Consider the following 71,489-nt stretch of genomic DNA (forward strand, 5'->3'; position numbering starts at 1 on the left):
GCACTGGCAACCTATGGATCTGTAAAACCCACACAGAGCCTGCAATATCATCAGGAAGAGGAAGGGGTCCCCCCAGGCAGGTGGTTGCGAGTGACATGAAAGGCCAGCCAGCCAATGTTATTTTTTTTTTATTGCAATTTTATGCTTGTGAGATTTTCAAATGGCACAATATTTTGTCTTTTCTTGGCTGCTATATATGAGTTTGCTGGAGGGAAGCATTTGCTATTTTGCCTCAGGCAGAAAAATGTTTTCGACTGCCCGTCTCCCTTACAAACATACATTTTCTAGTACTTTTATGTTCTAACAGCATAAATGGTTCGGATGTTTCCTCCCAAGAAAACACCCTTAATAACTTTGTTTTGTTTTAGGCCAAAATTTCAGTGGCAGTATACATGTAAGGCCATCTGAAAGCTCTGCTAAGCAGTGACCTCTATTTTTGCGTGTGGCTGCATGTAAAACATTCACATTTATGCCTAAGACATCCTCATTGAAGCCCTGAGCAAAACAGAACCAGGCAGTTGCATACAAATGTATACAGGCAGCTGTAAATAACTCTGACCACCTGGCCTTTTGACAATCAGGTGCCTAATCCAGTGAGTACCATGCTTCTTGCATCATGCTTGGGACATAACTTCTGAAAAGCAAACCTTCCCCCGCTAATGGGCCAGCATGATGCAGTTTGTTCAGGTCCAGCTGGAAAACTGTTTTCCATTCAACATACAATGCATAAAGGATTCCCCCCCCCAGGTATTCATGAAACTAGAAATACAAAAGGGAGTCTGCATTCTGAAACATTGTCTGATCAATTAAGATTCATCAGACAAAGCCATTCAGATGCAAAGTGACTACTTGCATATCTAGTCATTAAGATGTTAATGATGTGCATTCATGGAAACTGGATTCAGTTTTAATTCCACTCTTGTCAGCCTGAAGGTCTTTACCTACTTCTCAGCTCAAGAAGCCTTTCTTTTGGTTTAACGGAAAAGTAGAGAACAATCGTGATCTCTCACTTTTATTGCCCGCTGTGGAATGTAACACAGTTATTTATACATATATACATTCTTACTCTTGCCCAGAATAGCACAATATGAGATGAAAAAGTCCTTTTCTAATTTCATACTTGGTTATTGAAACTGGATAGTCTCAAATCCCCAGTTATGTCAGTGAAAATGGACTGAGTTCAAGATGCAAATATATTATTTTTTCTGTAAGGGCTACAACTGTTTTGGCATATGCCAGTGGTAGGGAACCAGTGCTCCCTTGCCTAATATCATGTGGCCTTCTGGTGTTGTAGGTTCACTCTTGATCACTTCTGAGATCTAAACCACTGAGCCTCTTGGACTTGCTGATCAGAAGGTCGGCACTTCGGATCCACCTGACGGGGTGAGCTCCCGTTGCTCTGTCCCAGCTCCTGCCAACTTAGCAGTTCAAAAGCATGCCAGTACAAGGAGATATATAGGTACTGCTGCGGTGGGAAGGTAAACTGCATTTCTGTGCACTCTGGCACTCATCATGGTTCTCCGTGCACCAGTAGTGGTTTAGTCATGCTGGTCACATAACCCAGAAAGCCGCCTGTGGACAAACACTGGCTCCCTCAGCCTGAAAGCGAGATGAGCGCCGCAACCCCATAGTCGCCTTTGACTGGACTTAACCATCCAGGGGTCCTTTATCTTACCTTTACCTTTAACCTCAGGGGTGCCAACCAAAGTTGTTGACCTTTTTATAGGATTGATGCTGTTGTGCTTTTTTGGGATTTGACCCCAGGAAATAAACTGCCACAGGGGCCGGATTAGGCCCCCGAAATAGACTTTGGACATGCCTTTTTTACCTTGATCACTTCTCTAGAAATTGCTTCTTCTCCCTTCTTGGGTGTATGTGTATAAGAGAAGTTGTCATGAATTCTGATCCCAGCCCTTTGTACTACCCTGAGGAAATACAAGTGACGAAGAAATACAGGGTGCTCTTCTGTGCAGGGGGTGCTTGGGAAGCTCAGCATCTTTCTCTTAGCCCTTCCAGCCTGAGAACATAGCTCTCCTACCTTCCTCTGACTTGGAGGTTGAGGCCCCAGTTAGTGACATCCCCATCCCTTCCACAGTAAGAGTCAGAACCTGCAGAATCAAGCAAGGGTCCTTCAGTCAGCATAGCCAGCTCTTCAAGGAGGTAGGCCCAGTGGTGGCTAGTGGTTCTAGGACTTGGTAAGGTGGCTTGGCAGCTAGATAGGTCATAGAGGCATGGCCAAGGAAGTGGCTGAACTATCACTTCCATGAGCCCTATCCAGTATGGCCAATGATTGATAATTATGGGAATTGTACTTTATCGATATCTGGCCACAGATTATCCAATTCTGCTTTGAAGTCATAAGTTTTAGTGGCGGAATTGTGTATATCATTCTTGACCATTGAAGCCTGCAGGTTTTCCAAGAGCTTACATTATGAGTGTGTCATGACCTCACCTCCTCTCTTCCTGACAATTTGTAGGCCCAAAGGTCCACCTAGTCCAACATTCATTTCTCACAGTAGCCAACCAGATGCCAAGGGGAAGCCCAGGACCTGAGTGCAACAGCACTCTTCCCACTTTTGATACCCAGAAACTGGTATTCAGAATCACACTATCTCCAACTCTGGAAGCAACAAATAGCTCTCTTATGGCTAGTAGCCACAGACAGCCTTATCCACCGTGAATTTGTCTAATCCCCTTGTTTGCTTAAGTAACTCCACAAAATGCCATTCACATTGATGGCCCCCCTCTAAATACAAATGTATACACACTTGCACACACACACACGCAAGCACACACACACCAATCAGCATGATTATAAATGCCTCTACTTGGAAATATTTCATGGAAACCAATAAGATGTTCTGTCATCACAGAGCATCTGTCATCATAGAACATCTGGGCCAGTTACTCTTTTTCAGTTTAGTCACCCATGGGGCTGCTGTGAGCATAAAATGGAAAAAGGGCGTTATAGCATTATAGCAATGCAAAATAAATGCCTGCCTGCCTTGGAGTGAACACAAAAGGCATGTATGGTAAGAGAGCAGAAACATCTAACAAACTTGATGGCGGGCCTAAAGCATCTTGCTACCTGAGGCAGAACAGTAAATGGCACCCCCTTCTCCCCAAATCAAGGCGATGGTTACCAAGACCAGTTAATTAAGAACAGGAAGTCCCACAGGTGTCTCTCCCCTTCTCTGGCAGTGAAAAGACAATGGTGACGATGATAAATGAAGCAACCAGCAATTTACTGCTCTTTCATGACACCCCAAATCAGCTGCCTAAAGCAATCGCCCCAGTGTGCCTAATGGTAGGGCCAGAACTGGGAGAGGGGAGAGAGGTAGGCCAGTTGGTATGGGACATACAATTTTGAGGGGGGCCTACTCCAAGTCGCCCTGGTAGAGGCAAAGGGGAACTCTTTGGTAAAGATTATCAAAATGGGAGCTACATTTCCCATCTGGCCTGGGGCTTTGCATGGCCTTGGCAGCCAGCATCTTCCCATGACGCCTTGCACATGCTGAGAACTTTAAAGTATCTCAGGGGCAAATAGGTACTGTTACCTCAGCAACACAGGTCTAGAAAGGCACTCAGCATTACAGTGGCACCTCAGGTTACATACGCTTCAGGTTACAGACTCTACTAACCCAGAAATAGTACCTCGGGTTAAGAACTTTGCTTCAGGATGAGAACAGAAATTGTGCTCTGGCAGCACAGCAGCAGCAGGAGGCCCCATTAGTTAAAGTGGTGCTTCAGGTTAAGAATAGTTTCAGGTTAAGAACGGGCCTCCGGAACGAATTAAGTTCTTAACCTGAGGTACCACTGTATTTCTAACCCCAGCACAAAGGTCTGATAGTCGCTCTTGTGGACAGAACGCTCGTTTCCTAAGCAATGCTTTCTCAGACACAGCACTAGATTGTAGATTCTAGGTTCCTGGCTAAAGTCCAAGCAAGGTCAGAGCGTCCAGTACTAGCACACTGGCTTGGCTCCCAAACATTTAAACATTTTTTTTCTTCCCGCAAGAGGGAACAGCGGAGGCAAAACAAACTTGAGTTTGTTGTTGCAACGTCAATGTGCAATTACGACCGTAAAGAGGGCTGATGAGCGGTGTTTCCATGCTAGTGGCTCATTGTTTAGCCTGGTCATTTTGCAGCCTAATAAATGCTCATTAGTCTGCTCCACATTGGAACAAGTCTGGTTTTGATTAGGCTTGCAGTGAGCTGTCAGAAATGCAGACTATGCCAAATGAGCTCTTGTGGGTTAACTTGGGAGAGCCTATAAACTGTCTGCTGCTTGCTTCAATTAAGATCAGAAGGAAACATGACTCTCAGAGCTGCCAATGTTTATATACTTGATATGTTTGAGACCAATCAATCATACCGAAGGAGTGGGGGAGGGAGAGGTTTGGGGTCACGTTCTTTTTTCTTTGCACAAGACTTGTGCAACATGGATGTGGGTGTCCAATGAAATCTGCACACAATCACAGTCCCAACTAAGGACTAAGATGCAAGGGTAGTACACAAACATGGCCATCTCTATTGCACCTCCAGATTAACGATGAGTGGAAGCTACTGAGATACCTTCAAGCTCACCCAAAGCAAGTAAATGGAATGAGAACACTTACATTTGTAGAAACGTACTCCTCCATTTGTCGAATCTTTGATTTAAAAAATTGAAATAAATAATAATAATTGCAGTTGTTTTCATGGTCATCTTCCAATTCAGCAAATGCAGTGGAAAAGCAATAAATGACGTTAACACACACACACACACACACACACACACAAATCAAAATCAGCTTGGCTGATCTCGCATTTCTTAATTGTAGAACAAAATCAATGAGCACAAAGAATTAGCTGTTGCTTATCTATGGCTGGCATTTTATTAATTATTCTCACAGGCTGAAGAGTTTTCAGTGTGCATTTTAATTAGAGGGGACAGATGCCAGCGGCTGTTTCTCTAAGGCAACTTTTGCCATTCACTGAACTCTTCATTTATTTGATCAAATTGCAGGGCATGGGTTGCTGTTGTCTTTAAAGAAGAGGGTGAGAATGACGTATTCATTCTGGTTCTGAAAAGCCTATTTGGCAGCAGCTGAGGGAGGAAGCTTGCCTGTGAAAACGTCCTGTTCTCAGTTCATTCCTATGTCCCCAACTGGTTTAAATGCACTGTGTGTTCTAGTTGTGCCAAGAGGGCAGGCTAAGAATTAAGAATAAAGGCTGATGCTAGCCACTGTTTGATTATATGCAAGGACTATTAACAGACTAGTAATTGACGCATTGCAAATATTTTGAGGATGCTTCATAGCTGAAGACTATTATATCCTCCATCCCTTCTGCTCTGTATGTCATTAACAGGGATGCATCTGTGCCCCTTTCCCTGTCCCCATTACTTCTACCATAGAATTATAAAATTGGAAGGGACCATGATTGGAAGGGTCATCTAGTCCAACCCTCTGCAATGCAGGAATCTCTTGCCCAATGTGGGGCTTGAACCCATGACCCTGATATCAACAACAAGGTCACAAGTTCTATCCCCATATAGGACAGCTGCATTCCTGCTGCATTGCAGGGGGTTGGACTGGATGATCCTCATAGTCCCTTCCAACTCTATGCTCTACCGACTGAACCATCCCTTGATGGGCACCATCTGGCCATAGTGCATATTTCCAGAAGAGTGGGGTGGGGCAGGGGGCTTACCTCTAAGAATACATATTTGAACAGGAGATACAAGCAGTTGGATCCTGCCGAATAAGCAGAAGGTGCTTCTTCTCATGCAGGAATGAGGGGAAAGTATTATTATTCTTATTCCCTACCTTTTCCCCTGACAGAACTCAAGGCTGCTTCCAGGTAAAAATAAGAATTTCTACTGAATCTTACAACATACCTGCTCTCCGTAGATAATATGACTCAAAGCAGATCTGAAGATAATAGATTTGGCACCCTGGCATGAAAATTAATGGGACACTTGATTGCGACTTATCTGTAATTGTGACGCTCCTTAACAATGAAAAACAGCAACATTTCCCATAACTTTGCATTTTTTTGCAATTTATGAAATGATCTGCCTTTTAAAGGGCAGAGAGAGCATTCAACGTGACGGTTCCAAAGATGTGCCACTTTTTCAAATGTTCCACTTGTGGGATAACCAGCCTCATGTAACCAATGTGCTTAAGTTTAATTAACGCATGAAGGGGTTAAAACCACAGAGTAAGCAGTCCTGCCAGCCTTAATTAGGTCACTCCTGCTCACCTTGGGAGAAAGGTAATGAAGCCTATTGTTCCCCTTCAGTGTACCTGAGAAGCTCAGCATATAAAGAGGTCTGAGCTGGTTGCTCAAAGCTCAGACCCCATGGCTCTAACAAGCCTTTCTTGTACTCCTGAACCAATAATTCCCAAACTTCCACCACTGTAACAAAGCCAAGTTTTATTGTTGTGTTTTCTGACTGATGTATGGAAAAGCACATAAATCTGACATTTGGAGAGTTTGTAAATCCATTTTTAACTTACCAAACGTGGTCTTTTCCTATGCTGGGAGAAGAGGGGAGTTTTGGAACTCACAAGGTCATATTTTTAAATCTGTGCTGGGATTCTCACCACAGAGCACTTGTCCCAAACCTGGACCTTGGCATCCAGGAATTCTCCCTTTATACCTATTTTTTCTTACCACCAACACTACTTCCATTTGCAAACACTGCAAAGCCTTACCCATTAGTGGCCAATCCTGAGCTAATTTTCCTTTATCTCACTGAGGTTAGAACAGTATCTGTGTGTGGCATGGGACTGCAGCCACTTAAACCTCTGACATTTATGACTTTTATCTTAAAATGTTTTACTAGCCTCTGACATTTTGGGAGCTGAACATGGATATATATTTGTTGGAAAGTTCATTTTATTGATGTGTTGAACAAGAGTGCCATCTAGTGGGAAATGTTATTTCTCTCCCCCCCCAATTAATTTTTATTAGCTTTCCTAATTTTAAACAAATTAACAACAAATTAATACAGATGTAACACAAATTTAAAAATGGACTTTCCACCCCTCTTCAAATGCTTCTATTCCTTCCCTCCTTCACTGCTTACAGTAAAATACCTTTTCTTAATTTCTAATACTTTCCCATCAATTCCTATTTCCATCAGCTGTGCATGATCAATTCCTGTTTAGACATCCACTTGACTATTTCCCCAATTAATCAAACAGAATTAATTTTCCTTTATCAATCCGTATCTCACAATTTAAAATCATATTCCTCCAATACAACTTAATCTTCAACAAATGATGCATTCTCAAAAGTCAAGTACATGTCCGTTCATCCCTAACTGTTCATAATTTATTTCAATATTGTCCCACTACGTATTTGAAAACTTTTATTGCAGTATCGCTTGATTATAAAACATTGTACAGGCACCTTATCCACAAGATAGTTCATGAAACATGGTACAATGTAAACATACAGCATCAGCACTGTATTCAAATGATGTATGGTAAGATATTTGCTACAAAATATTGGTTTTCCCGTGGACTTCATATATGAACACAAATTAAGAAAAAAATTCTACAGTTAAACAGCAATTCAAAATATATGACGTATAAAAGATCACAAAAAAATGCAAATAGACAAACAAGATTATTTCTGACTTTACAGCAATGTGGTTCTGAAAGATATTGAAAAGTCTTCTAAAATATGACTGACGTGATGGCATCTTCAGATCAGTAGGTCCAAAATAATGGATGTCTATTATTAAGTGTATGTATAATTTTCCTAGCAGCTGGGAAACTACACTGCCAGACTGAGAGTTGGTGACTTGCCCATGGTCACCCAAAGATCTTCATGGCTGCTCCAGGTTTTTAAAAATACAGGCATGATCTCTGGGTTGACACTTAGCCATTTTACTACAGTGGTACCTTGGTTCTCAAATGCCTTGGTTCTCAAACTCCGAAAACCCAGAAGTGCTCCGGTTTTTGAACATTTTTTGGAAGCTGAACATCTGATGCGGCTGTTGGCTATTGTTTCCAGGGCACCTGCACCAATTAGAAGCTGTGCCTTGGTTTTTGAACATTTCAGAAGTCAAATGGACTTCCAGAACTGATTAAGTTTGGCGCTTTTGTTTTTGCTATTTATTTTGTGTTTTTGTTTTTGAGGCTTTTTCGATTAATTTGTGTTTGTTACTGTGTGGAACCCAGTTCAGCTAGAATACTGTTTTATTTATTTTATAGTACAGTACATTGATTATTGCTTTCATTTTATGGATCAGTGGTCTCGTTAGATAGTAAAATTCATGTTAAATTGCTGTTTTAGGTGTTGCTTTTAAAAGTCAGGGACGGATTAATTCATTTTGCATTACTTTCTATGGGAAAGTGTGCCTTGGTTTTGGAACACTTTGGTTTTGGAAAGTACTTCCAGAAGGATTAAGTTTGAGAACCAAAGTACCACTGTACATGGTTATACATGACCCCATCATTCATTTCAAACCTAGATCTCTGACAAGGCCGCTCCATACATTAGTACCACAGAGATCTGGGAGCCACTTTCCTATGGCTTCTTTCCATGCTTCTTTGGTAACATCCTAATAAGGAGCTGTGCTCAGGGAGAGCAATAGTCACATGCAAATGTTGCCTGTTCCAAACAGTTGGTGAAGTTTGCATGGGAAGGAAGCACATTCACCACAAGTTGCCTACCAAAAAGCACAATGGAGTGAATAAGGGGACCTAACGTCATACTGCTTATTGTGGGAATGGCCCCAAAACAGAGCATATTCAGATCAGCACTGAACATTCATTTTATGCTTTGGTATTGAGAATTTCTACATAACTGGTGGGGTAATGGCCACCTGGAAGGAACCAGGAATGCAAAATCTGAATGGGTCCTCATTTAATCCAGGAGAGGTGAAAAGTTGCTTCAGATACACACCCACACCCACACCAGTTTTGAAAGCTCTAGTGTACTGCATCTATTTAATCTTTTATTTTTTATATACCTTTCCACGACATATCACACACAAAATCATTGGTATGCATGAGGAGCAAATTTACGTCACTTGCATTCTCCATAAGCTTGCGCAGAGCATAAATCTGCTCTGAGTGTAGCTCAATGTAACAGCATTATCACCGATCACAAATAGCACTGTATTGGAAAATCACATAGCATTAGCAATGCTTATCATATTCATTTCCACTGCCTAATGATTATTTTAGTAAACATTATGAACCTGTGTCAGGTACAATGGCTTACTAACACCTGGAACAGAATTTTGATTGGATGTCTCGGTATAATGTTTGGAATACCATCCTTCATGTATAAGCTATTGAAATGTTTGTTAGATTTCCTTTAAACTAATCACCTGGATACGTGATGAAAGATAGTATATTTTCTTTACAGAGCTCAGATATAAACATAATAAAAATTCACACTGCTATGCATTGGTCTTGGTATGTAGATGAGCTTCACTTCATACCAGGGTCAAGTTCAGACAGAACGGGAAACAATGTTTTTTTTTGCTACATGAAAAAACTGACAAATCTTGGGTCTGCATGCTTCCCCCCTCCTCCCCCTTTTATATGCTACAGGAGAAGGCAGGAAGTTTTCACTTCCAGTGTTAAACAAACCACAGTTCCCTGAAACATTCAAATTCGGAAACTGTGGCTTGCTTAGCCATGATTAGTGAGAACAGGACACTATGAAATCACCATTTGAGATCCTGGCTTGTTCTTACACCTTACACTTCCCATCATCCCTGACCACTGGTCCTGTTAGCTAGGGATGATGGGAGTTGTAGTCAAAACAGCTGGAGGGCCGAGTTTGGGGATGCCTGCTTTAACTAAACCACGGTTTTCCACATTCAGGTGTAGAACAATGGTGAGCTTACAGGTAGGAGTGGGAGCTTTTGATTGCCTCCTTATGGTAATGAAAGAGGTCTGAACCAATCCAGTATCCTTTTTAAAGTGGGTTTTTGTGGGGGTGGGGAGTTTAGCCTCCCCCCCCAGCTTTTCTAATTTAAGTGTCAAAAATATGTGACTAAGCAAACAAGTGCTTTGAAACACATCTCAGGCATAGGCAAACTCGGCCCTACAGATGTTTTGGGACTACAACTCCCATCATCCCTAGCTAACAGGACCAGTGGTCAGGGATGATAGGAATTATAGTCTCAAAACATCTGGAGGGCTGAGTTTGCCTATGCCTGACATATATCATACAACATGATTGCAACTCTCTATTAAATTTATCTTGGTGTAAAATTTCAATGTTTACATTGCCATAATCAAGGGCGAGTGTTTCTTATGCTTAAACTGGTTGCCAGTTCATTTCTTCAATGAGCTTTATGGGATGGAGACCTTCAAAGGTCTGCCCAGATCATGTAAACCAGTGGTGGAACAGCAATTTCAGTTGGTCTACATGGCTATCACTTATTTGAAGCAGGCAATGGGGAATTTGCAACATTGATGTAAACTTCGCAGTATTCAGCAAAATTACAAAGTACATTAAATTGGGAAGAAGGTAAAGTTGACTACACTCCCTATGGAAACCAGGGGACTAATTAATGCGACTAGATTTTTCTTCCAGAGGGCAAAATAATTTCAGTGAAGAAAACCATGCAAAACTCATTCTGTTTTGTAGTAACAAAAGGAAATTCCACAATTTGCTCAAGCACCATGTCCGGAATCAGAAATAAGAGACTGGTCTCATTAGAATAATGTTCTGACCCATGTGGACCTTAGCTATATGTAAAAGGACAAGGACTCAAACAGTCATTGTGTTCCACTTGGGGTACAGAAGAGACACACCCAATCTCTTGGAAGAAAAACACTGTTATCAGCACCAAATGTTACAACTGGACAACAGACCAGCTGGAATATAATCTTCAAAATACAAATGTTATTTTTCTGTAATTTCAAAATCAAACACTTTAACCACATTTTATGCTTTTATGACTGTGCTTTGTCCCAACAGCTTTTATTGGCATGACCCAGCATATCTACATCCCACTGATTTTTCTGGGACTTTAATGACCTTAACTTCACATCAGCTGAGCCCTAAATAAGCACCAAGTACTGTATCTCAAGTGGTAGCCTCAATGTATCACAGCGCTGAATACTTAACAGTCTTGTTAAGTGTATCATTGTGAGATAAAGATGATCTTGGCACTGCACTCCTTGTGACAGTAACTATTTTCCTGAAAGCGTTGCTAGAAGAGTGGTGTAAACAAGTTTTAAAAAGCAAACCAATTTTTTAAAACACCTATGCAAGTTTTATTCAGATTTGTTGCATTCATTCCCTTAAAAACAACAACCCCAAAACACAAAAACCAAAACCACCCATACTAATAATCACCAATCCCCATTCACTCCCCTTTTGGAGTGATTCAAAGCTGCTGTTCACATTATTTTAAGTGAGGTTTGAGGTACTCTCGGAACTGGAAGCGGCACCACAGAAGCAGATTGATCCAGATGTACAGAATCAAAAAAGCATATCCAGTTAACCTAAATTCCTATTGGAGAAAAATACATATTTCAGTATGTACCTTTTTGGGGGGGTAAACTTCTGCAATTGAAGGACTGTATCTGCAATCCAGACATTCTTTGTGTAAGTTGATCCAATAACACCCTCTCTTTGAGGGTGACAGCTCGGCCAACAGGGCACGCATGTCCACCCCAGAAATCCTGATGCACACACAAAAAGCCCTGCAGGCACAGAGCAATTAGCAGCAGTGTAGGGGCTCAAACAGGGATGCAGGTGGCACTGTGGGTTAAACAACAGAGCCTAGGACTTGCCGATCAGAAGGTCGGCGGTTCAAATCCCCGCGACGCGACGGGGTGAGCTCCCGTTGCTCGGTCCCTGCTCCTGCCAACCTAGCAGCTCGAAAGCATGCCAAAGTGCAAGTAGATAAATAAGTACCACTACAGCGGGAAGGTAAATGGCGTTTCCGTGCACTGCTCTGTTTCGCCAGAAGCGGCTTAGTCATGTTGGCCACATGACCCAGAAGCTGTACGCCGGCTCCCTCGGCCAGTAAAGCGAGATGAGCGCTGCAACCCCAGAGTCGGTCGCGACTGGACCTCATGGTCCCTTTACCTCAAACAGATTGTGTTGGGAGAGCCTTGTATCTGCTGGATTAAAAGCTCCCTTGCTTCCCCAACACATCTATGGAGTGTGATTGGACCCCAAGCATACATATTTCCCTCTCCCTTCACCCCATTGGTGTCAATCTGGCAGAAAACAGTAAAGAAAAACTGTTTCAGGGTGGAGAAAGTTACCCAACCTTAGCAGGCCTATGAATGTGGAGTTGGCTCTTCTCTACATCTAGGTACACATGTGTGTGCATGAACACAAGCACTTTGGGTTAATCTGCGGTCAATTAAAGGGCTAGCAGCAGTAGTAATGGCAATGGAAGTGGCTTTTATCCTACAGGTCGAGCCAATTATATTAAATATTATAGTAAGTGTTGTTTAGTTCTGTGTTTAGATCTGTGCTGGATTGCAGCTTTGAGAGATCGTTAGTCTCCAGAAAGGCAGCTCTAAAAGATACCACCAAAGATTTTGTATAATTACAACAAATATGAAGAAGGCGTCATGGTTTGGGACAATTTGGATGAAATAATTCTATAAACAAAGACCAGAAGTCTGTCTACAACATAAAAAAAATAAAAATGAAAATCCCATAAATGAAGACCAATGTGTTCTGGGTTTTTTTATATATGTATATATGTAAAAGAACACCTTGCAGATTGTTACATTATCTCTTTACTTGATTGCTCAAGCATTTCAAAGCCATGATCGTCTAAGTTCTGCACAGGCCCACTTACTTGGGCTCCCGCTCCTTAACGGGGAAGAGCTGCGGCTTCGGGATCGCTAAAAGACACACAAAACAGGAAAAATTAACATAGTCTTATTCCTCCCAACTCATTCTAAAAAGGCATTATGTTGTAGAAGCTAAATACAGCTAATACCACTGGGGAACTTAGACTCTTTTCTTATACTGCAGTGTGACTCCTTCCCACGTTTTGAAGGATAATCTGGGACCTGCTTGGTCACACTGAAAGAGGAGAAAATCTCTATACATCCTGCAGTTCTTTCCCAGATCAACATTACTCCAGTTCGCAAGAGGAGCGATGTCGACATGGGAAGGAGGAACAGCATATGATCTTCCCAAACAACCTAGGATCTCTCTCTCTACCCTAGTGCCACTGGAAAAGGAGCTGTCCTGACTGTCACATGGCCAGCATTCCATGGAGGCCATTTTTGAATTGGGCAAGACTCAAAAATGGCATCCACTTACTGAAAATCTTGTGCAATTCTCCTTCACTTTATGATACGTGTAACAACCAATATTCCCCTTATATGGTACAAGCTTGCAGGCCAAAACCAGAATGGTGCTCCTGTACATGAAGCAGCCTTCAGGCGTGGGACTCATGGGGGAAGCCTGAACGGTAAGTAAACATGCTAGTTTTTCCTGCTTTCCTTGCCTTCCCACAAAAGGAGACAAAGGGGGTGGGGAAGAGAGGCTTAGCTGTGCTCACTCTCCTGCCAAGCCTGCCATGGAAAAAGCGGAGGGAGGAACACAGATTAAATAAATAACAACTCCTATATATGTGCGAGAAATGGACCAGGTTAACATTATTTAAAATGAGAGGTAATCCAATTTACAAATTAAGGGGAACAACAAATCAGCTTAAATCCTGCTTAACTGGTTTGCTTTTGGGTTCCGTGCTAATGTGGCTTTATTACTTAAGAAGATGGGATATCTACAAGCTCCACAAACCTGTATATAACTCATTTGCTCCTCCCTTTACTGAAGCAGGAAAACAACCCAGGAAGGTAAGCATAACTTCCTGTTATGTGTAGATTAGGAACTATGGATAATGGCTTCCAAACAAACCAGGATATGAAGCCATGATTTAAAGAAGATGGTATGTGGATTCTGCATTGTTTGGAAGTCAATAACCATAGGTCCCAGTTCACGCATAAGAAAAAAATGATGGCTAATTGCAGCTTCCCAGTTAATTCCCCCACTTGTGGGAACAGAGGGGTAAAGAGGTTGTCGGCATGTGCACAGAGATCATACATATTCTGGTTTATTAATCCAGGATATGACTGGTTAAACCAGACCATAGATTAACATTGCTGAAGAATATCCATTTTTTATTCCCTCACATTGTGCCTTCATCGCCACAGACAAGAACATTCAGCCTGTTAATAGCGGTGCTTGAGTCACAAGGATTTAGCAGTGTGCTATTTATACATATACTGTTAAAATTAAATTCAGAGAGTGCTGAGAAGCTTTTGAAGGAGCAGAGGGCTCCCTATTTCATATGTGCATATAGTATGCACAACATCAATGGTAAATTACAGAATGGCAAATCCATTAGCCTAAACGGCCGTGAGGTCTAAACACATGCAGTGAGCACACCCAGTGTTTTTATTCATGGATTAATTCACGAATGCTGATCTTTTACTTATTTATTTTATTACTTTTCTTACCCACCCTTGACCATATAGTCCCGGAACAAGTTACAACACTATTACAACACAATATTAAAATCAGTTAAAACAATTTGCAACTAGAAGAATAGGGTGGGTCCTAAAAGTATCTCTCTCATGGGCCAAAAACCACAGCATCTTCAGCATATGACAAAAGCTATACAAGGATGGTTTCAGATACCCTTCTGTGGGGAGAGAATTCCACAGCATAGGGGCTGCCACAGAGAATGCCCTCACCCAGGCCACCACCACCTGAACCTTTGGGGTTAGAACTACTGAAAGGACCCCCTCTTCCAAACTAACACCTGAGAGGATCTGTAGGAAAGGGGGCAGCCTTTCAGATATTTTAGTCTTAATGAGAGCAGCTTGAATTGGGCCTGGAAACAAACAGGTAACTATTGCAGCTCTGTTAAAACATCCAGTCTGGAGGTTACCAGAGCATGGAGTACAGTGACCAATTAATCTGTATCCCAAAGGGCCATAGCTGGTGAACCAGCCATAGTTGGAAATAAGCACTCCTAACCACTGAGGACACCTGTGCAATGTTGAATCCAGTAGGAATCCCAAGCTATGTTATCTGCTTCTTCCAGAAGAGTGAAACCCTGCCTGGAACAAGAAATCTCCCCATCCCTTGGACCTAAGAACTCAGAACTTTCTTATCAGGATTCAGTTTCATTGGCCCACATCCAGCCCATGCAAGCCTCCAAGGACCAGTCTAGCAACTGAACCACATTTCCTGATTTCAGGTGGAATGGAGAGATAGAGCTGGGCATCACTCACATATTGAGGAAACCTCACTCACGATGACAACCCCCATCTGTTTCAAACAGATGTTAAATGATGTGGGGATCAAGATGGAACCCCACAGGGCTACTCCCATGGCAAAAAATGGGGCCCCCATAATTAATTTATGGAAACAGCCCCAAAAAGAAGGAGTGGGACCACTGTAATACAGTGCCTCCCCCAAACCACACATCCCAGAGGTGCTGCAGAAGGATACTGGGCCAATGATATCAAAAGCCACAGAAAGATAAAGGAGAACATGAAGGGCTGTACTCCCCTCTCTCTTTCCAGAGACATGTCATCAGCCAGAATAAACAAGGCAGATTTGGTACTATGACCATGCCTGAAATTGGATTGAAATTGGTCTAGTTTCTTCCAAATATACCCGAAACTGAGTCACCACTGAGTCCAAAAAGACATTCTCATGCATTCACAGACAGATGTTAAGGGATAGGCTTGTGCCCATCCTGTATAGATTGGTAAACACATCTGTCTATACTTCCCTCCTTCACAAGTAAATCCCCAAGCTTTTACCATGTTGATCCTGCCCTCATCATTCAATGCTCCAATTACAAAGGGGCATAAGCGCCCCCCCATCCCCTTCCCTTTCTGCAATACCTCTCATTTACCACTGGCTTTGTTTTTATCTTATTACGTTGATCAGGCTATTCTACTTTACCAAATGTCGGGAGTGGCCTGCACTAGGAGAGAGGGGCCTCAAGCTACAGCTGCGGCTGCGGCTTCGGCTGCGGCTTCTGCTTCTACCCCTTTGAGACCACTGAAACAAAATATAGAATATGAGAAAAGGTATATTAAGCAAGCAGCAGTCACTGCGGTTACATTATGTGAGAGGAAGGTTGCTCTCCGAAAGAAAAGGCTGGATTCGCATGACTCTAACGTGCTTCCCAGTTAAGGCCTCATGTACGGGCAGAGGGCCTTCTCGGTAGTGGCACCCGCCCTGTGGAATGTCCTCCCCTCAGATGTCAAGGAAATAAACAACTATCTGACTTTTAGAAGACATCTGAAGGCAGCCCTGTTTAGGGAAGTTTTTAATGTTTGATGCTTTATTGTATTTTTAATATTTTGTTGGGAGCTGCCCAGAGAGGCTGGGGAAACCCAGCCAGATGGGTGTGGTATAAATAAATTATTATTATTATATTCTCCCATACACAAGCCCCTTTGAAATCTCAGCTCCTTCTGGAAACGCCACTGGAACTACAGGTTGTGCAAAGCAGTATAAGAGCCTACATTGGTGGAAGGGACAACTTCTTGATAACTGCTCCAAGCATATTCTCAGCTCAGTCATGAAAAGGACTGACTAATAAGAAACATATCAATGTCAGTGTCACAATCTAAAGCACTGTTGGTGTAATCCACAGCATGCTGGGTTGATGGGAGCTGGGAGTTCAATTAACAGCTGGAGGGCGATAGGTTGCCCATATGTTACTGGGTAAGGTTCACGGTTCTTGTATTAACTTACAAGTTGCAGGATATCTTAGAGACTACCTTATATCCCAGCCCAATCACTCAGATCTTTGAGGGAAGCTCTGCTGATGCTCCCCCACAGCTTAGATGCATGGCTTGTAACTACTAGAAACAAAGTGTTTGGTGTAGAGGCTCCAAGCCTGTGGAACTCTATCCCAACTGACATCAATCAGGCCCCCTCCTTGCTTTCTGTGGATGTTTTTTATGTACACAACTAGAAATGCAAATGAAGGGCCGCGGGTGGCGTGGTGGGTTAAACCACAGAGCCTAGGACTTGCCGATCAGAAGGTCGGCAGTTTGAATCCCTGTGAAGGGGTGAGCTCCCGTTGCTCGGTCCCTGCTCCTGCCAACCTAGCAGTTCGAAAGCATGTGAAAGCGCAAGTAGATAAATAGGTACTGCTCCGGCGGGAAGGTAATCGGCGATTCTGTGCGCTGCTCTGGTTCGCCAGAAGTGGCTTAGTCATGCTGGCCACATGACCCGGAAGCTGTACGGCGGCTCCCTTGGCCAATAAAGCGAGATGAGCGCTGCAACTCCAGAGTCGGTCATGACTGAACCTAATGGTCAGGGGTCCCTTTACCCTTACCTTTTAGAAATGCAAATATAGTCATACCTTGGATCCCGAACGCCTTGGTACTCGGACATTTTGGCTCCCGAATACCGCAAACCCGGAAGTGAGTGTTCCAGTTTGCGAACATTCTTTGGAACCCGAACGTCCAACGGAGCTTCCGATAGGCTGAAGGAGCTTCCTGCAGCCAATCAGAAGCCGCGCTTTGGTTTCCGAATGCTTTGAAAGTCAAATGGACTTCTGGAATGGATTCTGTTCGACTTCCAAGGTACGACTGTAACTAGGTGGTATATAAATGCCTCAAATGCCTTAAATAAATAAAGACATCTCCAACATAAATCAGCCAATCGGTGGGACAGATTAGCAAACAGAAACAGATCTCTGCTCATGGATTTGCCCTTCTGTCCACCACACAGAAGGGTGTCGCATAGGGGCAAGAATACTACTCATGGGAAGGAGCTGGTGCTCCAGAATACCAGCCAGTTTGTGAATTGCTTCATTCAGGCATTTCTGGGATGGAATCTATGACCTGGACCCAAACTTTGCTTCTGTAAATAAAGCAAAGCTCATGTTCACAGAGCAGGGATTTTTCAGCCTCCTTCTCCCCTCTGCAGAGCCCTGTGCCCTGCCCCAAATCTACTCCTGGAGGTCAGGGGCCTTTGGGAATGGCTTGGGATATGTCGCAGGGGCCTGCAGAGGGAAGAGGAGTTGGCAGTAATCACGCCTCGATACTGGGAAGCAACTTAGGATCCAAGTCTATGAGTTTACATCTTAACCAGAGTAATGAAGAATACTTACCACAGCGCCTCTTCTTGTGACTGCCTCTCCTTTCACCAGGACAGTATCTTCTTCCATAAGAGCAGGCCATACATGATAGGCCACCAAGGGAGCTGTAAATTCAGAGTCGTAGCTGCGACGATATCTGGTGAGGTGCAAAGAGGTTTAGCTTACAACAGAGTTAGCAGTCCACATGCTCCTCTTGCAGTTACTTTATTCCATCTTCTTTCCGGTAATTCAGAACAAGGGCACATGGAGCTATCCCAATTAACTTTTTTAAAAATCAGGTGAATACACAATAAAACTAAAACAATAACACCCCCTCCCACAAACACATATAACACCAGTCTTGAAAGACCTACATTGGCTCCCAGTATGTTTCCGAGCACAATTCAAAGTGTTGGTTCTGACCTTTAAAGCCCTAAACGGCCTCGGTCCAGTATACCTGAAGGAGCGTCTCCACCCCTATCATTCTGCCCGGACGCTGAGGTCCAGCGCCGAGGGCCTTCTGGCAGTTCCCTCATTGCGAGAAGCAAAGCTACAGGGAACCAGGCAGAGGGCCTTCTCGGTAGTGGCGCCCGCCCTGTGGAACGCTCTCCCACCAGATGTCAAAGCGATAAACAACTACCTGACATTCAGAAGACATCTTAAGGCAGCCCTGTTCAGGGAAGTTTTTAACGTGTGATATTTTACTGTATTTTTGGTTTTTATGGAAGCCGCCCAGAGTGGCTGGGGAGGCCCAGCCAGATGGGCGGGGTATAAATAATAAATTAATTATTATTATTATTATTATTATTATTATTATTGGCCACAGAATGTTAAATCAGCGAAAGGCCTGGTTATAAAGAAACATTTTTTGCCTGGTACCTAAGGATATGTAATTTTATTATTACTATTTATTGAATTTATATACTGCCCTATACCTGGAGGTCTCAGGGCGGTTCACAGAAAAGAGCTGACATTCCACAAACAGGGAGCCACTGCAGAAAAGGCCTGTCCCATTCTCATGTTGCCACCCTCCAGACCTCTTGCAGAGGAGACACATGAAAAAGGCCCTCAGATGATGATCACAGGCTCTGGGTCAGTTTGTATGGAGAGAGGTGGTCCTTGGGGCATTGTGGTCCTGAGCGGCAATGTACGTACACAATGTGGCACAGGCCACTTCTGATCATATGTGTACAAAGTGACTAACAATAGAATGCACCTTGCCAAGTTTCTAATTACTTATTATAACTACAGCCGTACCTTGGAAGTCAAACAGAATCCATTCTGGAAGTCCGTTTGACTTCCAAAGCATTTGGAAACCAAAGCACGGCTTCTGATTGGCTGCAGGAAGCTCCGTTGGATATTTGACTTCCAAAAATAGTTCGTAAACAGGAACACTCACTTCTGGGTTTGCAACGTTCAGGAGCCAAAATGTTCAGGAACTAAGCTGTTTGACTTCCAAGGTATGACTGTATTAAATAACATTCACAATAACCAGGCAAATGGCCTTCTTAGTAGTGGTGCCCTCCCTGTGGACCGCCTTCCCTTCAGATGTCAAGGAGATAAAGAGCTGCACAACTTTTAGAAGACACCTGAAGACAGCCCTGTCGTGGGAAGTTTTTAATGTCTGATGTTTTACTATGTTTTTATATATGCTGTAAGCCGCCCAGAGTGGCTAGGGAAACCCAACTGGATGGGTGGAATATAAATAATAAATTATTATTATTATTATTATTATTATTATTATTATTATTATTAAAATTAGCTCTAATTCAGCATGTGCAAACAGAACAGACATATGATTGAAGGCAGTAATGCTTTTGAATATGCTTTTGGACAGGAATTTGTTTCAAAATGGGTTTTCAAAGATTATCTGAAAAATAAATATAGTAATTTAAATTCTGTTGCAGCATTCGAGGAACTTCAGTATTAATTGCAAAGTAGATATAAGAAATTAGATTTATTGAGAATAAGTTAAATTATGTTAAAAGTGTGTATTGGCAAAAAGTAATAAGAATTTGAAATATGGAATAGATGGGAGGTTGGGTCTTTAGTGTCAAGACCAATAGATGTTTTATTGTTTGCTAAGAAAATTATGTGTCTATGGTTATTTTTTTGTAATTTGTGTGTAATTTGGTATTTGTGTTTTTTTCTTTTTTTCTTGTTGTATAAATAAAAAACTTAAATAAAAATAAAAATATGCTTTTGGAAACCACAAGAGGGGAAAGGTTGTTCCTATGCTCGAATCCTGTTTGGGGGTTTCCCATAGGCATTGTGGCTGGCCACTGTGAGAACAGGATATGCAAGTCGATGGGCCACTGGGCTGATCCAGCAGGCTCTTCTTCTATCCTTATGCGCTGCCATGACTTTGGCCCACTTTATTTCCCCCACTGGAAACACAAGACCGCATACTTTCATTCCACTCACTTGTACTCGCTGAAAAGTTCTCCATCTGTACCAAAAGAAATGTCAAGTGGAGGATCCAAAGTCTGCATTGAAAAGGCGACGCGACACATCTCACGTATTAAGCCGCTAATCATGATAAAATCGGTTTCTGGTGGGAAGGAAATCTTAGGGTTGATATTCATTGCACGAATGACCTCCTGAAAGGAAAGGGACAGAAACGGTTCATTTTCTAGATAATGCACAAAACTGAACTTATGGAATTTTTTGTAAGCGAGAGAGAATACAATTAATATATCCAAAGTGTCAATTGCCCTACTCATGCAAGTTGTCATATGTACATGGTGTTCACTGGTGGTTTCTTGGGAGCAGGGTGGCAGGAAGGTATCATCTACACATTTCTCAAGTTTCATTAACCTAAGCAGAGCATTGGTAGGATACAAGGTTTTGAATGAATGAATGAATGAATCTTTATTTGCATCAGCCATTGGCCATAGCAATAAAACAACAATACGATATACAAAGAATAGAAATAAAAAGTCAATTATCTAAGATACATTTTAGGGTTTTGAATCAATAGTCAAATAGTGGATCTTATACTGATTGCTCCAGCTAAAAACCTTGCAACCTTTGCTGTCATCTGCTCACCTTGATCTGCCAAGAGAAAGGACACTGTGGCAGTGGCTGGGTGACCCAGAATGGAAAATAAAAGAGGTGATAACCTCATTCCTCTAGTCTTTATAAAGAGTGCAAGCCAGAAGGACATGCGCCACCGATTTGGTACTGCCATCTCCACAGGGACATAAGCATTTTTCATGTGGAATCTGTTGGAATAGTGCCTCAAGTACAGCCGAGGGCAATACATTCAATCTTGAGAGAGTAAAAGCGCATCTATATTTTAGAATTGCTAGAACTGCAGATAGGGTGCTAGAGAGTCGAAATGGGAAGGTGGAAAATAGTCATATCATGGGCAAAGGGATGGAATGTTCTCACAGACTTACGCAGACACTGGCTTGAACATCATACAGATCCTCCTGGCGAACAATGTAGTCCATGACCATGTCTTCAAGCGATTCAGGCCCTGAGTAACTTAGGGACAGGGTTTTTCGAACACGCATTTTGAACTGTCTGAAGGCCATCTTTGCGGCACGGAAAGACTCCTGCAAATGATAAAATAGTTAGTTACATCAAAAAGCCCAAGAAAACAGAGGCCATTTGCCGTATTGGCCCGAATATAAGCTGCACCCGCAAATAAGCTGCACCTTTAAAATTGAAGGGGGTTCAAAAGGGAAAAAAAGACAAAACCTGGGCTGCTTCCCGGGGGCAGGGGGAGCTGCGCTGCTTGCTGGTGGTGTAAGGTTGTGAATATAAGCCACATTTTAACTTTTCACAGTTGGAATTTGGAAAAAAAGGTGAGGTTTATATTCGGGCTAATACGGTAAATTTTCTGAATCCTAACTTCACAGGTAGAGTAAGTGCTCCTCAATGCGATAATTTGTCTTATGTAGTAACCCTGCTCCAGCTCCAGCTCCAGCTTGAATCTGGACATCCAATAATAGCCTTTGAGTCCTTGCAACACAAAAAGTTATGCCACCATATCTTTCTGTGATGGCAACTTATCATCACTTCTGCTCCAGGGGTCTTAAAAAAAAATTAAATCTATAGCAAAACTAAGAAAGTATTCTACCACTTCAAAGAAGAAAGAAAGAAAGAAAGAAAGAAAGAAAGAAAGAAAGAAAGACTGAACATGGTCAGGTAAGGAGATGAAATATATAAAAAAGATGAAAGAAACTTGTACAAAAGAGGCAATTCAGCAATATTCCAAGACAAGGCATAAACAGCAGATCAAAAACACCTATAATCAAAACCAGCACCAGACAGAATCATATTTGGATAGAATTTGCCATCCATGTGACTGTTGGGTTCTTAAATAAATAACAAAAAAACCCAGACAGTCACAAAGTGAGTTGGGTCTGCTTCCCCTCTGAAAACCCAGAGTTGGTTGATCAATCTCTCTGATATGGCTATAAAGAAAGCCTTTTAAATCCAGTTTGTAAGAGTGTACGTGCAAGCATTCTACCAGCCTTGAGCCACAATTCCACTCTGCTTTATCTTCAAATGTGATCCCATTCAGTCCTAAGCTCCTCTACACCAGTACAAGTTTTTAAAATGAGACTGCTTGCCATATTAGAGGTTTACACTAACTTTCCATTTCAGCAGTGAGACCAGGCGCCAGAAACTGCAGCAAGGAAAGAGAAGCTAATGAACTGACAGTGCAACCCTGTATATGTCTGCTCAGACCGCAGCGAGTTAAACAGAGCTCACTCCCAGGTAAGTGCGTTTAGGATTGCCAACTGATTGTTGTTGACTCCAGCTGATGTAAGAATAAGGTTTGTCTACCGCTAGGTTATGTGAGTGATTCTGAAAGTGTTACACTTCCTACCACAACTGCAGTATAGATTATTCTCTGAACCATCTCCAGATCGTCGACATAACTTCTCAGGAGGCTTTGAGCATCCAAGCGCTCCTGAGCATAAATATCACTGAAGCGTTCCACAAGGCGAGCATGTCGGGAGGCGTTTGTAAGTCTCGCTCGTCCGGGTGAGGAACTTCGCTTGGGAAGCGGACTAGGTGATCTGCTTCGGATAGATCTCGGGGAAGGAGATCGGCTTAGTGCAAGTCTGTAACAAAATTTAAAAATCGCATTAATGGAAGATCTTTATCCTTACAAATGTATGTTCTAGACCAGCAGTTTTCAACCTGTGGGTCCCCAGATGTTGTTGGACTACAGCTCCCATCATCCCTGAGCTCTGGCCTTGCTAGCTAGGGGTGATGGGAGTTGTAGTTCAACAACATCTGGGGACCCACAGGTTGAGAAAGGCTGTTCTAGACCAAGGGTAAGGAACCTGTGGGCCTCTCCCACCAGCCCCAGAAAGCATGGCCTATGGTCAGGGATAATGGAAGCTGTAGCCCAGCAATAACTAGAGGGCCATAGGTTCTTCATCTCTGGTTTAGACTATTCTCTCAAGAAGCAGAATTTAAAGAAAGAGAACTTTCAAAACCAGTTTATTCATTAAAGATGATTGTTGTTATGTCTGGAGAGAGACCTGTATTTTTCTTTGCTTACATTACTCTATAAAGCACTGTGTAAACTGATTCCATCATCATGAAATAATCCACTGCTTTTTCCAGTTTCATCAATAGAGTTGAGATATCTAAAGTCCCCCTTAGATAACTTGAAGCATAGTATCTCTGGAGCCAAACCATAATAGGACGATAGACAACAAAGCAGTTCTTTTCACACAATGGAACTTGTCTTCTTCCTTCTCTCCCCAAGGGGCCCATGTCCTCCCCAAATCTGCTCTGGAGGGCTGGGGAAAACCCCAAAAACAGATTTAGAAGGTGCACAGAAGGTGCATGAGGAGAGGGAGGGAAGTTCATCTCCTTGTGCAAATGGTACTACTCTGTTGGTTTTAGTAAAGGTAAAGGTACCCCTGCCTGTACAGGCCAGTCGTATCCGACTCTAGGGTTGTGCACCCATCTCACTTAAGAGGCCGGGGGCCAGCGCTGTCCAGAGACACTTCCGGGTCACGTGGCCAGCGTGACGAAGCTGCTCTGGCGAGCCGGCACCAGCGCAGCACATGGAAAGGCCATTTACCTTCCCGCTATAAAGCGGTACCTATTTATCTACTTGCACTTAGGGGTGCTTTCAAACTGCTAGGTGGGCAGGAGCTGGGACCGAAAGACGGGAGCTCACCCCGCCGCAGGGATTCGAACCGCCGACCATGCGATCGGCAAGCCCTAGGCACTGAGGTTTTACCCACAGCGCCACCCGCGTCCCTCTGTTGGGTACTACTCTGTTGGTTTTAGTGGCTACTTAAATCAGATGAAAACCCTTACCTGTTTTGGAGAAGAGATTTTTGAGCACCAAGGATGGCAATCTCATCCTTCAGTGTTTGAAGCTGCTGCTCATAATCACTCATCCGGTCCAGATTTTTCAAAGCACACTCTTCTTTTACCCGAGAAGCCTTCAGCCTTTAGCACACACACACACACACACAAATAATTCCGATCAAAAGAGGTGTTTCTACAGCAATCAATATCCTGCTTTTAAAATATACTAAGTAATCTATTTGAAAGAGCTTATAAAACCAGGAAGAATTTCAGAGTGATCACTATGCAGCAAGGGGAATGCAAAATGACGTTCGTCGTATGTACATTTTAGATATAAACCAACCATTTTTGCCCACCAAAAGCAATGCGAAATTTCTCAAATCTCTTTTCAAGTTGTAATGCCACAAAAATAGGTTTAGGTATGTAATTATGCAGTATAGTTGCTTAGTGTGAAATTTCTCAAATCTCTTTTCAAGCTGTAATGCCACAAAAATAGGTTTAGGTATGTAATTATGGAGTATAGTTGCTTAGGGTATCTATGTTACAAGCCAAGAACCTCCTCATCCTGCCTCCTTCTGGTTCTCAATCTCTCTTTGGGGTTTGATACCAGAGACCATGGCATCCTTCTGGACCAGCTCTGGGTGATGGGTATTTAGGGCACTGTTTTACAACTGTTCCATTCTTACCTAGAAAGTCATACTCAGATAGTAGCACTGGAAGACCGTGTTTCAGCTCCATGATCTTTGTGCTGTGGTGTCTCACAAGGAATAACCTTTCCCCCAATGCTGCTTAACACCTATGTGAAGCCACTGTATGCACTAATTCTAAGACAAAGTGTCATCAACATGCCGATGACACACAGCTCTACTTCTCCATAACATCTGAGTCAGGAGAGGCTGTGAACAAGTGGGACTGTTGTCTGGGTGCAGCGGGGGCACTGGGTGATCACCAATAATCTGAGCTTGTGCGATCTTATTTTATGATATTGTATTTTTAACTTTTTATGGCAATATATTTATGAAGGGCAGGCCTAAAAAAAATTAAGTAAATAAATAATCCTTTAGCAAGAGACAGCTTTCAAACACACACACACTAAAATATCAAAACACAAAGTTATAAATTTTGTGTAGTTGGTGTATGGCAAAAACATGTGCTGCATATGTACAAATGTAATACATTTATATCACATGATCTATCATTCAATTATTCTACACTTGATGTCTCCCTTGTAAAGGGGGAAACCAACTCTGAAGACTGATATTAGAGAACAGGCAGCATTTTCAACAAGTTATAATTATAGAAAAACAGGCTCACCTAAATCACAAGAACAGTGTTGTGTGTTTGTCAGGAAGAATCTAGCGACATAGGTTAGATAAGCTAATTTAAGATCATCAATGAAAGTAACTTGGACAGACTTTCATTTGGATTTGAGGAGTAACAAGACCCAAACCATTCAGTACACAAGGCATGGCTAATTGATTTCCTACGCACATTGGCACCACAACCAAAGAGTCATGCATCTGACCTCAAACTGCCTCCGATTTCTTAGATGGGCACACTCATGCTTCAAGAAGAACAGAAACAAAATGCATCATAGACTTGAGTTTTCTCTACACACTCAGATTACTGCAAATATAAAAGATGTGCCTAAGCTGCAATTTGCCAGGCAAAGATATGCTGAAAACCAGAGGAAACTATACATAAATGCTTGATGTGCTTAAAGACCATGGGGGCACATCTACACCACCCATGAAATAGTTTAAGAAGAATTCAGAGAAATGCAGATTTGCACTGAGAAGTTATGGCCGATATTCAATGGGAAAAAACTATGGCAGCTCAACAAATTGCAAGTTGCAGTGTCAACATATATTGTAAACCACACGTGGCTAACTTGTGGCCCTCCAAATGTTGTTGTACTATATGTCCCATAATCCCTGACAACTGGCCAATCAGGCCAGGGCTGATGGAAGTTGGGGTTCAATGATTTCCAGAGGGCAACAAGTTAGCCCCCTTACCAACTAAAAATAGCCAGCCACACATGAATATATTTTGCTCACATTATAACCAAAGCTCTTCTTTTCAGAGATTGGTACTGGGAGGAAGATTCATCAGCATTTGCCTAGAGCAAACTGAGGTCTTCAGCTGTTTTTGGACTACAATTCCCACCACCCCTTACCACTGGTCCTGCTAGCTAGGGATGATGTCCAAAAGCAGCTGGAGACCAAAGTTTGGGAAACCCTGGCCTAGAACAACAGAAATTGGGGCAAAGGGAATCAACATTACACAATGGCTGTGTTTGTACATCCCACTAAACCATGATTTAGCACAACATGCACAAGTCGCAACAAGCCTGAGCGAGCCCTGGGTTCAGATGGTCTCTCTCCTGCACAGCCAGGAGGAAGAATTTGGAAGCCTTCCCCCCCTCTCCAATTTCCATTGAATTTGGCTTATTGCTTCATCCAAACACAGGGTTGCTGTTTATTGCTAACTACAGTAAGTTTCAAAACAAGCCAGCTTCAAATCTTGGGTTACAAAGCCGGCTTGTTTAAATAAACTGTGGCTTATTCCTTGTTCAGATGCAACAACAAGCCACGTTCATTTCACAGCACTGTGAGGTTACAAATGTAACCAATATGACCAACCACACAAAGATAATCCAAAACCAACTTTGCCAGCCACCGTGTTTTCCTTACTCTGCTTTTAGCTGAACAATTTCATCCTCTGCTGCCAAAAGAGTGGTGGCGGATTTGGCCTTTGTGTCTTCAAGAGCCACCTGGGCTTCTGCTAAACTGCAAGAGAAATCAACACCCAGAGATATGCCTTTAATACAAATGGCACAAATTCTGCTAACACATTCAACAAAACAGGAAATAAAATCTTAGAAGGGTATTTGCATTTGGAAAAACAAGTACACTGCAGAGCCAGTCCGTCAACACATAAGCACATCAGCTATAACAACTGCAGCAGTAAACATCAACAAACACCAGTTCCAAACTCAGGGCAATTTTTTATGCCTAGTACTCTATTATTTCAAAGTTCTAAATATATACAAGCATTTATGAATGGCATAGACAGATGGGGACAGCCAAACATAAACTGCGAAAGCCAAATCCTTTATAGGCCTACTTTATAGGCCAGTATTTGTACACCAGTTGCAAGCATGTATTTCAGGTCACTTCTCTCAAAAACCAGCATTTGAACCTGTCTTAAACCATTGGCCCATTGACTCCAGGAGTGGTCTCTTCCATGTTTGATCCCCGAGATCCTATAACTGGAGATGGCTGGAAAGTGAACATTTGACCATCTATACAAAGCATAGGCTCTGGATCCACACTAGCATATGAACTGATCCTTAAATCTGTGCCCATTCTTCTCACAGATTGGCAAACACCATCGACCAACACTGCTTATTCATTCCGCTGCCCCCCCCCCACAAGCAATCATACACACTCCCTCCTCAAATCCCAATTCAATTGATTAACTCTGTATCAATTCCTCATGTCTTCTTTCATACACAGGCTGTACAGAGAAAGGGAACCAATTCTTTCACACAGCTATGATAAACCACTGCTGTTGTTTTGTTTGTGATCAGTGTTTCCCCCCCACAAGGGGGACGCAGGGGGGCGCATACCCCTAAACATTTTGTGAATCTAAGTTTGACCTCATGGAGGGGTAGTATTTCAATATGAGTAGGAAAACAAGAGTACCCCTAAACCTTTTTCTTAGAAAAAAAACACACCGTGCATGATTATTAGAACAAAAGTGAAAGGACAGAGATACAACAAAGGTTGTTGAAGTAATTGATCTGAACACGTCACACTATCAAGAAACAGAATACACATCTAAAAGCAACTGCAATTTCACTCCCTACATTGAAGTTCATTCTGAACGTGTGTCAATAGATTGAACTGAAAAGCTGTCTATATAGATGAACTTTCAGCAACTGACTGGCTGCAACAGTGAAAATAAGCTTTAGGGGACTCATTTCCAGCGTTGTGAAAGAAGCAAATTCCATTCAGCTTTTAAAAAAGAATGCTATAGATAACGTTTAACAGATATATTGCTTTATTCACCTGAGATTAGCTAAAATGTCACCAAAGAGCACATTGCTGGTATATTATGAAATAAAAGACTTGGTCGTATGTCTTTTGATCTAGGGCATGCTCACACAATACTATTCAAGCTCTTGAGTCAACATTGTAGCTTGTAACCGGAAGTACATTAAATAAAGAAGTACCCTTTCATCTGGGAAACTTCTGCACCAAAAACAGGAACTTGTCCACTTGGCACCAACCTGTATCCTGGACCCAGAAACAACCTTCTGAGCTGCATTGACAGAAGGGGACTGGACCGGTTGAATTATCCTATAAATGTGAACTGTTGGGGGGTCCAGTATGCTTTATAAGTTCATGTGGTCCACCCACATAAGCAGTTTACAGGCATGCTTCTATTCTACATCTGTGGGATCATCACAGCTATTACAGTAGTACCTCGGAAGTCGAATGGAATCCGTTCTGGAAGTCCGTTCAACTTCCAAAATGTTCAGAAACCAAGGTGTGGCTTCTGATTGGCTGCAGAAAGCTACTGCAGCCAATTGGAAGCTGCGGAACCCCTGTCGGATATTTGGGTTTCAAAGAATGTCCGCAAACCGGAACGCTCACGTCCGGGTTTGCGGCGTTTGGGAGCCAAAACGTTCAAGTCGCAAGGCGTTCGTGAACCAAGGTACTACTGTACTTAGATAAAGATGCAATTAACAAAGTCCAGTTAGGAAAAGGTGGGTTGGAAATGTCATTGTGGATTTATTAATAATAATTATTATTATTATTATTATTATTATTATTATTATTATTATTATTATTATTATAGCAGCTTTTCACCACCATGTGGTGGCTTAAAAGGCTTTCACTACAGCCACAAAACTGCAGTTCTACTTATCCTTATAGTTCGACACCTTAGTGCACGAAAAATGTATGAAAATAGTTAATTGTCCTACTCTTGTTGTACAAAACTGAGCTGTAAACGAGTGCTGTTCAGCTCTTTCTCCAGCTGATGTATTTCTTGGTCCCGGGTGCAGGCCAATTCCTTCATCCATCTGTCTTTTTCACGTGATTCCTACAGTGAAGTAGAAATACAGTGTGTAAAAGCTAGAAATGAATGTATGTCCGGGGGCGGAGGGGGGGCGGGCGGCAGGGAGTTCTGATAATGTTTGAGAAATATTGTGATATCCATATATCTTAAACTGATTTTAAATAAAATGCTTGCATTTTATTCAGTAAAAGGAAACACAAGCCTCGGGAGAAATTAGCTTCTATCAACAATGTTTGTTACACAGCAAAGTCTACTTGAATGTGGAGACAAGCCCTTCACCAATAAGAAATTTCACCTCCGAAGCATGCCTGATCTCCACCCCCATCATTCTACCCGTACCCTGAGGTCCAGCTCCGAGGGCCTTCTGGCGGTTCCCTCACTGCAAGAAGTGAGGTTGCAGGGAACCAGGCAGAGGGCCTTCTCGGTAGTGGCACCCGCCTGTGGAACGCCTCCCATCAAATGTCAAGGAAATCAGCAACTATCTGACTTTTAGAAGACATCTGAAGGCAGCCCTGTTTAGGGAAGTTTTTAATGTTTGATATTTTATCACTTTTTTATTCTTTTGGGAGCTGCCCAGAGTGGCTGGGGAAACCCAGCCAGAGGAGTGGGATATAAATATTATTATTATTAGGCTAATATTTCAATTATACAAAAATATAAAACAGCCACTGTTCTCAACTATGGAAGACTTCCACAAAGCAGCTATAGATTAGAAATGTAACAATAAGATATTACAGGAAAGTCACCTTCCACCTTCCTATGGGTGCATCTCTGCATCCAACCTATTGTAACACAACGTCATATCTGCCTTGAATGTGGCATTTATCACAATAAATCTGGATATACAGTATATCTCTAAAACATAATCCTCCATTTGAAGCATGAACATCAACTCAGCCCCTGTCTGCATCTCTTCTCAAGGAAAGAAAGACATAAGCGCAAGACTGGAATCAAAGCCTTTCTATCTTATGGTTTACCCATTCTAGAAAAAAAGGGGGAAATTACAAGTTTATTGTACCTGCAAGTGAGAAGAGCTCCCACAAGTGTGGCTAGAAAAACAAGTGCCCAGCCATGGCAACAGACGAGACTTTATTGTATCCACACCGGCATAATGTCCACCTGGGTCAATGAGCGAAAGAGAAAGGAAGGGCAATAAATGTTGATAAAATTTTTTTAAATATCTGGGCACAAGCTAACCATCACCTGTAATAAATATATGCACATAAACCATACATGCAGAGCTTGGAACAACCTCACCTTCTTGGCTTGTTTTATTCAGGATTGTGAAGAGTTGCCCCTGAATCATGGAGTTCAGTTCCATGATTTCACAGCATCGGGTCAGATTCTGATCACATGAGTTAATCTGAAAATTAGAATTACTTTGGTTACTCCAATTCTGCCAATATATTGCACCTTCATTATTCCTTCCACCAATGGAACTAAGTTCAATAAAAGCTATAATGCATCGCATTCCCTGTGACCAACAATATAATAATATTGCAAACTAACCAATGGATCAGAGGCCAAAATGTCATGGAATATTAAATCCCACAACAGAAAGTAAAGAGCTTAGGTATGTATATCAATTAGAACAAAGAAGTTACCTCCAGAATGTATCATATCTGTGGCCACAGTCTATCACTGGAATCCTAAGAGTAATTCCTAGCAAGCTGCAATATTCTTTAGCCCATTGCTTTACTAAGGAAATGATATGGGGCATATCTACAATACCAGCTGAACAGTATTACCCTGGGAACTGTAATTCCATGATCTAGAGATCTCCAACCACAGAATCAAGAAAGAAACTAGTGACACACGGCTTGTACTTCTAAAATGGAATTCAAAGCCATCTTTGACTCTGCACACAGATGGGTTGTCACTCCCCACCATAGCTGTCAACTTTCTCATTTTCTTGTAAGGAATCCTATTTGGAATAAGGGAATTCCCCTTAAGAAAGGGAAAAGTTGACAGCTATGCTCCCCACCACACCCCCAGTATTTCTACGTACTGTTCCTGTTTGATTGTCAATCACAGTGAAGATCACATTGGTTTAGATCTGGATGTGGCACTCAGGACAGCACACAAACCTTTTTCTGTAACAGAGAATTCTTAGCACCTTTGCTATGTGCCTACAGATCTATACCAACGTGCTTTGCCCCTGCAAATGTCCATGCCTAACATGTGGACATTCATGCTCGCTTTACTTCTAGTGTGACTTCTCTCAAGAATAAAAATCAAGTTCAGAGCTGTCTGTTGCAGCCAATAATTTTTTGGGGGAAAGAAAATCTAAACGCACTTCTGTCCAGACAAATCATGGGATGGTTTTTGACTCCTTTACTGAACTACCACATCTTGCATGAGAACTCAAGGAATAATAGCATTAGCCACCACAGCTCAGGGGTTACGGTTTGAAGTGACCACAGTGGAAGGGGAAAAAACTGGTCTGAATGTACACTTAATATGCCACACAGATCATTAGCAGAGGAAGCTGTTCATAGTTCAAATTTTATTTTTCAGTTATTATATGCTTACATTTAATTTTTCTAACTACCGTGCAGTACAATATAAAAAGTCCTACTGCCAGGCATGTTTGTGTTTTGGTTGAAGATCTTACCAGGTGCCACATTTTGCATTTATAGATAGCTTTTGGAAAGCATATGATCTTATGCCAGGCATTATTCGAACACACATGCTAGTTCCTTCATGACTTACAGCATCAGGTGATAATTTGCATGTGTAAACAGACTGCCATGGGTACATCACCAGAAACAGAATTGAAATATATCATATAGCACAATGCTTTTTCACTTGAACCAGTTCACACATTCTGCTGTCAGCCAGCCATGGTAATCAGGTGGCATACATGCATAGGCAAACCATCCCCGAAACTCCTGTAAGATCCAACTCATATAAAGTCAAACACTGTGCTGGACACATCATGCGTCCAAAAGCCACTACTCTGGAACACAAATGTGGACACAGAAGTTGGAGGAGAGAGAGCCAGTAGAGGAATGTAGGCTGGAAGGTGCTATTAATTGGTTTCTACTGGTGAGAAAGCACGGAAATGCACCATGGTGATGTCAGGTTAAGTTGAAGTTACAGGGAGAACCAGTACTGGGCTGCGTATTTTGGCAACAGCTGCATGTGTACCATTATCATTTAGTTCCAGCTTTCGCCTGGGAAGATCAGGGTTCAAATCTCAGCTATTAAATCCACTGGGTGACCATGGGAAGTTGCTGTTCCTCAGTTTGACCTATCTCACAGGGCTGTTGTCAGGATAAAATGGAAATCGCCATTTACGCTGGCCTGAGCTGCTTGGAGGTAATAGGAGGATTAAAAATTAAATGTAGAGAAGTACCGTAGTTCCAATCTTAAAACAAACAGTTAAGGGTGTTAAATGTATAAAGGGAAAATAACATGTTCGGGTGAGGGGGAGCTGTGGTTAGCTGTAACCGAATCAAAAGACTCAATCACAGCTCAGTAGAGGAGGAGGGAAAGAGACTTGAGCAATCCCTCGCTGCAAATCATTGCTGTTCTTACTACGTTTCCCGGGCAGAGTATCGTGGCGTTCTATAACCATGGCAACCACAACAGTGTCTGCTTGGCGCTGAAAATCGGCGTCCTTAGTTACTACTTTCCCGGGAAATGGCTGGAGGTTTCCAACACACCGCCAGCTCAGCCCTAATCTCCCGCCATAAAGCGACCTCTCCGCGCAACAAGCTCAAACTCACAAAGCTGCGCTTGGTTGCAATGCTAAGCGTCTCCATCTTTCCTAAAGATGTTCATATCATTGTAGTTAAGGTTAGTTTCTGAAACGATCTCGCCGTTTCCTGCAGTTTCCACCTCGCCAGCTCCGGTTTTAGCAAGGGTCGGGTGGGTGGGTGGGAAGATGAGTTAATATTTTGCCTGGTACAGATTCAAAGGGGACAACATCGCAAATGCATCTAGCTGCCTCCCCATCGTTATTAGTCAGAGCGCCGATTTCCAAAACACGCGTTCGCGCATACTCACGTGATAATCTTTATACCAGTTCTCCAACTTCTCCTGTAAAATCCTGCAGGTCTCGTTGTTGATCAGTCTTCTCAGGCTATCAGCCATGGCTCCCTTTCAAAGGTGAGAGAGATCAGGGGTGAATGGAGGATGGATCTAAAAGCTTTGGGGAAAGAGGCTTCCCTTCCTACAAAACAGCTAGCATCGATGTGCCTGCTTCCCGGGTATTTTACTTTTCTTTTTAGCTGCCCTAGAGTATCAAAGGTGGGAAGATCGGCGAAGGGAGATCCGCTGCTGCTTGTTGGCTTTGCGCTGACCTCAGCCTTATTTCCCCCCTCCGCGAGTCTCCTCTATGATTGGAGCATTTTATACTCGGCGATTGTTAAACAAACTGACGTTTGCTTTGCTCGGGTGCCAGGGACGCGGCGGCTGCGCGAAGGGAGCCTTTTGGTTGTAGCAACGCCGAGAACCCCACCTCCCTCCTCGGCCCTGCCCTCCCGGTCCTCCGGGTCTGAACTCGAGGAGCCGAGGGAAACGATCCCGCTGGGTCTCTGGTGGAAGCCAAGAGGGGAAATCCTAGCAGAAGGAGCGCGCGTGTTTGTGTGTGTCTCCCTCCGCTAAATCAAATGGCTCAAGTTCGAGGGGGGTTTCCTTACGCATCAGGAGATCCCCCACATGGTCTTCGTCTCTGCGGCCGCCTCTTCTCTCCCTAGCTTGCCGGCCACCTCTCGCCAAGCGTGCAACTCGCGTGTGAGGCACAGCGAGGCCACAAAACGGCCTTTATTACGCTGACCGGAGATGCAATTTTTAAAAAAATAATAATGGGGGAAGAAATCAATCCCACGAGGGCTTTGCGCATAGCTGTCAACTTTTCCCTTTTCTTGCGAGGAATCCTATTCGGAATAAGGGAATTTCCCTTAAAAAAGGGAAACGTTGACAGCTATGGCTTTGCGTAATGGACATTTAAAGGACCAATATAACTCCGCCCCTGTGAAAAAGACCACGCCCACGACCCCTCCCTCCAGGGACTGTCCCGTCTCTTGGGAATCTCCATGCATGCAAGGAAGCAGGTCGTCAGTGCAGAGCTGGTAGCCGATTTGCCCTCCCTCCCGCGATGGGTCGCACATGGAGTAGTTCAAAACTAATGCTAGATCACATTTAGGCACTAAATGAACCAAACCCAGTTGCTTATGCGCTCCTTCATTTTCTGCACTCTCCATTTCACCTCCCACATCAGATTTAGCAGCAAAATATAGCTTGCGGTTACATTCAGAAGAGGCAAAGCATGGTTTTGCTGCTGAACCTCAACTGAGACGGGAAAGTAGAGCACAGTTAGTTCGCGTGGTATACTCATGAAATAATTCAGTGTCAACCGTAGGAATATGCTAACTTTTAAACACAAAAGCCAGTCACTTCACTAGCAAAATGCAACTCTGGGTAGGTCTGCATGCTCAATTTTTGGGGGTGGGTTGGGGTGGGGTGGGTTTAAGCCTTTCCCCAATCCAAATCCTTACCCCCTTGCTTCCCGTGAAATGGAATAATAAGGCTTTCCATGTGGCTGACTTGGAAGATTGGATTTCCTTGACGCCACAAATACTTTGCCATGTGCCACAATGCGCTACTGTTCAAGAAACACATCTTGGTTTTAAACGTTCGTTTGAAACTGGTTTGGCAGAATAAAGAGACTTTTGCACAACTTGTGGAGGGGTGGTGGAACTTTGTGTAACCAGTTACACAACACTGCTAAGTTTCAGTCTCGAAGGGGACTTCTATCTAAAGAGAGAACTTTAAGTGACAGGGGGGCTGCCCCACTTTAGACTTTGTGCTTGTGTTATGTGTGTAAGCTCTTCTGAATGCTGATTTAAAAACCTTCTCCACAAACAGAAAGCTTCCACCAACAGGCAGAAGTTTCTTAGCTCTGCTATGCTGGTTTTCCATTTTCAGGGAGTTTCAAAGACATGGAGTTTTTTTAAAAAATGATGCAACTTCCAGCAGCCAGTTTCAGCAGTGTATTATATACCAGCTTTTCCCACCTTTCCCCCTGTTGACTGACTCAGTCTAAAGAGAATGGGGCCCTCTGGTGGCACAATGCAGTATGTGCCCACTTGATCTTCAGATAAATACTGTATTTATTTTAAATATACAGTATTGAGCCAACAGATGCATTAGGCACAAGGCAATACGAGATATATTGATTTCTGAGTAAAACCTGTTATAGACAAGTATTCATACATTCCCCCACACTGCCATAAATTTCCCTTCACGTGCATGACAAATGTCTTTTGTGAAAACACCCCTCCCCGATATTTCCTTAAAGGGTTTTAGAACACATTTTTTTTTGGGGGGGGGGGAGTTTGAATGCCAGACTCCCACTCTCAGCTTTGGCCACTACAATTTGTAAGAAAGAATTTCATATTGAGGGGAAAATGTGTCTTTTACTTGTTTATTTCACATGTTCCACCCAATGTAATTTTTTGTTGATTGTAGGTTACTTGCACGGGTCCAAAATGTGTGACGTCACTCCCAACTTCTGAGTAAAGATTTGCATGTAATAATAATAATAATAATAATAATAATAATAATAATAATAATAATTTATTTATATCCCACCCATCTGGCTGAGTTTCCCCAGCCACTCTGGGCAATCGAATGTTAAAAACAATATAGCATTAAATATTAAAAACTTCCCTAAACAGGGCTGCCTTCATATGTCTTTTAAAAATTGGATAGTTGTTTATTTCCTTCACATCTGATGGGAGGGCGTTCCACAGGGCAGGCGCCACTACTGAGAAGGCCCTCTGTCTGGTTCCCTGTAACCTCACTTCTCGCAATGAGGGAACTGTCAGAAGGCCCTCGGCGCTGGATCTCAGTGTCCGGGCTGAACGATGGGGGTGGAGATGCTCCTTCAGGTATGCAGGACTGAGGCCGTTTAGGGCTTTAAAGGTCAGCACCAACACTTTGAACTGTGCTCGGAAATGTACTGGGAGCCAATGCAGATCTCTCAGGACCGGTGTTATGTGGTCCCGGCAGCCACTCCCAGTCACCAGTCTAGCTGCCACATTGTGGATTAATTGCAGTTTCCGGGTCACCTTCAAAGGTAGCCCCATGTAGAGTGCATTGCAGTAGTCCAAGCGGGAGATAACTAGAGCATGCACCACTCTGGCAAGACAGTCCGTGGGCATGTAGGGTCTCAGCCTGCGTACCAGATAGAGCTGGTAGACAGCTGCCCTGGACACAGAATTAACCTGCGCCTCCATGGACAGCTGTGAGTCCAAAATGACTCCCAGGCTGCGCACCTGGTCCTTCAGAGGCAGTTACCCCATTCAGGACCAGGGAGTCCCCCACACCCGCCCGCCCCGCCCCCCCAAAACAGTACTTCTGTCTTGTCAGGATTCACCCTCAATCTGTTAGCCGCCATCCTTCCTCCAACTGCCTCCAGGCACTCACTCAGGACATTCACCGCCTTCAATGGTTCTGCTTTAAAACAGAGGTAGAGCTGGGTGTCATCTGCATACTGCTGAACACCCAGCCCAAACCCCCTGATGATCTCTCCCAGCGACTTCATATAGATATTAAAAAACATGGGGGAAAGGACAGAACCCTGAGGCACCCCACAAGTGAGGGCCCAGGGGTCTGAACACTCATCCCCCAACACCACTTTCTGGACACGGCCCAGGAGGAAGGAGAGGAACCACTGCATGACAGTGCCCCCAGCTCCCAGTCCCTCTAGACGGTCCAGAAGGATGTTATGGTCGATGGTGTCAAAGGCCGCTGAGAGATCCAGCAGAACTAGGAAACAGCTCTCACCTTTGTCCCTAGCCCGCTGACAATATGGCACCATATAAAAGCATGCTCTATTCTCCATTTTAACATGAACACTTTCCTTCCAAAAGAAGAGACAAAGTCAGTGTAATTAAAATCTACTTTAACAACAACAGCAAAAGTTTTATTAAAAAGAAAAGAATTAACACACTGAATAAAGGAAGTGAAAATATACGGAAGACCAGCTTCTGTTCTGACTATTTGCAGTATCTGTCAGCTTTCAATTTTGATCTCCTGCAAGACAAAGTGGGGTAGGGGAAAGGCAAGGTAAAATGATTGGTACATCTAAGTAATACAACTGTCAATAAAGTAGAATTAGTACTGGCACACTTTTAAAAGCCAGAGGTGGTTCATTATTAATTTCTATTTAGGGCAGGAGTGACAAATTTATTTTGGCTCAAGGGCCATATTCCCCCTTGGCCAATTCTCCAGGGGCTGCATGCCATCAGTACGTGATGCCAAAAGTGGATGTGGCCAACTCACACCTTCGCACAGAATTTATACAAAGCTACAGTCCAGTTAGCTTACCATCTCTTTGCCATGTAAACTGATGGAAAGCATGATTAAAGTTAATCAAAGACTGAAGCACATTCTTTCTACAGTGCTAAACAGCTCTGTTAACAGTCACCTTAAGTCCAATAACGCCATTATCGAGATCGCATCGAATATGGACAAAGACTAAAAACAGCGATAAGTATGTACATTTCAGTATTGAAGTTCATCATACACAGGCACCACTCGTGATAAGAGTTTACTTTTAAGAAGGCAATCGGCCGTGGGTTGTAATGCTCAATGGCACTCAACAAAATGTTTTTAAAAATCCCTCTTGGAAGAGCATTGAGTAAGTGACAATTGCGGAAGCAGCTGCACGTAAGTATAGCTGCATGAAATCTGCCAGTATACATTATTACATTTTGTAGAATACGGCAGACTAAGGACAAGTTCATATCCACACGCCCACCATCTGACAACTGCAACATCAATGGATGGATGTGAACATGTGAAGCAGCCAGAGCTCAAAACAATCCAGAGCTTTACCATCACTGGAGGCCACCATCCAATATCAACGCTTTACATTCAGCTGAGCCCTTGTCTACACAAGCATCCCGTTAAATGGTTGAACTGTTGCATTGCTTCACAGTGGAAGTAGCAGCAGCTGCACACATGAACACTCCCCTATAGGAAATTAGGAACAACTCATGCAGAAAAGTAGCACGGCACAGAGAGAGCAAGCCATACTTCCTGATAAGCTCATTTTTGGCGTACAGGGCATTTTTGTAAAACAGCTCTTATAATACTGTGTTTGCATGTTTGTTGTGTTTGCTAGCACAGCTGCTCATCACGTCTGACAACTGCCATCCCATCGCAACAGAAAGAGTACCTGTCCAACAGTGCCTCGTGAAAGGTGCCTTCTTTCCTAGCTTTTTTCAGAGCTTTACTGTCTTCTTGGCTTACTTTTAGTTTACGGTCTTGAAAACTCTGAAACTTCTTCCTGGAAAGAAAAATGCTGAAGGTAAATATCTTCAGCCTGTACGAAATACAGTGGCCAAGTGTCGATAGGACTGCAGCCAAAACAAGCCCACTGAGAAATAAAAAATTTAGGGTATCAGTGAACTCCAAGGGATCTAAAAGGTATACAAAGTAAAGGAGAGAGCCTTGGGGACTGAGCATGCCCAGCTGCCTCCAAGAACCATATAATGTGGAATGCCAGCTGGAAAACTGTTGGGTGTGGTGGGGTAGGGCAATGAACTGGTCTACTTTGAGTTCCAGTTTGTGCTATCTTGGAGGGCACATTCCTGTCAGGGGTGAGGATAACCTTCAGCAAGCTGTTGCAAATCACACTTGCAAACATTAATAAGCCTATAGTAAGGTAAAGGGACACCTGACCATTAGGTCCAGTCGTGGCAGACTCTGGGGTTGCGGTGCTCATCTCACTTTATTGGCCGAGGGAGCTGGTGTACAGCTTCCGGGTTATGTGGCCAGCATGACTAAGCCGCTTCTGGCGTACCAGAGCAGCACATGGAAATGCCATTTACCTTCCCGCCGGAGTGGTACCCATTTATCTACTTGCACTTTGACGTGCTTTCGAACTGCTAGGTTGGCAGGAGCTAGGACCGAGCAACGGGAGCTCACTCCGTCGTGGGGATTCGAACTGCCGATCTGATCGGCAAGTCCTAGGCTCTGTGGTTTAACCCACAGTGCCACCCGCGTCCCAATAAGCCTATACCATGCATTTAAAAGCCCCACTAAGCAATTAAAGAGGTATTGTGGGTGGGGGAAGAAAGGGTGTTGCATTTGTTATAAAACAAATATCCCAAAAAATCATAAAAGTAATAAAGTTCCATTTATGGATTATACTAGGGATAAACAGAAAGACAAGTGGTGCAATGTATCAGGCTTGCATCTGAAAACAAAAGCACATCTCTTCTCCTGTGAAATAAAGTTGGTCCTTTGAACAAAACCCACCAGATCCTCACGATGATAAACTTTCTTCAGCTTTTAACATGTTTACACAAGGATCGGAACCTGAAGGTTTTCAATCAAGGAAACTAGGGGTTATTTGCACTCCAATACAACTTGCTTTTGTTTTATTTTTAGCCAAGAAACCCTTGTTACGTACACGTAATTGATTTCACATTGCTTAACATTTCCTTGGTCTTCTTCCGGAATGTCATCTTTTTGCTTGGCTTCCCTTTCAGCACACGTCCTGATCTAAAAAGAAGCATGGGGAAAGACAGTGCTGTTTTACAGTTGGTTTAACTCAGGGGTGTCAAACTCAAATTCATCGGGGGCCGCATCAGCAGTTTGGTCACCCTTAAAGGGCCGGTTGTATCTGTAGGACTATGTGTCCACTCTTTATTATCATAAATTATTGTAACTGCATTCAATTATTACTGTTTTTTGTAATAATGTAAGTAATAAGTAGCTCTGAAAGCAGAAACATAGGCAGAATAATAGCAAGTAGATATTCAAATGTACACGGCTGGCTATTGTGGATTCCCACAGGTTCCTCTCCTTCTCCCTGGGAGCTAAACTCCAGAAACAATAAGTGAACTAGGCAAGAATTTGCTTCCATTTCTTGCCCTCCCCCCACCCCCAAACCAGTCGCCTCAAGATCTCTCCTCTTCACTCTGCCTAACAGTAGGTTCGGCCCCAAACGCATCCTCGCCAGGCCCCTTTTCGCTCTTGTTTTTATTGCAAAGCTTCTGCACCTCGGGGCTTCCGAGGGAAGCAGCAGACACACAGCCTGCCCTTCTTCCTGCCTGCTGTGGAACAGCTCGGCCTCTCGGACCAAAGCAGGAACACGGAAGCCGCCTAAGCCGTGAGCAGCACCGGACCAAAGCAGGAACACGGAAGCCACCTAAGCCGTGAGCAACACCTGCTGCAACCCCTGGCAGGCACTCCGAAGCCAATGTGCCGGCTGCTGCTGCCCGCCGTTTCCTTGGAGGGAGATGGAGCACGCGCCCAACGACCCTTCTCCTCCTCCTCCTCCTCGCCACCTGCCAGCTGGGCTGGCGGCTGGGAGGGAGCGGGGGAGGGGCCGGGGCGCGTTTGGGGAGGGGAGGGGGCAGGGCTGCCTGCTGCAGTCACTCTGCTGCCACATGCCCCAGTCCCGGGAGGGAGAGGGAAAAAGAAGGCGCTGCTCCCACGGAGGGATACAGCGTGCCGTATAAAAAGCGCGCCGCGCAGCCTCACACCTACAGCATTTTTGGTGAAGCCTAACCGGAGCCCGGCTTCTTCTCCCCCTGCCGCTCCCGTGCATTTGCTAGCTTCGGCGGCTGCGCCAGGGACTCGGTCAGGCCCGCGTCCCGGAGCTCAGCTGGCGAGCTTGTGTGGCTGATCTTCGCGTTGGAGGGGGGCGGGCGGGCTGCAGCTGGATCGCCGACCCTCTTTGGGCGCAGCTGGCCCGGATCGGTGGTCTCTCTCGCCTGCCTTCCCCCACCCCATTCACGGCTGCCTGCGCTGCGGGGTCTGGTCGGATGTCCTAAGAGGGGGGTGGGGGTGGCGAGGGAGCCCTGACTTTCGCTCCCGACCCTTGATCCTTCTTGCCCAACCCAAATCTTCACCCTCCAACTCAGCCACCCACGCGCCCTCTTCCCAGCTCCGGGGTTCTCGCTTCCTCTCCGCAGCAAAAGGAAGGGAGGGGAATAAAAACCCAGGGCTGCCTGTCTTTCAGAGAAGCCGCTTGTCCGGAACTAGAATATAAGTAGATATTCAAATGTACACGGGCCACATGACGAGGTCTGGCGGGCCGGATTCGGCCCGCGGTCCTTGTGTTTGACACCCGTGGTTTAACTGAAAAAGTTCAAAGGCCAAAATATCCTATCCTCTCTCTTGATGTTATTCTCCCCTGATTTGCTTTTCAGTTTCACTGGACACTGAATGCAACAGTCACACACCAGGATGCAAAGGAGCTGCTCTGACAAAATCTTCTTGTAATGCCTCTGCAAATGCATTTACGCATATATACAAACTGAAGAAATATCATATTGATATATCACATTAGCAACAGGGGTCAATATGGGGAGACAGGGCATGCATACTGCAAGGACTACTGGGGGAGCAGGAAGAAATGGAGTATACTGTGTAAGAATGCAGCTGGCTTAGAGCACATGTCTAGTTTCCCCTGGGCAGGGTAGAGCACTCTGCTATGCAAATTGAAGCCCAATCTACCTTCTGAAGCAAAGCAGTCTAAAACCCAGTTTGACTCCCCACGAGCTCTTTCAGCTAAAATCAGTGAGACTCCTCCCTTCCAGTAAAAAAAGAGAGAGAAAGTTCAGAACAGAGATGAATTCCAGTTAAAATGGATGCTCTAAGTCATCTGACCAGGCAACATACGCTTGGGTTAAACAATTATTTTGCCTGTGACAGCCACTGAAGAAGTTCCACAATGAAATGTTCCGCCCGTTTCTGCATTTTTCCTTTAAACAGTCACACAGACAAATATAAGAACTGCACATACAGGCCATTTGAATTACCTTAATCATTTCCTCGTTATCTGCAGTTTTACTTTTGGCTACAATATCGCCTTCTTCATTACAGCTGATAAAGCAGCTGTTTGCTGCTAACAGCGCCATTTTCCCCTGAAGGGAAAAAATAAAATCAAGACAAATTAGGAAGACTATTATTATGTTCCTACAAGAACGTCTCACAATTATATTCAATATTACTTCAATAGCGCTGAAACAATCCACTTCATTCAAAACCTGTTCATTTCAATTTAAAACTTAAACTCATTCTGCATGTTGATTTAAAAACTCATAATTAGCCCTCTTGTCATTTTATGACGATTATAACATTGACATTTGAGAATGCAATTCAGAATTCAAACTTGGTATTTTTGGATCAATTTCAATGCTGCATTTGCCAAGCTAAACATTATTTTCAAGGCTATAAAACTATTTCAGTATGATAGAATGAAACAGCCAATTCTGAAATTTTGATATGGCCTCTTAGTTAATGTTGCATCACTGCCATCTGATATCAATAAAAGCAGCTATAATTTAAAACCACTGAATTATGTATTAAGACATTATGTATTAAGAATGGCTGCTGACACTTGCCTCTTGAAACACTGGCTCCCACTGCTCCCTCGAACCTATTGCATCAGAACGTCCAATAACCAGCCCATCTGAGTTAATGCCAAGGTATTTACCATAGCCAGATTTCAATGCAATTCTTAGAAAAAGAAACAAATAAGCAAGTTATGACATTGGGAATTGATTAGTTCATTATCAAGGGCTATTATGTTCCAGGATCTTTTGAAAGTTTGTTTGTTTTAATAACTTTCATTTTCCAAATTTCAGTTTTATAACAATCATGCAAATTACACAAACTTTCCAATAAAATACACCATTTGACTCTCTCCCTTCTGTGGTTTCTTACGTTATAGTTTGCTTGCAGCATCTTCGAATTAAGTCCAATTATTATTTAATCCCTAATATTTCTTTGACAAACTGCTTGTTGAGTTAATCCTGCTAATGAATTCAATTGTTTACAATAGTTTTTCAGAAAGTCCACGTATTTTGCCCATTCTTTATTAAAAGTTTCTTCTTCGTGGTTTCTTTTTCTTCCATTAAGTTTTGCCATTTCAGCATAGTCCATTAATTTTGTTTGACACTCCTCCTTGGATGGTGAAAGCTTGTAATCATAAGAGCAGCGCTTACTGAAATCTCAGATGCCAGGAGTATTGAATAAGATTTCAGGTAGCCGCATAGGTCTATTGTCCCCACCCTCAACTCTACCAGAAACAGAAAAAATTACCAATAATAATAATAATAATAAATTTTATTTATATCCCGCCCTCCCCAGCCGAAGCCGGGCTCAGAGCGGCTAACATCAAATGTATAACACATTATACAATAAGAACAAATAATGCAAATAAGCTTACTTTAGGAAAGTTAGAGAATTAGAGTAACCTTGGAACAACTTTATTTTCCTCTGTAGAGAACAATTCTGCCTAATAATCTATAGATCATAAATGCATGCTTTAGCAACTGCAGGGGTGTCACGACCCAACTCTGAGTCAGAAATTTTTAATCCATGTGTCCATGGACATGCACAAGATGTACTCTACCACATTCCTTTATTTAGGTCTCACATCTAGTTTATCAAAGGGGCAAAACACTGTTTCTAAGCTAGGATTAGAAAGTAAATCTAAGGAAAGGCAGTTTCAAACACTCTTGTGTCCAGTAACCTAAGAAAGCCTGGTTAACTTAATGGTTAATATAAAGCCAAGGGGAGTAACTACCTTGAATCTGAAAGCTTGACAGCAGTAAATTGTTCAGGAGGGTATGGCCCTTCATCTGGAAGTATTAAAAAGAAATTAGACACACATAGGCCAGAGAATCCTGTTATGAACTGCTGATGCAAGAGAAGATACCAAAGGCGCTGGGGACGTTGAGTTGTATCCAATTTTAGCCATACTCAGAACAGACCCATTTAAATGAATGCATGTGACTAATTTAAGGGCAAAAATATTAATGGTTCTACTGCAAGTTGTTTTGTTTTCCCATTCTCAATGCACACACTTCTGTTTTCCATACTGAAATAAATAACAATCCACTTATATAGCAGTAAGTTGGTTTTCTGATAAACATTTTGCACTCAGCTACTAGAGCACAAGATGCAAATTTGTACAGGATAAAGGCTACACTGGTCCATTTTCAAAAACTGACAGCTAAATAATATGGTCAGCATAATTTACCAAAAATTCATTGCTACAAATAAATAACATAGATATGTGTGGGAAGGTTAAATATGTGCAGAGTCTGGAAACTCTTTTGGACTTATTTGGAAAGCTGGGTCATAGTACAGTTGGTGCCACAGGGCAATACAGAATCATCAAAATAAGTGAGGCTTACTTACCCATGCCAAAAAGGAGATAGGGAGGGAGAAAATTTCCCTCCACTTTTGCCCATACCAACCTTTATGTGGTGCTCCAAGGGTAAAAAGGCCATTGTCAAGAGCACTGATATAGGTTCCAAGACCCATCTCTATCGCTACGGTTCCTGTGATTTCACCAAAATTTGATACAGTCCACCACCCTTCTAATAAGAGAGGAAACGAAAAAGAAACAAGAACACATTTGTTGTTTTCTTCACAATTGCTTGCTGGGAATGTTTTGAAGAGACCAAGCAACAAAGCAACTTTTCCATCTTAACCAAGCATAATCCACAATGACAGTTTACTTAATAAACTTAAAAACTGTTAGTGACAAGAAACAATTAAATAGCTGAAAAGATCTTTTTATAATCTTTGGTTTGGGAAGAAACAAATTCTGCAGTCTTGAAAGCTACTAAGAACGAATGCTTCTGGCCAGGCATACAAGAAAGCTGCAGGGCTCCTTATTTGATCATAATGCAAGCACTCATAGTTTGGACACCAAAATCTCACTAGGAATGTTCAATACACTACAGATATGGCAATTTAAATACAGTGGTACCTCTGGTTGCAAACGGGATCAATTCCGGAGCCCCGTTCGCAACATGAACAGAACGCAACTCGTGTCTGTGCATGTGCGGGTCGCGATTCACCGCTTCTGTGCATGACATCATTTTGAGTGTCTGCACATGCGCGAGCGGTGAAACCCGGAAGTAACCCTTTCTGGTACTTCTGGGTCGCTGTGGGACGCAACCTGAACAGATTTAACCCGAAGCATCTTTAACTCGAGGTATGACTGTAAATACAAATATGACATTCTGGATGCTTCCATCTACTTCCTTCACGCTCCTCTGAAGATCAGAGGCTGCTTAGAGGATATCTTGTAATGAATAGTCCATGTCTTTTGATTTTTATAAGGGAACAACTGAGAGTCAGAATGAAAGCATGATGCAGTGGCTAGAGACTTTCACCAGGATTGGAGAGACCCACGTTCAAATCCCCACTCAGCCATGAAGCCTACTATGAACTTTGGGCCAGTCACTATCTCTCAGCCAACCTTCCTTACAATGTTGCTGTGAGAATAAAAGAACTATGTATGACACCATGGACCTATTGGTGGAAGGGGGGCATACAAAAATAATTAATACACAATAAAGTATGCTGCTTTTTAAAAGCAAAATTCTCAGTCTGATAGCCAACTAAGGCTTGGCTTACATGTAAAGCTAAGCTAACCCATGGCTTAGTACAAATGTTTGGGCTTCCAAAGAGGAGGTCACAGCTGCTTTGCTCCTCCTCCAGTCATTTTACTGCTATGCTGAGCTAAATTGTGGTTTGGCTTAGTGTGTCATCTGAACTTGCGGTTTACCTCTTTCTAAGCAAACCACAAGCTGTAGCAAAGGTTTGTCTCATCCTTTACAGATCACAGGTTCTTTGGAAGGGTTAAGCTACAAGACTGGGTTCAGACGACACACTAAACCAGAGGTTCTCAACCTTTTTGAGTACACAGCTCCCTTGACATTATTTCTGCGGCACCCCTGTGGAGCTCAGTAGCCCAGTTACGTCAACCCTTGCCTGCAGAGCTGGCAGCCTCTCACTCTTTTTCAAACACCCTCGCTTGTGGAATGTTCCCTCAGCCTCCTCTCCTCTCCACTCTCTTGGGAGTCTTCTGGGCAGCTGCCACAGCCATTCCTGGTCTCTGAGCTGCCTCAGCTCCTGGCAACCAGCACCCCCTGGCCAGCCCCAGAGGCACCATTTGTCTGGGGAGCTTGTAGTCAGGGCTGCTGCAACAAACAGCTGTGCAAGCCATTGGGAGGCAGTGGCATATGAGGGCATCAGAGGAGGGAGGGAAGGAAAGAGGGACATAGACCAGTGTTGCCCACGGCATCCCTGACCATCATTTAAGGCACCCGAGGGTGCCACAGCACACTGGTTGAAAACCACTGCGCTAAGCTGAGCCATGGCTCAGCTCAGGGCAACAGGAAAACAACTAGGGAGAAGCAAAGGACTACCAGTGTTCTCCTTCATGCCCCTTCGTGGAAAAATGAGCTTACCAACAATATCAAGTTTATCCTCAGCATCTTCATCTCTTTTCCGTTTTTTATCTTTGTTTTTCTTCTTACTGCAAAATGACACAAAGGGGGGGGGGGGGAATCAATTGCATGCTTTGTGTATGATACACAATCACCGAACAGATACTACCAAGAGAAACAAACATGTTTCATGTAGGGAAAGATGTGCATACCAGAGAAGCCCAATTTATCACAAAGGCTGCAAGTGAACGTGAACGACTATTTTGATTCAGACAAGGCACATGTTTTACTCCAGGGCTGCAGATGGCATCAGTGCTAGGACCTCCTCAGCCCAACAGAGAAAAGAGTCTGGGAGAAGTGTGTGTGTGTGGGAATACTGGGTTGTTGTTTTTATTTTTATTATATATTTTGTGGTTTTATATCTTGATTTTATTCTGTGAACCGCCCTGAGACCCCCAGGTATAGAGCGGTATATAATAATAAATAATAAATTTATATATATAAATTCAATAAATAATAACAATGTGCAACTGCGATCTTTCGCCTTAATCAGGAGACAGGCTACTTACATAAAACCCCGAACTCCTGAGTCGCAAAGCGGAGTTTCTGCATATAGAAAGAGGCAGAACAGAAGGGGGGAAGCGCACAATCCCCCTTAGCCTCGACCGGGCGCTTCCAGCAGGGCTCCCCTTTCGCCCTTAAAAAGCACGACACGGTTTTTCCGCAAGGAAGAGACGCCGGGGTTCAAAGCTCCCTCGAGGAAATCGTTATTTCCTGACGCAGAAACTGCGCCCGCCCGAAATCACCATCGTCGTGATGAAATGCCTCTGAGCGTGTGTAGAGCGCCTTCCCCTCTCCGCTACGCATAGAGAAGGCACACGCTCAGAGGCATTTCACCCCGACGGTGGTGATTTTCGGACCCGGCAACCGAGGCTCGGACTCGAAGGAAGACGGCAGGATCCCACCTCCTCTTCCCAGCACCTGGGGAAACCCGACCCGGAGGAAGAGCCTCACCTTTTCGATTTCGTCCCCTTCAGAACCAGCTTGGTTCTTCTGACAGAAGAATACTCCGCCATGTTTGGCCGCTTCTACGGAAGCCGCGGAGGCACAAGCTCCTCCCCTTCTCGGTCTTACTTCCCACTGCCGTATGGCGGCCCTTGAGGGACACTCCGCGCTTTTCTCCTTCGGAGGCACTAGGGACCTTTGAGAGCTGCTGGCTCGTTTGCCAGCAAGGCAGCGAGGGAAGCAGGCGGAGGGCGAGAGGGCAACCCCGGGCTCGGGCTTCTCTTCCTGCCGCCGCCTCACTCGCCCTCCTGGGCCAGAGGGAGAAGGGGAAGCCGGCAAGCGCCGGAGTTGAGTCAAAGCCACAGTGGGGCGGTGGGGCTCTTGGGGTTTTGATCATGTATTTCTTAGGAACCACAAAGCGGCTTACAAATGACATACCCGCCAACATCTCTCCCATGAAAATAGGGACGTCCCATTCCACAATGATTATTTTACTATTTATATCCCACACATCTTACTAGGTTGTCCCAGCCACTCTGGGCAGCTTCCAACATATATAAAAAACATAATAAAACATTAAACATTAAAAAAAACTCTTTCCTATACAGGATTGCCTTTAGATGGCTCAGTGGTTGGATAATTTCATAGCGTCCAACATTTCTCCAACGAAAATAGGGACATCCTAAGGAAAAGCCGGGCATTCCGGGATAAAATCAGAAACCAGGATGGCTTCCCTAAATCAGGGACATCCCTGGAAAATAGGGACACTTGGAGGGTCTGAAATGGTGAGTAATAGTAAGATAATGAAACATAACAGAACCTCACAAAAATATACCCCCCAACATTTCTCCAGTGAAAATAGGGGCGTCCTATTCAACAACAACAACAGTATTATTTATACCCTGCCCATCAGACTGGGTTGCCCCAGACACTCTGGGCGGCTTTCAACATGTATAAAAACATAACCAGACATTAAACATTTAAACACCTCCCTATACAGGGCTGCCTTCAGTCAGATGGCTTGGGGGTCGGGTAACTCCATACCCTCCAACATTTCCCCCTTTCTCTGTCTTGAGAGGCAATGGAGTATGCCTCTGGGGCGGAAGTCAAAGTGCTGGAGAATCACAGGGGCTGCTGTGGCTGCAATGAATGGTAACTCATCACTGCTACCTCCAACTTTGCCAAGTTAGCAGCACTGAAGTGACCTCTGGGCACAAGCCTGGGTAGTGTGTATGTATGGAGGTGTTGGGCTCCCCAGACAACAAGACTCCCTTCTCAGCCTCGCTGATGTGGTGCAAAGGAAAGCAGAGCAAGATGTTTGGCACCAGCGTGGCTGCAGGAGTTGCTGGGAGGAGGCATACAAGGTGCTATCCAACTGTTTTAGGGATTCCGCTCTGGATTTGGGTAAGATTTACTCCTTAGCCATTTCTTCTCCATAAGATGTCCTGCAAGGCATTGAGCATAAAAGTGAATAAAAGCTGGTTATTAGCAATCTCCTTTCTATACATTGGAAGAAATCTACTTTGGATATTTCCCACTATTTCCACCAGGTGTTGCTGGCACTACAAAAATAACTCTAGATCCAGAAAAGGAACAAGTCTTGTCAGAAATAGTGGACTCTGCTGGCATTCTGCCGTTGAAAGGAAGAAAGTGGGGGTTATATCTTGGCCCTCAAAGTCAGGGTTAACACTTAGCTATTATACTCAGTATGAGCAACCCAGAATCACAAAGCTTTTCAGAGAGCTTTGCCGTATAACAAATTCTATAATTTAGTACAGTCGTCTTCAGACTGTGTTGCATGGCCCTCTGAGGTTTCTTGGGAAATTACCATATTTTTCGCTCTATAAGACGCACCAGACCACAAGACGCACCTAGTTTTTGGAGGAGGAAAACAAGAAAAAAATATTCTGAATCTCAGAAGCCAGAACAGCAAGAGGGATCGCTGCGCAGTGAAAGCAGCAATCCCTCTTGCTGTTCTGACTTCTGGGATAGCTGTACAGCCTGCATTCGCGCCATAAGACGCACACACATTTCCCCTTACTTTTTAGGAGGGAAAAAGTGAGTCTTATAGAGCAAAAAATACGGTAGTTAAGGTTGCCTGATCTGTAATGGTGGATAATCACACCTGAAAGTGAGTTTGCCCACCATTGCATGGGTGTTCGGCGTGGGTACAGTCTTACACCTCACTGCATAATGGTTGTGCCCTAGAGACTGGACCAGCACTCAATGTGAACCGACTTGCACCCTAGAACTGATGTCAGAAGTATTTTGCAGCCCACAGGAGCTCCTCCTGAGACACATCATGAAAAGTGTTCCCTTAGGCATAACTGTTGAAAGTCACTCGGTATACGATGGCTATTCTGACAAATCTCACAAGAATGAAAAACAGATTGTAGTGTTTATACGCCTCTCTTTGAGAGCCAGGAGATATATTCTCTTTCAAGCCCAAGAATCCTTTCCGAATTTTCTTTGAACTAAACCCTGTGGATATGCTGTATTATGAGTAAGCCCTATATCTTTCTGAAAATATACACTCTGTGTTAGCTTGTGCATAACCAAATTATTCTGAAAAGGCTTCTATATATAAGCTTATTTGCATTTATGCAAAATTCTGATGGCTGTTTGGCTAAATGAAGGTAAGATAAAAGGAAAATACTAGGAACAGCCAATTAACAATCTTAACACTCAAGTTCTATTTTTTAAAAAGTAAGCGTGCCTGTTGAAAGCCAACCATGCAATGATTTTAATAGTGTCATTTGTTACAGTCTTATATCCAATTTAGCAAGTGAGATCTGCACTTGAAAACAGGCTTCCACAAGTGCAGCCCATATGAATTTACATTTGGATGAACATATGCATAGCAATGCCCACCAGCTCCTTGTTGAACTGGCTGGATGTGTTTTGAGGTGCATATAATTAGAGCTAGATTGGGACTTTAATTCTTTCCATGACATTCGAGAACTCAGCAAAAAGCATGATTGTGAAAAGCAGAGGAATAAAATGGAACCCTTATACGGTCTGGGTGTCAATATTCTATTTATTATTTCTAATTTTTAAATCAGCACTTATTTCAACATTATTTCCCCCTCTTTTTAGTGATATACTTATGGCAAAATCCATCATTATAGTATCAACCTGTGTTAGCAAGATTGGTCTCAGTAATGTTTTCTTATCAGCTAGCAAGCAGTGACTAAAATGGGCCTTTTTAAAGACAGTCATTTAGGTGCAATTTGCCAGCTAGCATTTTTAAGAAAAATAAAAACATTGTATCCAATGTACTAGTTATGATTATTTAAACAATGAAAATGATTCAGTTTCCTGGTGGTGAAGGAAAGAAATGGAGCTTCATGTTTGTAGATGTAGAAAATGAGTCAACTTTTTTAACAACAACAAAACTGTAGCTGAATTTTCCTGCAGGTTTCAATGCTGGTATATGTGATTTCTTTTAGGTGGGTGGATCTGCATTTCCTCACATTACAAATGCCTTTCTTAGAACTTCCCTCCTCAAAATTTTTTCTTCCTGATCTAGACCTTGAAAGGAAGGAGGAGATAGGGGTGAAAGGAGACTTGAGCAAAGCTCTGTTACACTAGGGTTTTTTCCTCCTTGGCTTTTAAAGTGTTCCATTCTCTCATAGTCCGTGTAGAATTATGTTTCGAAATTTGGTAGTCTATATATTACTATTGAAGGACGACAAATCACGTCCTCCCCCTTTTGCCTCGTTGGCACTGGACTGTTGATTCTCTGTAATTTATTCCCCAACCTCAAATCTTAGGAGACAATGCCTGATGTCCTTTATAGTCTCCCTTGGTGCCTGCCCTGGCAGAGCTTAAAAGAAAATGAATCCTTGGCAGCATGTCCATGTGCACTGCTGCTGCACTTCTTAGTGATAAAACTGTAAGCTTTTTTCCTTTGAAAATTGTATTTACTGCCCCAGAGGAGCACTGTATCATTTGGTTATACAAATGCTTCTTTAACTGGCTTGAGGTGGTTGGTCTCCATCTTTGCTTTGCCCACATGGATTTGGGCCTAAGTGACTTTGCTGTGTTTTCTCTCTTGTAGCGCTGGATTATACTAGGTCACGTGTCCTGAATCCAGGCATTATTTTCACAAGAGACTGAAGTTTTTTAATTAAAGCATTAAACATGTCCTATTATGTTTTTATATATGTTGGAAGCTGTCCAGAGTGCTGGGGCAACCCAATAGGATGTGTGGGATATAAATAGTAAAATAATCATTATCGAATAGGATGTCCCTATTTTCATTGGAGAAATGTTGGAGGCTATGTCCTCCACAAGAGGTCTGGAGGATGGCAATATGTGAACAGGCCTTTTCTGTAGTGGCTCCCTGCTTGTGAAATGCTCTCCCCAGGGAAATTCGGCTGGCACCTGTGGCACTGTGATCTAAACCACTGAGCCTCTTGGGCTTGCTGATCGGAAGGTCGTGGTTCGAATCACCAGGACGGGGTGAGCTCCCATTGCTCTGTCCCAGCCGCTGCCAACCTAGCAGTTTGAAAGCATGTCAGTGCAAGTAGATAAATAGGTACCGCTTCGGTGGGAAGGTAAATGGCGTTTCTGTGCACTCTGGCTTCCGTCACAGTGTCCTGTTGTGCCAGTAGTGGTTTAGTCATGCTGGCCACATGACCCGGAAAGCTGTCTGTGGACAAACGCCGGCTCCCTCGGCTTGAAGCGAGATGAGCACCGCAACCCCATAGTCACCTTTGACTGGACTTAACCATCCAGGGGTCCTTTACTTTGACTTTTTTATATACACCTTTAGGCACCAGGCAAAGACGTTGCTCTTTAACCAGGCCTTTGGCTGATTGACACCCAATGCCCTTTTAAAATGTGTTGGGGTGGAGTTCATTGAGTTGTTTTTGTTTTTATTATGTATTTTGTGTTTTTATATTGTGATTTTATGTTGTAACTATCCTGAGACCTGGGGGTATATAATAATAATAATAATAATAATAATAATAATAATAATAATAATAATAATAGAAGAGATGGTCAAATCCAGCAGGGCTCTCTTTTTGTTTTTAAGAAAAGGCTCAGTCTCATCCCTGTGTTTCAGACCACATGCAATTATTCTATAAGGGCAATTTGCAAATGGAACCAGTTACCTAGAGCGATGGTGGTGAGCCCTCCCTCACGGCAGGTCTTCAGGGTAGGCCGGACAGCCACCTGCTGAATATTTGTTTATTTAATAAAGTTTATACAGTACTCAATTGTAAACAAAAAAACAAACAAACCTCAAAGCAGTTTACAAAAGATAAAGCAGTAAAATTAAGAAAACAAATTTGCAACCCTACTTTAAAATATACAAAAGTTAAAATATTAAAACAAATTAAGACGACCTTAGCTTTCTAGGCATCTGGGTAGGCTTGTCTAAACAGGAATGTTCTGCCTCTGGATTTCCTGCATCTACCAGATACAGATTTTTAGCTGTATTACTGAATTTTATGAAGTAGCCACGACAAATCCTCTTGCATTATGCTACTTTGTTGTTCCATTTTATCCATGGCTGTATCATAAACCAAGCATTTCCGCCTCACCGTGAATCTTACTTCTGCCTCTAAAAAGAAGAAATAACACTCTTTGGATCTAAACTGGTTTAAATCAAAGTATGCCGTCTTATCCAGTTAATGGTTCTGGGTCTCTGCAGCAGTATACTCAAGATCACTTAATATCCACAGTCAATGCTCTAAAAATATTTCTGACTCAGTGTGCCAGCTTCTTCTGTTACTAGCTTCCAAGCATCTTGAAAAGATTAGACCCTCTTGACTCTTCCCTTTCTTTACAAATCCCCTCAGTTTTGAGAGATTTCCTTTTCTGTAGTGAAATGCTATCTCTTGGTTCTAGGTTCATATATGTTGACTTTGATTGTGGTGACAGTTTTCAAGTGGTTTAATGGCATCTCTTGTAATCATTTGGGGACCTTTCAGGTTGTAGTCCATAGTCACCTTCGCTACTGTTCCAAGGCATTGTTGCTTCATTTATAGAAATTCTGTCTCTTTGTGACTGAATGTACATTGTACCCAGTCACTGTGAAGGCTACTAGAAGTTCCCCATCATTACATTTTCTTTTGGCTGCCTCTAATTTTCCTCTGCTTCAGGATCACCCTCTGAGCTTTGGTACTATAGTATTGTTATAGAATTGGGGGGAGGTCCCCCTAAACACTAGGAATACTAGGATTTTGATTGGGATACAGATTTAAAAAACAGACTGCAGAGCTGTGCCAGACAGGGAATTCTTGGGCTGCCTTATGCAAAGCAGCCTGGCTGGCTCTTGGAAGAGCAGACCTGTTAGATTACAATAGAGAGCTATGGAGGGTCGTCAACTAGGTGATTGAACTTCTTGCCCCAGGTGTGCCCAGAGACTGGAGATTTGGAAGGTTGCCAGGATAACTGCTCTGTGGGGAGAACAAGGTGCTTCTGGGAAGAAGGAGGAGGAAGTAGGGCTGAGAACCATCTTGGAGAGGGAAGACAAAAGGGTTTTCTGCACTGCTATAAGATCCGGACTCCCTCCATGCAGACTGAAGGTGTAAATAGGCGAATAAACCCTATTTCTTAAAGCATGACAGTCTCCACTGTGTATTTTATTCTCCAAAGGGACACAGACCCTGTGTATGTGCCTTTAACCCCTTGCGCTCTTGCCACTGCTTGGCAGAGAGAGGAGCAGGCACCGGGCTTTTGTAACAGTATACTACCTTTGTATCTGATTTTTTCAGGCACAGTGCTTCTGCAGAACTGTTTGTTCCCATTCAGGTCACTGTATTCTGTTGTTAATCAATACATTTTATGAGTTGTTCCCTAGATCTTCTCTAGAAGGTTGGGGGACCTCCCAGAGCAGATTTAAGGGGAAGCTGGATAGACTACAGGGGGAGTCACTGAAGATTGTTTCCTTCCCTGTTCTGCTGATGCCTTATGTTGCATAAAGGTACAGGTAAAGGGACCCCTGACCATTAGGTCCAGTCGCGGATGACTCTGGGGTTGCGATGCTCATCTTGCTTTACTGGCCGAGGGAGCCGCTGTACAGCTTCTGGGTCATGTGGCCAGCATGACTAAGCTGCTTCTGGCGAACCAGAGTAGCGCACGGAAACGCCGTTTACCTTCCCGTGGGAGTGGTACCTATTTATCTACTTGCACTGGTGTGCTTTTAAACTGCTAGGTTGGTAGGAGCAGGGACCGAGCAACAGGAGCTTACCCCGTTGCGGGGATTCGAACTGCCGACCTTCTGATCAGCAAGCCCTAGGCTCTGTGGTCTATCCAGCCAAATCTGTTTAACTTCAGTGACCAGCCCAGACCCTAGCCCCTAAGCTGCTCAGGTTTACCAATCTAAGACCACTTGGTCAAGCAACTGTTTTAAAATTTTCACAGAAAAAGCATTCAGCATTGTAGCTGTTGATACCTGGACTCTTCATAATATATTTTCTGTAACTTTTGCTTCTTTCTTTTCTGTGCATAAGGCAAAACAGGGTATCCTCCTGATTAGAGCACTCAGTCCTTGTGATACAACAACAGAGCTTTGATATACACATTTTCAATTGCAGACAAAGATCAAAGCCTCATTACAGTTACAGGTTGATCTGGCCATGATCGTCATGTGTGGATTGATTCTGGTGGGTCTGGGTGTTATAGAGCAGTTTGGGAAGGTCTTGAATTTCAGAGTGACAGACATGGAGGTGCCAAATTTGGCTTTAGACTTGAAAGGGCTTTAATAGTTTCCTCTCAGGATAGGCCACACTCAGAACAAAAGTTTAATAGCTTCCAAGTGGGTCAGTGAATCATAGCTGCTGATTTTAAAAACCAAACACGAGTTGGTCTCCCAAATGGACCTTAATGCCTGACTACATGGAAGATGGTCACAGCTACACCATATATTTCAAGCACTAGGATTCCCCCAATAGAGTCCTGGAAACTCTAGTTTCTTCAGGGTGCTGGTAATTGTAGCTCTGTGAGGAGTGAACTACGGTTCCCAGGATTTTTGTGGGGAAGCTATGTGCTATAAATAAATGGTGTGGATGTGGAATATATTTGTTCTCTCAACACAACACATGTGTGAATTTGAAAACAGCCTGGTGCTGGAGGAAGGGGTTCTTAAGTCTTTTGCAGGCTATTTTGTGATCAAGATTCCCTGCCCAAGCAATTGCAGCTAGGATTCTTTATGCACAACAATGGAAGGAACAAGAAGTTGCCTCCATAGAAGAATGGATAAATAAGGTGATGGAGTATGCAGAACTGGCAAACTTAACAACCAAAATAAGAGAACCTAATGATGAAGGTTTTGTGGAATAATGAAAGCCGTTTTTGGACTATTTAAACAAATATTATAATATGATGAATATGTGAGCAGGATTTGAACTATGAGCAACAGGAGAACTTTATAGTGGTGTTGTTAAGATATAAGCTAGGGTGCAGCAGAGGGAGAGAAATAAAAATACCATGGAAAAGGTGGTAGGAAGCTGACAAAAAGAAAAAATGTTTTATGATGTATTGAAATGTATGTGTTAAATTTTTGGAAAACTTAATAAAAAAATTGATAAAAACCCCCAAATTCCCTGCCAAAGCTACTTTTCTATTGACAGGGAAATACAGTTGAGTTCCGATGTGTTCCAACCCCACGGGCTGTCAGTTGGGAGGAGGATTTTTCTTGCAAAAAGAGACCTGTGGGGAAAGGGTTAAATACGCCTTCCTCAACCACCGCTGCTGATTTCAGACCCTTTGCAGATCTCCCATTCAATGTGTAATTTGGTCTTGTGGGCCAGTGGGCCTAATGCCTACAGGTGCAGAGCTGTTATCTAAATTGAAAACTTGCACTTCAAGCATGTTGAACATCAGCTCACTCTCTCTCTCTCTATATATATTTGGTAGCATTTTATGTTTTCCCATCAATGACTTAACAAGGTGATACGTATCTGAGGACCACAGCCAGCTGCCTTTTGTCACCGTTTCCTCCATCGATTGCAAAGTGATGGGTTGTGTTGTGGAAACCGTAGTTTGAAAGCCTCTTCTGAAGCCTGTTGGAATCCAGCTTTGCCATTTGTCAATAGCCCAGCAATTCCCCTCAGATCCTATAGACAGATGATATGGGAGGCTGATTGGTTTGTGGCTCCCCCCGCCCATCTAGCTTTATCTCTCTCAGAAGACTAATAACATTATTCCAGTCTGCTAGCATTTTGCAAAGGAGAGGAATGTGTGTTGAATCAATAAAGCAATCCCCTGTTTTAGAGCCAAAGGCACACGAAAACGCCGTGATTTAAATCTTTTAAGTTATTTATCCCTCTTAAAACACCTCCAAAGTGCCATCCTTTTGATCTATGTGTTGCTTGATTTATTTGGATTCCTCTGACGTGAAGCACGCTCCATTTGAAGCTTTTCCAGGGTTGTTAAATTAATAGATTAGTTTTAGTTGCAAACCAGTAGGAGTTAATCAATTGAGTACAACGGGAGAGATGCTGTCTGAGCTAGGCTGGATTTTGAAGGGTTTAATGCTAATCACAGCTGGAGAGCTACAGCTGCTTTTTGCTTGTTTAGTAATAAGAGTTGATGAGGAGCTAATTTAAAAAGAAAGCCAAGGCACAGGTGTAGAGTTCTTCCGGATTGTCAGATTATTCTAAGCTTCGCTGCATTAATGGAAAGGATTTTCTATTGTCAACATGTACAGGAATTGGACTTATTCTTTCCTTTATTCAGGATTTCTACAATAAAAGCAAGACGCCCCCCCTCTGGTGGCCAGGTGAAAAAGGGAGCAGGGCTCCTGCAGCTTTTTAGAGTTGTGTAGATGAGGGGAGTTCAGCAGGTGTAGCTTACATGATATGTACGTCTACTAAAAGCCCCTCTTCTACATGACTATTAAAGGTGCAGGTGCCCTCTTGGACTCTGTCTGGGGCTCATGTGAATGCCTGGATTGCCAGGCTGCCTGTTTAACCACCCAGCAACGGCTAAAGGAACATGAGGGACGCAGTTGGCATTGTGGTCTAAACCGCTGAGCCTCTTGGGTTTGCCGATCAGAAGGTCGCCGGTTCGAATCCGCGTGATGGGGTGAGCTTCCTGTTGCTCTGTCCCAGCTCCTGACAACCTAGCAGTTCGAAAGCACACCAGTGCAAGTAGATAAATAGGCACCGCTGCAACGGGAATGGCGTTTCCATGCACTCTGGTTTCCATCATGGTGTCCCGTTGTGCCAGAAGCGGTTTAGTCATGCTGGCTGCATGATCCAGAAAGCCGTCTGCAGACAAACTCTGGCTCCCTTGGCCTGGAAGCGGGATGAGCGCTGCAACTCCATTGTCGCCATTGACTGGACTTAACTGTTCAGGGGTCCTTTACCTTTATCTTTTTAGAAAGGACATGCTGGTACAGATTATCCAACTTATCTCCTCCCCTTGTAGTGTTGCTGTCTTGCCACTTGGACCCCTTTTGCTTTCCTTTAAACCCCCCAGTACTGCTGGAAACAAGGCAGTTTCAGTTTCTCCAGTGGCTCTCTCCCAAGAGTCTGTTTTATGGCCTGCTTGCCACAGCAGAGAGAGGAAGGGCACAGAAAATAAGGGGAGTGGGTAAGGAAAACCAAGGGTTTCTTGGGGACTGCGCCAGGGGATTGAAAGGCATGGGAGTGGTTTCCAGGTGGGCATGGTGCTGGTTCCTTTCCCTTCTGCTTCTTCTTGTTCACTATAGAAGATGGATGGGTGATGGATGTGGAGGAGGGAAATCTTTGATGCATCCTCATTTGCAGCTGTAAGGTTGTTAAAGAGTCAGGAACTGTTTGGTTTCTGGCTTGGCAATCCTAAATGTCAGAGGGAATGCTGAATGTTGAAAAGAGTAATTTTTCAGAATCAAATTTGCAGTTAAAATTAAATGCTCACCACTCAGAATTTCACAAACGCACTCTCTTGTAAGTAAATGCAGCATCCCTTGCTTCGTGGACAATTAATGGGGAAGAGGTACAGAGTGAAAGAGGACAAGCTGGTTTAGTCCATATGCAGCATCCATTGTGGTACAGTCAAAGTCATTTGAGATTCTGTACTCGCATACTTGTTATTTGCTTAAAAGTCATAGGGAAATTTTGCCCATGAAAGGGGATTAGTTAGGACCATATTGGTGCATGTTGCTCCTGCCTGTACATACTTTGCTGGGAAAAGGTAATGGATAGGAGCTGGAATTCTCTGTCATAGTGAAGCACCAATATAACTTCAAGAATAAACAAGTTTGCCTTTCCATAATCATATGCCCCATAGATTAGAATTTGCTCTTCACTGATTTAAGTTAACAGCGTATGCATTCTGGAGAAGGAACAGTTTCAGTTCAGTTGTTTGCATTTTTTTTTAAAAAAACCCTGAAGGTGCTCTTCCAGCTTTTTGTGGGCATCTATTCAAACTTAAATAATGCATTTTCATATCGACAAAAAGAGTACAGCGTGGTGTGAAAGCACCTGTTCTCTCACAATTTCTCTTTGTGTAGGCTTGGGTTTTTGAGTGATAGGTTCCTCTGGGACTTTGTGCTCTCCAGTGTTTGGAAGAAAAGAAGAGGACTACTTTTGTGACAGCCTCTTGGCATTTCTGGCTGTTCTGGTTATTTTGTTTTGAGACGGCCAATTCCATTTAATGCCCAGGAGCGAAAAAATTGTGTGCTCTGACCCATCCGTGTCAGGTACCCATTGGATCAAGGCAGGTGGGTAGTTGCAGCACCATGGATAGCTCTGAGCGAGCAACTTGCTTCAACAAAAGCTGGTGGTAGCCTTATGTTTCTCTTCCTCCTGTCCACCTTTCCCAGTCTCTATCTCATTGACATGAAGGAGACTGGGCTTCTTCAAGGGCCAACCCCTTGTCCTGAAGGCAAGTACTTCTTTGCATTTTTGTGATCTCGTACCTGGCACATTCTCTACATCATTCAGCAGGTGTGGAAGTGCAGGCAGCACTTTCCTCCTCTGGTGACTCAGGCTTGGAGAAGGGCATCCATGAGAATCACAGCTCAGGCCCTGCAGCTTCCATACCACCACCTGTAGGTTAATTGATCTGTGAAGCATCAACAGGAGCCTGGCCTAATCCCCAGGTGGTTGTGTAACAACCCTGCATTAGGGCTGTTCTTCCTCTTCTAACTCTGAGCTTAAGACTGGGAGCATGGCCTCATGTTGGTCACATGGATTTTAATTGGTTGTGGAAAACCACTGTGCGAAGAAGTGATTTAGCCTAGTGGGTGAAAATATGAAATGTGAAGTTCGTTGTTCAAATCCTCCTCCTGCCGAGTAAATAATTATTTTGCTTATCATGGATATACAGGCTTACAGGACTGTTGTAAGCATGGTTAATAAGAACATAAGAAGGGGCAGCTGCATCAGGCAAATGACCTATGGGAAGCCCAAAAGCAGGACGTAAGGGCAACAATGTTCTACCCAGGGCTTTTTTTAGCCGGAACTCACCGGTGCTCTCAGGTGGGCACCACTGCCATTCTAAGAGTTCATGGTGATTTCATGGTGAGTTCTGGCACCTCTTTTTCTGGAAAAAAAGCACTTGTTCTATCTACTTGTGATTCTCAACAATTGGCATTCTGAGGCAGATTGCCTCCAACAGTGAAGATAAAACTATGAATTTAACTATGGATACAAATGGAAAGCATTGTTATAGCAAAAGACATTTCGTTCTTTCTGTAAATGTCAGTTGGTCTTTCTGGCATCAGGAACCACCTACGATTGATTGAAGAGCCTTATCTCACCCAAGAAAACAATCAAAATGAAGCCTGTTTATCTAAAGCAGGTTGGACATGGAACATAATGCTTGGCTGTTCCTTGGTGATGGCAGCAGCCCTTTCTCACCATCCCTTAGCTCTCTGCTAAACCTGTAAGGTGCAATTTGGTTTTGCACTCCTCTCTTATTTCCTCTGAATCCAATATCTTCTGAAGAGGGAGAGGACATACTGTGTAAACCTCCAGTTATAATGTAGAGGATAGTGTGAGAAGCACTTACTATGATGATGTTACCATCGGAAGGAGGCATAAATGATAAGAGCACATGTTTTGCATGCCCAGATCAATTCCAGGCATCTTCAGTTAGAAGATTAGTTGCCATTGGCAATCTGTACTCTGAAAACACAATTTCTGCAAGAGAGATGCATTGTTCAGGCCAAAGTGCTAGGTCTGAGTTAGCACAGCTTTATATTGCCAGATGCCACCCTTTTGTGACCGTGCCTTGTAGAAATCCAATGTTACCTGCTGAATCAGATCTCATCAGATGCACAGAAAATTTGAAAAGAGGGTTTTGCTTAAACAAGCTTCAATCCAGCAGGTAAGATAGGATTTTCACAAGGCACAGCCAGCCATGGAAGAACAGGAAAAGCTCTCGGACCTGGGGGAATTAATTGGTACACAATACAATCAAAATATGGGTCAAGCAAAAGTGTAGATGAGCCCTTTGTTACAGGTACATCTTGATATTGTCTTGAGCATCTTGAGCTGAATGATTCAGGTGTGAATGGTTGTGGCAGAACAGTTTGAGAAGGTATTGATTTTCAAAAATTATAGATAGGGAGGTGGCTTATTAATGTTCAGGAGCTGAGATGGCTTTGATAGTTTTCCCAGAGCTCCTCCTGGAAGCAAAGGCTGCTTCTGGGTTATTAAAGCAGTTTGGGGCAAAAGAATCATAGCTGCTGGTGTCAAAGTGCCTAGATCTGAGGTTGCCAAACTGTAACCCACAGAGCTTTGCAAGTGGTTTGTGAGCTTCACACAGGTAGTCTGCAGCATGTCTGAGGATTTGTGGTTGAAGACAGGAAGTGACACATCCATCACATTCACCTTTCTAATATTTTATTGTATTACAGTTTGAATTCTATGGAATTCAAATTGTGATACAATTGAGTGCAAGATAGAAGCAATAAAGGAAGCAATAAAAACACCATTAAAAATGATGCAGTATCTAGCACAGCACATTCCAATTGCTACAACGTGCAGGAAGAAATTTGCTAAGTTGTCCTCCAAGGCCCTCATCAATTCTCAAGTGCTCTGCAGGAGGAAAAGGTTTGGGAATCACTGGTCTAGAGGCTCGGTGGCACCTTTCTTCAATGGGTATGGTATGAGGGGACACAATGAAACTGTCTTGCTGAAGCTAAGCTGGTCTGGCTTTGGTCAATGTCTGGATGGGAGATCAGCTGGGAAACCCCTTGTGCGTTATTGTGAGTTCTGCAATGGAAGAAAAGTGTGATGTAGATGTTCTGAGTCAGGAATTGCCAACCCTGGCCACATGGGTGCTATTGTACCTGTGAAGGCCTTCACTGGTGCCTATGGGCATCAGTTTGGCAGCCCCGGTGCACTAGTCTTGAAATTCATTTTTAAATGGCAGGGACTTCCTTCCCCTCACAGACCTACAGTTCTCAGAGTTTCCTGGGAAGAAGGATCAATTGTTAATTGTTACTTGTTACATCACTCCGGAAATGTAGATCTGTGAGGGGAACAGGAGTCTCCTAACAACTATCAGCACCCTTATAAATTACTGCTCCCAAGATTCTTTGAGGGAAACTATGACTGTTGAGGGGCTTTAAATGTAGGGTGTGGAAGTGGACCTGGTTTAAGGCAGCTCTTTATAAATAAAATCATTTAGGAGTTCATTAAGCATCCAAAACATATAGTCAGCGCTCAGGTTCAAATCATGCTTTGATGCCATGTTACATTGCCAGTTAGGATATATTTTTAAAATATATGAGTTGATAAGACATTCTCCTCTACCCTGCAGTGTAATCTGAGGATAGCTACAGATAATCAGGTTCCGATAGCAAAGAGTTCATGCCCCATGTGTTATACTTCAGTCTTTTTCTTCTGGCAGGTCTTAAAAATCATAAATGACTGCTTCAGCTTCCTCTTATCTCCAGAGGCTCAGAGGCCACCCACATGCTCAGGAAGGTGAGACAAGATTTAAAGGGTTTTGATACTCCTCAACAGGTCACTAGGTCCATTATGTACTTCACTATAGAAGACTGAATGCCCCTGCAGTGATGGTGACCCAATTTGTTCCTAATGCTTACAAATACAAAATGACTCCCTTGCTCAGGTGGCTCCAAAGGATGGTAAAGGGACTTGACTTTATTTTAGTCTATCATTCCTGGGCTAATATTGCTAAAAGATGAACATTTACCTAACAGTTTGGTTAACCTGGAAGATCTCACTAGTAAAAAAATCCTGCTTCCATTAGACCAATAATTTACTATCATTATAATATGCAGAGCTCTGTGGATTCTCTTGCATCCCCACCGTTCAGATTTCATGCTAAGGAAACTCAATTGCCACATCCAGGGAAATGGTGTAAAGTGAGGGTGAATTTAGTCTTTTTGTTGATTTGCTTCTTTTGCTAGAATCTTCATGCTCCATCAACATGTTTTCCCTTTTCAAATCAAGAGTACATCCAAAGCAAGCTCTTATAGCAGCTAAGGAACAAGTAATCTGTATTAAATGATCCTGAGTATGTAAAGGACTCCTGGACAGTTAAGTCCAGTCAAAGGTGACTATGGGATTGTGGTGCTCATCTCGCTTTCAGGCCAAGGGAGCCAGAGTTTGTATGCAGACACCTTTCCGGGTCATGTGGCCAGCATGACTAAACTGCTTCCAGCGCAATGGGACACCATAATGGAAACTAGATCACACGGAAATGCTGTTTACCTTCCTGCCACAGCAGCACCTATTTATCTACTTGCACTGGCGTGCTTTCAAACTGCTAGGCTCACCCCTTCATGGGGATTTGAACCACCAACCTTCTGATCCACAAGCCCAAGAGGCTCAGTGGTTTAGACCACTTGTTTAAGAACATATAAAGCACCATCCTGGGTCTGATCAGTGTCTGCCTAGTCCATCATTTTTTTTTCTTTGCAAGAATCCCACCAACAAGCACATATGTTGATCATGGATGTCATGGGTACTTTACCTGAGATTCCTGTATTGCAGGTGATTGGACTAGATGATTCTTGGGTCCCTTCCAACTCTATGTTTCTATGATGCAATGCTGGTTCGCACAAATCAGAAGCAAATACACAGCTGTTGAGTTTATTATGTCACCCCAGGGATTTTCATTGGGAGGTATTTTCTCCTATCCCAATGTTTTGTAAGTAGAACTTTTGTCAGTCCTGTAGACCTTCTTCTCTTTAGTTGTATGCAATTCTTGGGCTCAGAAATGAACTGGCAGCCAATGCAAGACTGAATAACACTCAAGTAATATGCTCCAGAATGTGAATAGTATGTAAGGCAATATTCTGGCAGTTTCAGCTTGTGCCAGTTGAAGTTTCTGGGTACTTTTCAAAGGCAGCCGCACACAAAGCATGTTCCCATATCTAATCGGGATGTGATCAAGGCATGAGCATGAATAATACTGCACATATAGATACCGTAAATGGATTTTATATTTGCTGGGAATGGGCATGGTTATTTAAGAGAGGGGCTGTAATGGAATGAATATCATTCCTGCTTATTTTGCTTGTAAAAAAAGCAGTGAAAGGCTTAATAGAAAAAGAAACTGCTTTCTAAACAGCTATAATATTGGAATGATTGACACCCATAGACTTGGCCCCCTGTACTTCTATGAAAGCTGTGATTATAACTTATTTTTTATTAGCTGTGGCACCACAGCAGTACATATGGAACTCTTAGCCATAAATTTTACAGTGAAAAATGCCTCCATGTTCATAATTTTAAAGATCTGTGCAACTATTCTGCATCGCCAGATTTGACATTATTGTATAGTGAACTCCATATTGCTTCATACAAGATGCTAGCACATTTGTTTAAAAACTCTTTGCCACATTCATTCAACAGTATTCTTGCCTGGCTAAAATATATATCTATTTCCTGACCATCTGTGTGTGTGTGTGTGTGTGTGTGTGTGTGTATTTAAAGCTACAGACTAAGCATATATAGACAAAATGTCCACCTCTGTGGAAATTATATTGGCAGGATTTGTTGTATCAAAAAAACTTGACTGTGTTAGGTCAACAGACTATGGTCTCAGCTGCACATACAGCTGCAGTTTTAAATGCCCATTCCAGCTCTAGCAGCAGATAATAGGAACCCTAGGCTGGAAAACATTCATCGCGTATGGATTTGGTCATGGCTGCTTACTGTGCTATCTTGGGAATGATGAAGGAAGCTGAACAGTTTCTCTCTTCTTCTTTTTCTCCCTACCACCAAAGGATGTTCCAACCTTGCCTAGTTGTCTTTCTTTGCAAATGTGAATTTTAGAAACATACTTTAAAAAACCCTAGTGGTTAATACACATGCCCATTCCCCCTCACAACAAGAGAGACTTTTTTTTTAATCACAAAGTGGAGCTGGGCTGTTGTCAAGCCTGGGTGTAGCTTGTTGAGTCATTTCCATGGAGTCTTAATCTGACACAAGTAAGACTGTGGCCATATGGGCCAGAGGTTGGAGGCTTAGTCATAAATGGTTAGAAATAACCAGCTTAGACACTCAATAGCAGAGGGCCAGGGTCAAGGTCACGAACAGTACAGGAAGGGCAGGGCAGCTATGAGGAGACTGCGGGTGAATATCTACATTGTTACTTGATGAGACAAGTTACTCAAGACCACCAGACCAGCCTAGAAGGAAGACCTCGTGCCTCTCTGTTGGCTTGGGAGGTCAACTGGCCTTTGGGAGGCTGTAGGGTCAGCTATCAGGATTCAGATCAGAACTGCAGATCAGGGGACGTCCTTGCCCTATGGAGCCTGATCTGACGGGCAGTTAAATGGTCCAGAGGACTCATGGTGCATTAAGATGCAGGAGGCCCCAGTTTGAGACCACCCTTGTCGCCTTACCGTGCAAGAGGCAAGACTGGGAAATGATTCCAGTATGTATCGGACCCTTCCCACAGCCCAATTTCTCATTGTTTTCCAGCACATGATGGTTTTGAAAGAACGTCCCATTGTGGGGGAAATGGCTTGGCATGAATCCATGCTGAGACTGTCAAAAAGCCAAAGTGTACATCTGATTCTAGAGTTCTCCCTTGTTTGGTGGCCATACATATTCATGGGATATAAAGCCCTGCCTTGCTATTGTGTGCAATGCCATAATTAAAATGGTAAGGCATCATGAAAGCTACCGTAAACACAATCCTGATGTAGAAATGTTATTTGTACTCATTGACTATACTTATCGTAGTTTTCTTATCCTAGATTCGTGTTCTCGTTAAGCCATTTCCAAAGGTGTTGTGTGAAATCATAAGCAAATGTATTTTATTGTTATAATGCTGTTGTTTGCCTCAATTTTAGTTATCTAGGCACAGTTCAGATTTTGTTGTTCTATTGATTTATAGAGCACTCATCTGCAGAAAGCAGCAGCACACACATGAATAAGAGAACTCAGACAGGATAAAATGCTCATTATCTGCTGAGATAAAACTTATCTGTTGCTTACCTGGAAAAGTGATAGTGATATTAATGATGGCTGAGCTCTTATCCATGAAGACTCTTACTGGGACTTCCAAGTGCATTTTCTGCACTAACCTTATCCTGATTCTAAAAACATTGAGAAGAACTTAGAGCTAAAACGAATGAGCAGAAGAAACCCTGTGTTACGGATCTGCTCCTAAGCCCACCTTGCAGATAGGCGGATCTGCAGAAGCCCGGGCAATATTGTGTTATATCAGCCACCTGGGGTTTGAGCCTAGTGGGTAGCAGACTACATTGCAAATGCTCTGTCTAATACAGTCTTGACTACAGCTCAAAACACAGGGAGGAACCAAGCAGATTTGTGACACAGGCTAAGCCCCAGGTAGGTCAAATCATACATGACTCCTCATGAAACAGACAGGCACCCAGTCTGATACATACAGTACAGTGCAGACAAGAAATACACTGTTTTGGGGCTTTAGATCAGAGTTATCATTCAGAGTAAGTGCTACACATGTGTTGTGCTTTGTGTAAGCTGGTTACAACAATAACAACAACAACAAATAATAATAATAATGATGATGATGATAATAATTTTATTATTTATACCCCACCCATCTGGCTGGGTTTCCCTAGCCACTCTGGGCGGCTTCCAACACATATAAAAACATAATAAAACATTAAACATTAAAACCCTCCTGATACAGGGCTGCCTTCAGATGTCTTTTAAAAGTTGTGTCTCTTATAAGGGGTTAGTCCAGTTTGCTAGGAAAACTGTACTACTGTGTCGCAAAATGATGCATGCCTAAAAAGTGTGTCACACACATGAAAAGTTTGGAAAGCTCTGTTCTAACCACTACTCCACACTGGCTCTCTGCCAGTTGGCCAGATGTCTTCATCTGCAACAGAGTGCTTCCCCCTCGAAAATAATAATAATAATAATAATAATAATAATAATAATAATAATAATAATAATAAATATTTCTAACACATACAAGGCTAAAAATGTATAACTTTTAAAAGAGACACATTTTTTTGCCTTTCAGTTCTTGGTCACAACAACCCAAGGCAAGATTAAATATGTAAACTCATTGATTTCAATGTTAAGTGTGCATTATGTTGTGTTGGGACACATGGTTTGTATATAGTTTTAAATATCCCTTTATGTTATTAGGAAATTTGAAGGCTTGTTCTACACATTGCTCCTTATGAGGAAGCTATGAAGCTATGGATTTCATTTAATTTTTTCTTCTACAACCACCATTTCAGAGGGAGCTCTGGTTCTGTGCCACATTTTTCAGTGTATTCATTGTATAAACTCCACACAGAGAAATCTTGGGCTGTATCAATAGGCTCATGATATTACATTCTACACTGGTAACTTGCCCAGAGCAGTTAACCAGGGAGGAATAATAGACCTATGAAGAAGAGCAAAAGTACTCAACCAAATTAATGTAGTCTAATTTATTCCTTTTTCTTTCTTCATTAATTCTGAGCCTTGTTTTCAGTTACTGAAAAGCAGAAGAAACCAGGTCTAACAGATTTGCTGCACTTAAACAAATTTCAACTTAATTCTATGGTCTGCAGATCACAGCGAAATGCAGATAGGATATGCTAGGGCCCATGCAGTAATGAAATCACGAATTTTGAGGCCGCACCGGTGATCTGAGGCTGTGCTTGCCTGTAGATAAGAGTTCAGGGAAGTAAGGAGGAAACATTACTGGAGGCAACTGTGATCCCATGGGACACTTTCCATCATGTTTTCTTGTACCATAAACTGAACACGGATAAATATTATGTTGTACCATAAGTTGCTGTAGGCACTGTATAGGTGTGTTGCTTGAATAGGACATGTCTAATAGCTCTATGTACTACAGAGTTAGGGACAAGGGTGGCACTGTGGGTTAAACCACAGAGCCTAGGACTTGCTGATCAGAAGGTCGCGGTTCGAATCCCCGTGACGGGGTGAGCTCCCGTTGCTCAGTCCCTGCTCCTGTCAACCTAGCAGTTTGAAAGCACGTCAAAGTGCAAGTAGATAAATAGGTACCGCTCCGGCGGGAAGGTAAACGGCGTTTCCGTGCGCTGCTCTGGTTTGCCAGAAGCGGCTTAGTCATGCTGGCCACATGACCCGGAAGCTGTACGCCGGCTCCCTTGGCCAATAAAGCGAGATGAGCGCCGCAACCCCAGAGTTGGCCATGACTGGACCTAATGGTCAGGGGTCCCTTTACCTTTACCTTACTACAGAGTTAGGCATGCCTAAGCCCATTAGTTTCAAAAGGTTCTGGTGAGCCTGACTCTGCAGAAAAGGATAAGGCTATACAAACTCTCTTGCAATCCTTTCCTTTTTCTACAAGTGAGCCCATCAAATAAAATGTGTGATGCTTGCTTGTGGATGAAGATAGACTATGAGAGCTTCTGGACATTTGCTTAAGCAAATGTGGTCTGTACAAGCCTACCATTTTAATGCTGCATTTTAATGTTGTCTTTTAATCTTGCTTTTAAAGTTGTATTTCAATCGTTTTATATCTGATGTTAGCTGCCCTGAGCCTGGTCTTGGCTGGGGAGGGCGGGGTATAAATAAAATTTATTATTATTATTATTACCACACACTCAATAGGTATTTACTTGCCCTGAGTAACAAATGACACGTGGATGTGTGTTTCACTGCTGGAGAGCCTTTGAGCATGAACAGAGTGCTCTTAGGAAAGGGGCTACCATTTCAGTGGTTCAAAGGTAGGTGGGGCCAGAATAGACTGGACTCCCTGCTTCCCACTCTTTTCATACACCTCCCTTCCCCTTTCTGCCACTTCCTACCCTCTTCCCCTTTTCACCTGCTCATTTCAGACCCTCCAAGTGTCCCTATTTTTTACAGAAGCTGTCCCGGTTTCTGATTTGATCCCAGAATGTCTCACATTTCCTTAGGATGCCCCTATTTTCACTGGAGAAATGTTGGAGGGTAAGGAGTTATCCAATCCCTGAGCCATCTGAAGGCAATAGGTAAGGTTTTTATTGTTTTGTTTTTTTAAATGTTGAATGTTTTGTTATGTTTTCATATATGTTGGAAGTTGCCCAGAGTGGCTGGGGCAACCCAGTAAGAAGTGTGGGGTATAAATAGTAAAATTATCATTATGGAATAGGACGTCCCTACTTTCATTGGAGAAATGTTGGAGGTTATGTCATTGCTACCTACATGAAATTAGGGTGGGGCCTTCCTGCAGTTTCATGCTACAGGTTCCACAAGTCTGGGCATGATAGACCAATGATCTGATTAGATATATGCCAGCTGTCAGCTGCAGATTTCCTTAGACTGTTTTTTCATCACAGTGTATGGGACGCAGGTGGCGTTGTGGTCTAAACCACTGAGCCTCTTGGGCTTGCTGATTGGAAAGTCGGTGGTTAGAATCCCCGCGACGGAGTGAGCTCCCGTTGCTCTGTCCCAGCTCCTGACAACCTAGCAGTTCGAAAGCATACCAGTGCAAGTAGATGAATAGGTACTGCTGCGGCGGGAAGGTAAACAACGTTTCTGTGCGCTCTGACACTCGTCACGGTCCTCTGTTCACCATTAGCTGTTTAGTCATGCTGGCCACATGACCTGGAAAGCTGTCAGTGGATAAACACAGGTTCCCTCGGCCTGAAAGTGGGATGAGTGCCACAACCCCATAGTCGCCTTTGACTTGACTTAACTCTCCTTGACTTAACCTTTACCTTGACCATTATATTCAGGTCTCTGAGATGGAAGGTCAATTGTTTTGACTGAGGGGGCCAACTTTTAAGAAGGTAGTCTTTTATATGAGATACAGTGGTACCTTGGGTTAAGAACTTAATTTGTTCTGGAGGTCCGTTCTTAACCTGAAACTGTTCTTAACCACTTTAGCTAATGGGGCCTCCCGCTGCCGCTGCATGATTTCTGTTCTCATCCTGAAGCAAAGTTCTTAACCCGAGGTACTATTTCTGGGTAAGTGGAGTCTGTAACCTGAAGCGTCTGTAACCTGAAGTGTCTGTAACCCGAGGTACCACTGTAAACTTTGTTTATACTAAGCAAGTGTTATATTAGTTGTATAATACCTCAAGCACCACCTCTCCTCATATGTACCAGCCTAAGCCTTGCAATCACCATTTGAGTCTCTTCTTCGTGTGCCTCCTCCAGGTCTAGAGCAGAGCTTTCCTCCAGAGCTTTCCTCCAGAGCTTTCCTCCAGAGAGGTCTAGAGCAGAGCTTTCCAAAGGGTTGAGAGGTTAAGGGTTGCAATTAGAGATGGAATCTACACACATATAAAATGCTTTTTAAAAAAATGTTTTGAAAAATAGATTGAATTTGCCATAAGTCAGCATTGCCACCTAGTGTCTCATTTGTATATTGCACTTTACAACACACTTTTTGCAGCTGTATAGCTGAGTCCACGCATGTAAGCTTTATTATGTTCTACCTCTTCCAACAAGGTGAACTGGTTCTCTGTTAGTGTTGCAGTAAGGTCTAGTAGCATGGATAACCGCATGGTGTCGCTCTTTCTCTAACCCTCCCCCCTCCCCTGCCAATTTAAATGGGTACAGTAACTTTCTAGGAGCAGTTTAGAGAGGAAACCAAAGACAAAACCCCAAATCTTTCCCTGGATATGATGGGTTTGATAGCTGAAAACGTTAAAGTCGCTTAAATATGGTATGATTTATGAAGACCACGTGATTCAGTACAGAACAAGGTGAACTATAAATAGTGATGCACCTTGTAGATGCAGATAATGTCATAATATGATTTATGAGTAAGGATTCCAAAGCAGATAAAGGGGATTTTATATGCATCAATGATAAACTCTTAGAACTTCGGGCTTTAAAACTTTACAATATAGAGAGGGGATTAGATGGTATTTGTTTAGTAAATTGCTGAATAGTGATTAAAAGCGGCAAAGCAAAGCAATATGAGTAGAAAATAGGTTTGAAATGCATTCATGAGAAAGATTATAAATGAAGTGGGATTGCATGGAAAATAAAACAGCCTGCAGCTTGGTTCTTTCTCTCTTTTTCTTCCCTTGACAGTTAATTTTGGCCAGAAAATTAAATGGCAAAGGATGAATCCTCTCAAATATATATTTAAAAACTTTTAAGATTAGGGTAGCATTTAAAAGTTCCCTTTGCAAGAGTTAAATGTAAATCCTGAGATAAACTTTCTTCCAACATCCAGTATATGTTTTGCTTTGTTTTTTGCATGGGAAATCCTGTTGATGCAAAACAAGGTTTAATATTGCTGCACACCACCCGAATATTTGACTGATGTGAGATTCCAGGTGCTCACTCAGGGCTTGTGTTTCCTTTTGGGAATGAGGCACAGCAGAGACTGTAGTGTCTTTAGGATATACAGTATGGTTTATTTACACATACATACAGCCTGAGGTTTACAGCATCAACACCCCAAGAAGGTCTTGCTTCTCCCATAGCCACAGCCTTGGATTCAAACAGACGTTCAATATTGCTCTCT

The 71,489-nt window shown here is 43.0% G+C and overlaps 2 protein-coding genes and 1 long non-coding RNA gene across 9 annotated transcripts; 1 reads left to right on the top strand and 2 right to left on the bottom strand.

Annotated features, from left to right (window-relative positions):
• Positions 1-11,288: 11,288 nt before the first annotated feature.
• SPATA18 (spermatogenesis associated 18) lies at positions 11,289-34,196 on the bottom strand. 6 transcript variants are annotated; one of them, XM_053404432.1, is made up of 13 exons: positions 33,457-33,893; positions 30,703-30,808; positions 30,464-30,564; positions 29,351-29,469; positions 27,051-27,146; positions 24,364-24,498; positions 22,907-23,144; positions 21,465-21,623; positions 20,488-20,663; positions 18,097-18,220; positions 15,927-16,025; positions 12,790-12,835; positions 11,289-11,478 (listed from the first exon to the last, which is right to left on the bottom strand). In XM_053404432.1, exons 1-13 carry the CDS (start codon positions 33,541-33,543, stop codon positions 11,471-11,473), a joined length of 1,494 nt encoding a protein of 497 aa, XP_053260407.1. In that variant the 5' UTR covers positions 33,544-33,893; the 3' UTR covers positions 11,289-11,470. The 6 variants fall into 6 exon arrangements, with proteins under 6 accessions (XP_053260407.1, XP_053260411.1, XP_053260406.1 ...); XM_053404431.1 differs by lacking the exon at positions 11,289-11,478 and adding an exon at positions 34,092-34,196 and having other exon boundaries at positions 12,664-12,835; positions 33,457-33,549; XM_053404436.1 differs by lacking the exon at positions 15,927-16,025 and having other exon boundaries at positions 33,457-33,890.
• On the top strand, positions 33,049-37,838 carry LOC128421527 (uncharacterized). Its single transcript, XR_008332336.1, has 2 exons — positions 33,049-33,246; positions 37,629-37,838. It is a non-coding gene; the product is annotated as an uncharacterized LOC128421527 (long non-coding RNA).
• FRG1 (FSHD region gene 1) lies at positions 37,349-47,810 on the bottom strand. Of its 2 annotated transcripts, XM_053404440.1 has the most exons (9): positions 47,685-47,809; positions 46,692-46,759; positions 44,685-44,807; positions 44,009-44,063; positions 42,822-42,936; positions 42,237-42,341; positions 39,878-39,969; positions 38,639-38,749; positions 37,349-37,491 (listed from the first exon to the last, which is right to left on the bottom strand). In XM_053404440.1, exons 1-9 carry the CDS (start codon positions 47,744-47,746, stop codon positions 37,455-37,457), a joined length of 768 nt encoding a protein of 255 aa, XP_053260415.1. In that variant the 5' UTR covers positions 47,747-47,809; the 3' UTR covers positions 37,349-37,454. The 2 variants fall into 2 exon arrangements, with proteins under 2 accessions (XP_053260415.1, XP_053260414.1); XM_053404439.1 differs by lacking the exon at positions 37,349-37,491 and having other exon boundaries at positions 38,566-38,749; positions 47,685-47,810.
• Between the last annotated feature and the right edge of the window lie 23,679 nt (positions 47,811-71,489).

This window comes from Podarcis raffonei, chromosome 9 (genome assembly GCF_027172205.1).
Source record: "Podarcis raffonei isolate rPodRaf1 chromosome 9, rPodRaf1.pri, whole genome shotgun sequence".
Classification (NCBI taxonomy): Eukaryota; Metazoa; Chordata; class Lepidosauria; order Squamata; family Lacertidae; genus Podarcis; species Podarcis raffonei.

Excerpts from the sequence above, each read along its gene's own strand:
- FRG1 (XM_053404439.1), bottom strand. The coding sequence starts at position 47,746 with ATGGCGGAGTATTCTTCTGTCAGAAGAACCAAGCTGGTTCTGAAGGGG. Across the intron at positions 39,970-42,236 it reads ATAACGAGGAAATGATTAAG|ATCAGGACGTGTGCTGAAAG; the intron begins GTAATTCAAATG and ends GCTTCTTTTTAG. Across the intron at positions 38,750-39,877 it reads CAATGTGAAATCAATTACGT|GAAGAAGTTTCAGAGTTTTC; the intron begins GTACGTAACAAG and ends TTTTCTTTCCAG.
- SPATA18 (XM_053404431.1), bottom strand. The coding sequence starts at position 33,543 with ATGGCTGATAGCCTGAGAAGACTGATCAACAACGAGACCTGCAGGATT. Across the intron at positions 24,499-27,050 it reads ATTGTTCAGCTAAAAGCAGA|GCTGAAGGCTTCTCGGGTAA; the intron begins GTAAGGAAAACA and ends TGTGTGCTAAAG. Across the intron at positions 23,145-24,363 it reads AAATCTCTTCTCCAAAACAG|ACTTGCACTAAGCCGATCTC; the intron begins GTAAGGGTTTTC and ends ATTTTGTTACAG.